Source organism: Panthera onca, chromosome B3, assembly GCF_046562875.1.
Source record: "Panthera onca isolate mPanOnc1 chromosome B3, mPanOnc1 haplotype 2, whole genome shotgun sequence".
In the NCBI taxonomy this organism is placed as follows: domain Eukaryota; kingdom Metazoa; phylum Chordata; class Mammalia; order Carnivora; family Felidae; genus Panthera; species Panthera onca.
Genome location: NC_138344.1, coordinates 70,577,280 through 70,649,368, shown reverse-complemented (window position 1 = coordinate 70,649,368; position 72,089 = coordinate 70,577,280). Strand labels below are relative to the sequence as shown.

Genomic DNA, 72,089 nt, shown 5'->3' with positions numbered 1-72,089 from the left:
ATTAAAGACCTAAATATGTGACCTGAAAGCATAAAAATCCCAGAAGAAAACATAGGTAGCAATTTCTCTGACATCTGTCACAGCAACATTTTGCTAGATATGTCATCCCAGGCAAGAGAAACAAAAGCAAAAATAAACTGTTGGGACTACATCAGAATAAAAAGCATTTTCATGGTGAAAGAAACTATAAACAAAACAAAAAAGCAACCTATTGAATGGGAGAAGATATTTGCAAATGATATGTCTGATAAGGGTTAATATCCAAAATAGGTAAAGAATTCATACAACTCAACACCAAAAAAATCTGATTAAAAAAATGGGCAAAAGACCTGCAGACTCACTTTTCCAAAGAAGAAATACAGATGGCCAACAGACACATGATAAAATGCTCAATATCACTCATCATCAGGGAAACAAAACCACAATGAGATATTAATTTACACCTGTCAGAATGGCTAGAATAAAAAGGAAAAGAAATAACAAGTGTTGGCAAGGACATGGAAAGAAAAGAACGCTTGCACACTGTCAGTGGAAAATAAAACTGGTTCAACTACTGTGGAAAACAGTTTTGAGTTTCCTCAAAATATTAAAAATAGAAATACCATATGATCCAATAATTCTACCACTGGGTATTTACCCAATGAAAATAAAAGCACTAATTTGAAAGGATACACCCACCCCTATGTTTTTTGCAACATTATTTATAATAGCCAAGATATGGAATCCACCTAAGGGTCCACTGATATATGGATGGATAAGGAATATGTGGTTTGTACACACCCACACCTAACCCCGCAGGAATATTATGCAGCCATGAAAAAGGATGAGATCTTGCCATTTGTGACAACATGGATGGAACTAGAGGGTTTATGCTAAGTGAAATTAGACTGAGAAGCACAAATACCATATGATCTCATTCATATGTGGAATATAAGAAACAAAACAAATGAATAAACAAAAAGCAGAATTAAACTAATAAATATGGAAAAAAGATGAGTGGTTGTCAGAGGGAAGGGAGTGCAGGGATGAGAAAAATGGGTGAAGGAGAGTGGGAGATACAAGCTTCCAGTTATGGAATGAAATAGGTCATAGGAATAAGAGGCACAGCATAGGGCATATAGTCAATAATATTACAATAACATTGACACAAATAGTGACAAATAGGTGAACATAGTATCAGGTAGGTATTACATAAACTGAATCTCTGTGTTGTACATCTGAAACCAATGTAACATCGTGTGTTAACTATACTGAGATAAAATGTGACATGAGAATGACCAATCAGGTACATCCTCCATGACATATCAATATTCTCATTTTTTTTATTTCAATATAGGAGGGTCCCAGAAAGCTCCTTTTGCTGCTGGCTTGTAGTACAAAGATGTTTACTTGAGCTCACCATCCCACCAAGACAGTATCCAGTGAGGAAGAAATAAACTTTTAAATGAAATCTGGGTGCTGCTATGAAGATGGAAGGAACCCAGGATGGCCAAAATGCCCACTAGTCGTCCCCCGTTCCTGTCATCATAATGATAATCTTTCTTGTAACAGCACTATGGAGTATGAAAGTGCTTTCATCTACCTATCAGTATCATGAGATCCTTGCAAGGACCATGGAGTGTAGGTGAGCAAGAGGGGGATGATTCCCTCTTTTACAGGCATAAAAGCTTGGAGGCTTGTCATTTGGGCAGGATTAATTTATTAAATCTTACACAGTGATGCTGGGGGTACAAACTTTGGCTGGGTAGGTTGTATGGTTAGTAGGTAGTGGAGCAGGATAAATAAATAAGTAAATAATAAATAAATCAGTATTTTAAAATGTAAGAAAAAATAATGTTTGGCATTCTATATAAGAAATTAAGGGGAAAAACCCTAAAGATAAAACAGTATGAGGATAAAAATTATAAAGAGCAGAAAATAATGATAATTTCTTTCACTTTTTCTATAAATTTAGCTTACACTTAATATCAAAACCCAATGAGGATACTAGAGGAAGGGGAGGTTTGGGACAATTTTGGTTTTGAACATGGTGTATATATCAGTTAGGATTTAATAAGGGACTTTGAACCACAAGAGTGAGATGGAGTAAGGGATGTATTATAAAGATTAGATTTTACACAATAATGAGAACTAGAGGAGAATACTGGGACAGGTTGTTGCTTCAAAATCTGGTGGTGAATCTGAAATTGATATATGTCAGCAGGACTGGGAGCTGAGAAGAAAAGCTGGATGTGGAATCTGAAGTGTGTCTTCTGTTGCCAGCATAAAACTGGATTTTTTTTTTTCTCATCTGATAATCGCTTCATTTTGTTTGTGCTATTCAGTTTCATTGCATTTAATGTAATTATTGAAATGATGGGATTTACATCTACAAGTTTGATTTCTATTTGTCCTAAGTGTTTGTTGTTGTTGTTGTTACCTTTTCTACTACTTTCTTGTGAAATAGATATTTTCTAGCATGCTATTCTTTTTTTTTTAACTTCTTTAACGTTTATTCATTTTTTGAGAGAGACAGAGCGCAAGTGGGAGAAGGGCAGAGAGAGAGGGTGGGGTGGGGGAGACACGGAATCCGAAGCAGGATCCAGGCTCAGAGCTGTCAGCACAGAGCCTGATGCGGGGCTGGAACTCGTGATCTGTGAGATCACGACCTGAGCCAAAGTCAGACGTTCAACCAACTGAGCCACCCAGGTGCCCCTCTAGCATGCTGTTCTAATTTCTTTGTTGGTTTTCAATTTTAATTTTTTGAGTTATCCCTACTTTCCTCTGCATAAGTAGGTCTTGCCTTTCTATAACTGATTTTGTATACTCCAGACACAGAAGCTTCTAAACTACAAATCTTGACATAATACTCCTTTTACTTTTTTTATTATTTAAAAACATTTTTTTTAAATGTTTATTCGTTTTTGAGAGACAGAGAGAGACAGAATGCAGGCAGGTGAGGGGCAGAGAGAAAGGGAGACACAGAATCTGAAGCAGGATCCAGGCTCTGAGCTGTCAGCACAGAGCCCAATGTGGGCTCAAACCCACAAACCATAGGATCATGACCTGAGCTGAGGTCAGATGCTTCACCGATTGAGCCACCCAGGTGCCCCATAATACTCCTTTTAATAATTAAATGCTTTCCCCCACCAAATGGCTTTTTATTGTTCCTAAAGGAAGTTTGACACTATGTAATATTTCCTATCTAGATAAATCCCATATACTTTAGATTTCAGTCATATTGTATTCTTTTGTTTCTTCAGTTTTACATTTTCACCAAATGTTTACCTCTTGACATAGATACTGGTGCTTTTTCTTTTTTCCTGATTTAAAAATATCCCCATCTAGAAACATGAACATCCACTAACCTGGATAATTCTGATTAATCTATTATGTGTTAGCCAATACCTTCCATAAATTTTTTATATAAGCTTAAAGCCTTCCATAATTTACTCATACCACTCCCTAACTCTCTATGGTAATTTTACTTGCCAATTTTACTTTATTTGTCAAGGTATCTGCTTTCTATCTTAGGATATATATTTTGTGAAGTTGGGAACTATTTGATCATGTACTCCAAATGCATTCTTACCTCCTAGTTTAGTAACTGGGAAATAATTAGTGTTCAACAACTATTGAGTGAATGAATGCAGTAATATGTTGTTAAGAAATGACTTCATATTAACCAGGCATTTGATTTGATAGCTTATAATAAAACTACAAAATAAGCTATATAATATGAAGACATTATAACTACTGTTGAAGTCAAAAGTGATTTTTAAACTTATTTATTTCGATTTAAAAAATTTATACAAAAGATGAGGAAATGCTCACATGTTGCCCCTATGCATTTATTACCCAGCTTCAATAGTTACCAACACATGTATAATCATGTTTTTCCCTATTCATATAAGTAAAATTGTTAAGTACAAGAGTCAATTGTATATATAATTTTCTAGCCATTGAAAAATGTATTGCTATAACAATTGCTACATTTTGCATTACCATTTGCAATACATAAGTCCCTCATAGCCTATAAGACAGTACATTATGATATCTTGAATTTTTATTAATATGATATGTTGGAGAATGTATTTCAGTATAGTTCTGTCTTCAAAAGAGGAGCTCTTGAAATAAAAACAAATAATGTATTTACCAGTGAAACCAGAAATACAGCTCTTGGAAGGTAATACTACTAATAGGACAAGTAATTGTCAAAGTAAAAAGGGAACCATAGAAGTTATCATTGAAGATTAGAAAAATGGCCATAAGTTCATATGTTGAGGAGATCAATTAAAGAATGCTATGTAAAAGCAGAAGACACATTCATCCAGATGAATTTGTTTATTTCCTAACAAAGAATAAATTGCCAAACTTGCTTAATAAGAGAAAGAAAACTGAAATCAACAATAACTATAATAACATACATTGAAAAAGAGACTTCTGGGGAAGATGGTGGAGTAGGAGGAGCTTAGGTTCACCTCATCCCACTGATTTCAGAGTAAATAAGCCAGAAAACAATGCAAAGACTAGTAGAACCAACTCTCCACAGCTAAATGTAGAGAAGAGGCCACATCAAAGAGGATAAGAATGGCAGAGAGTCAAATTGACCCCTGGAGCTGTCTGTGGGAAGGAAGGACACCATGGGCACAGGAGGGGAGGGGAGCAGACCCCACACCAGGCACCCCAAGCATAGGAAATCTGCACTGGGAAGATGAATCCTCATAACATATGGCTATGAAAACCAGAGGGGCCTAACCTTGCAAGTTCTTTTTTTTTTTAATGTTTTTTTTTTTTTTTTAATGTTTATTTATTTTTGAGACAGAGAGAGACAGAGCATGAACGGGGGAGGGTCAGAGAGAGGGAGACACAGAATCCGAAACAGGCTCCAGGCTCTGAGCTGTCAGCACAGAGCCCGACGTGGGGCTTGAACTCACTGACTGCAAGATCATGACCTGAGCCAAAGTCGGCCGCTCAACTGACTGAGCCACCCAGGCGCCCCAAACCTTGCGAGTTCTTACACTCAGTGTGGCTTAACACTTAAGACTTTAAAAATCAGTGGGTTCAGCTCTGACAGGAAATTGAGTCCCCATCCTTAAAGAGACAGCACAACATTCAGCCCCACTGAGATACAGCAAAGCAGCAGCAGTTTGAAAAACTGGGGTATAGGGACACCTGGGTGGTTCAGTCGGTTAAGCTTCTGACTCTTGGTTTTAGCTCAGGTCATGATCTCATGGTTTCATAAGTTTGAGCCCCACATCAGGCTCTGTGCTGACAGTGCAGAGCCTGCTTGGGATTCTATCTCTCCCCTCTCCCTCTGCCCCTCCCCACACTGCTGTCTCTTTCGGAAGGAAGGAAGGAAGGAAGGAAGGAAGGAAGGAAGGAAGGAAGGAAGGAAGGGAGGCAAAAATGGGGTATATGGGGGGGACTTGTTTACTAATCTGAGAGTGTGTGCTGGAGGCGCAGGAATCTTTGGAGATGTTTCCAAGGACAAAAGAAGTGGCAAGTATCATTTCCTTCCAGCCTATATACACAACACCTTTGGAGAGCAGTGCAGTGCAAATACTCTCCACCTAGCTTGCTAACAGCACTCTCCACCCCTGTGCTCTTTTGCAGACCCACCCCCTCGTGCCCAGTCACAGCTGAAGTTCGCCAGAGTGGCAGAAGGTCCCTTCCAGAGCACCAATACAGATCTTGTTGTCACTGAGTGTCCCACCACACGGTGGTTTCATACAGACTTGCCCACTACAACAGACCCTTGACAAAAATCCATCCAAAACAGTGCCACAAGCCTGGCGATATGCAAACAGCATTCACAGGGGCCAGCAACACCCCAAGGTGATACTTGCCCCAAGAGAGAGTTAAAACCACACCTACCAGCTCAGTAGTGGCCTGGGGGCTGATATCTGGTCTGACTATAGGCCCCACCCACCAACAAAAGCTTCTCAATGAAAGCTTCTCAACAGACAACACAGGTAAAGTACCCCGAAGTTCAGTGCTATTGCATTTCTGGCAAACACCTGGTCAGACTCAACTCAAGCCCAAGGTGGCCCCAGACTGGCCCACTAACAACAAAGGGACCAAACCTTTCCCGCAACAAGCAAAGGGAACAACTGCAGATGACTGGACTGAAGGCAAGCATGGCTCAGCCACAACAGTAAGGCACATGAAACACACACAAGATACCCATGAAGTGCCAGGTTCTGGTGAACAGAGAACATTGTACTGCAGGGCACCAGAGGACCTCTTTTTCATAAAGCCACTGTCTTCAAGAGCTAGAGATGTAGCTAACTTTCCTAACACATAGAAGCAGATACAGAGAGGTGGACAAAATGAGGAGACAGAGGAATATGTTTCAAATGAAAGAGCAGGACAAAAATCACAGCAAGGGAGTTAAATGAAATGGAGAGAAGTAATATGCCTGATAGAGAATTTAAAGTAATGGCCATAAAGATATTCACTGGACTTGAGAAAAGAGTGGAGAACCTCAGTGAGACCCTCAACAAAGAGATAAAAAAACATAAATAAGAAATCAGAGATGAAGAACTCAATAACTGAAGTCAAAAATACACTAGAGGGGATCAATAAGCAGAAGAATGGATCAGCAAGCTGGAGGAAAGAGTTATAGACAGTGATCAAGTTAACCAGGAGAGAGAAAAAAAAATAAAAAAGGAAAATAGATTAAGGGAACTCAGCAACACCATCAAGCATAAAAACATTCAAGTTATAGGGGAAGGAAAAGAGAAAATGGGGCAGAAAAGTTATTTGAAGAAATAATTCCTTAAAACTTCCCTAATTTAGGGAAGAAAATAGATATCAGATCCAGGAGGCCCAGAGAGCCCCCAACAATATCAACCCAAAGAGGTCCACATCAAGATATACAGTAATTAAAATGGCAATAAGTAGTGATAAAGAGAGAATGTGAAGGCGGCAAGAGAAAAGAAAATTGTTACATACAAGGAAAAACCTATAAGGCTATAAACTGATTTTTCAGCAGAAATTTTTCAGGCCAGAAGGTAGTGACGTGATATATTCAAAGTGTTGAAAGAAAAAAAAAATCTATGATCAAGAATATTTTATCCAGCAAGACTGTCTTTCAGAATGGAAGGAGAGATAAAGGGAAAAGATAAAAATGCTAAAGGAATTCATCACCACTAAATTAGTCTCACAAGAAATGTTTAAGAGGACTCTTTGAGTGGAAAGAAAAGATTATAAGCAGGAATAAAAATAAGAAGCACAAAAGCAGTAAAATTAAGTATATCTATAAAAACTATTCAAGGGATTCACAATATAAAAGGATGTAAAGTATGACACCATATGCCTAAAACATGCAGGGAGAGGAGTAAAAATTTAGTGCTTTTAGAATGGGCTCAAACTTAAGTGACCATCAACTTAATACAGATGGCTAAGCATAAGATGTTATATATAAACCTAATGGCAACCACAAAGCAAAAACCAGTAATATATATGCAAAAATGAAGAGAAAGGAATCCAAGTATATCATTAAAGAGACCAAACAAATTATGAAAGAGAGCAAGAGAAGAACAGAGAACTCTTAAATTACTTTGTATATAAATGGATTTTGTATGTAAATGGACTAAATACTCCAACTGAAAGACACAGAGTGACAGAATGGATAAAGAACCAAGACCCATATATATTCTTCCTACAAGAGACTAATTTCAGACCTAAAGACATACAGATTGAACGTGAAGAGATGGGAAAGCGTTTATCATGCATATGGAAGTGAAAAGGACGCAGGGGTAGCAATATTTATATCAGAAAAAATAGACTTTAAGACAAAGACTGTAACAAAAGACAAAGGAGGACAGTGCGTAATCATAAAAAGAACAATTTAACAAGAAGATATAACAATTGTAAACAGTTATGTGCCCAAAATAGGAATAACCAAATACATACAGCAGCTAATAACAAACATAAAGAAAGTAATCAATAGTAATACAATTATAAAGGGGACTTTCTAAACAGATAATCAACAAGGAAACAGTGGCTTTGAATGACACATTGGATCAGAATGATTTTACATTCAGAACATTCCATCCTTAAAGAGCAGAGTACACATTCTTTTCATGTGCACATGGAACATTCTCCAGAATAGATCAAGTTAGGCCACAAAACAAAGCTTAATGAATTTAAGAAGACTGAAGTCATACCATGCATCCTTTTGAATCACAATGCTTGGAAACTAGAAATCAACACAAGAAAAAATCTGGAAAGGACACAAATACATGGACGTTAAATAACATACTACCAAACAATGAACAAGTCAACCAAGAAATCAAAAAGGAAATTAAAAAAAATACAAGGAAACAAATGAAAATCAAAACACAATGGTAAAAGTCTTTGGGATACAGCAAAAGCTGTTCTAAGAGGAAAGTTTACAGCAAACAGCTCGAAAAAGAACAACAAAACCCCAAAACACTGGAAGTGAGGAAATAATAAAGATTAGAGAAGAAATAAATTAAAAAAAAATTTTTAAAAACAATAGAACAGATCAATGAAACCAGGAGTAGGTTATTTGATAACAAAATTGATAAACCTTTATCCAGACTCATTGAGGGGTGGGGAGGACTCAATCAAAATCAGAAATAAGAGATGAGCAGCGACTCACCAAACAGAAATACAAAGGATTACAGGGATTGTTATGAAAAATTTTATGCCAACAAATGGGACAACCTAGAAGAAATGAAAAAATTCCTAGAAACATATAACCGAATGAATCAGGAAGAAACAGAAAATTTGAACTGACTGGTTATCTAATGAAACTGAATCAGTAATCAAAAAACTGCCGACATACAAACGACCAGGACCAGATGGATTCACAGGTGATTTCTACCAAACATTTGGAGAAGAGTTACTATCTATTCTTCTCAAACTATTCCAAAAAACAGAAGGAAAGCTTCCAAATTCATTGTAGGGCACCAGCATTACCTTGATACCAATCTAGATAAAGACACTACAAGAAAAGAAAACTACAGGCCAATATCTTTGATGAACATAGATGCAAAAATCCTCAACAAAATATTAGCAAACAACCAACAATATATCAAAAAAAATCATTCACTGCAATCAATGGGGATTTATTCCTGTGATGTAAGGGTGGTTTGCAAATCAAGCAATGTGATACATTACATCAATAAGAGAAAGAATAAAAACCAAATGATCATTTCAATAGATTCAGAAAAAGCATTGGACAAATTACAACATCCAATCATGATAAAAGCCCTCAACAAAGTAGGTTTAGAGGGAACATACCTCAACATAATAAAGGCCATAATGAAAACCCACAGCTAATATCATACTCAATAATTAAATGCTATGCACTTTTCCTCTAAGGTCAGGAACAAGACAAGGATGTACACTCTCACCACTTTTATTCAACATAATACTAGAAGTTCAAGCTACAACAATCAGACAAGAAAAAGAAATAAGAGACATCATTATAGGTAATAAAGAAGTAAACTTTCACTATTTGCACATGACATGATATTATACATATAAAACCCAGAAAGCTACTACAACTGTTAAATAAATTCAGTAAAGCCACAGGATACAAAATCAATATACAGAAGTCTGTTGCATTTCTATACACTTAAAATGAAGTAGCAGAAAGAGAAATTAAAATCACAATCCCATTTACAATGGCATCAAAAAGAATGAAATACATATGAATAAATTTAACCAAGGAGATGAAAGACCTGTTCTCTGACAACTACAAAATACTGATAAAAGAAATTGAAGATGAAACCAATGGAAAGCTATTCCATACTCATGGAGTGGGAGAACAAATATTGTTTATACACTGATACTACCCAAAGCAATCTACAGATTTAATTCAATCCCTATCAAATTACCAACAGCATTTTTCAAAAAATTAGAACAATCCAAAAATGTGTATGAAACCACCGAAGATCCTGAATACCAAGAGCAATCTTGAAAAAGAACAAAACTGGAGGTATCATAATCCTGTATTTCAAGATATACTACAAAGCTGCAATAATCAAAATGCTATGGTACTGGCACAAAAATAGACACATAGATCAATGGAACATAATAGAGAACCCATAAATAAACTCACAATTATATGGTCAATTAATCTATGACAAAGGAAGCAAGAATATGCAATGGGAAAACGATTGTCTCTTTGGCAAATGGTGATGGGAAACTGGACACCTAGGTGCAAAAAAATGAAACTGGACCACTTTCTCACACCATACACAAAAACAAACTCAAAATAGATTAAAGACCTAAATATGAGACCGGAAATCATAACGGTCCCAGAAGAGAGCACAGAGAGTAATTTCTCCTACTGGGTGTAACAGCAGTATCCTAGATATGACTTCGGAGGCAAGGGAAATTAAAATGAAAATAAACTATTGGGTCTATATCAAAATAAAAAGTTTCTGCAGAGCAAAGGAAGCAACCAACAAAACTGAAAGACAAGCTGCTGAGTGGGAGAAGTTATTTGCAAATGACATATCTGAAAAAGGGTTAGTTTCCAAAATATATAAAGAACTTCTTAAACTCAATACCCAAGAAATCAAATAATACAATTAAAAATGGGCAGAAGACATGAATAGACATTTCTCCAAGGAAAATGATCAGATGGCCAACAGACATAAGAAAACATGCTCAACATCACTAATTATCAGGAGAATGCAAATCAAAACCACAATGAGATACCACCTCACACCTGTCAGAATGCCTACAATAAAAAACACAAGAAACAACAGTGTTGGCAAGGATGTAGAGAAAAAGAAACATCTCATGCCACTGTTGGTAGGAATACATATCGGTGCAGCCACTGTGGAAAATAGTATGAAAGTTTCTCAAAAATTAAAAATAGAATTATCACACAATCCAGTAATTTCACTACTGGGTATTACCCAAGGATTTTGAAAACACCAATTCAAACAAGTAAAAGTTTCCCTCTGTACATAGCTTTTGTTGTTTATATAATACAAAAAGCATTAATGCTAAGTAGCATGATTACATGCAATACATAAATATGAACTATCTGTACACATCTGAAGATCTGAGAACTAAGGCACATAGAATTGAAAACAAAACAGAATGCTTTAATGTAAGTAAAAACTAGGACTGCACACTGCAATAAAACAGAAGTCCCTCATGTGCTATAACTTTATAGCTAAAGTTGAGCATTACAACACTGATGTAACCATATTCACTTATATATAAAAACACAAGTTTCATACATCACAAAACCTTCCATTAACACAGACGTGATATTATCAGACAAGCATCAGTATAATGCCTCTTCTACTTGTTTTTGCATATTCCTATGCAGTACACCCAAGTACACTAGAGTCCTATACCCAAGTACAATTAAAATGTTAAAGAATCTCTCTGCAAGTGGTGCTGGATACTACTAAGAAGTGTACTGCAGCCATATTGGTTATGATTTTCAATGCAGATGGGTACAGTTACATTAAGAGCTGAAGTACTTTAAAAGCTTAAAATATTCTTTCTTGAACCAAAATATTCAAAAAAAGGTACACATGACAAATTAACTTTTCAGACACCTTTGCAACTTAAAATTCAGATGCATGTTATTCAGTAGAGCCCCTACATGTAAAAATAAAATGTAGTAATGTAGTTTTAATTTCTTCTTGTAAACAGATTAATCCTAGTGCAGTCCTGTGCTACACAACAATTTGAGCAAAAAGAGTAATGCAGACATCTTCTGGAGCAGGCCAGCACAATAAACTTCAAAGAGAGCTCAAGACCCTGCTGGCTTGATGGTTATATTCGTGATAACCAGTTGCCATGCTTACCTTTCACAGAATGTCCTATTTTACAGCTTCTAGAAGACCAATTAGTCAGGCTTACATATGGCACCAAATACCAGTTTCATAGAAAGATCTGATCCTCTTTCTCGTTTTCCTCCTACTTCCAGAGAACATGTTGTGGAAATTAATAGGGTGAACTTTAACTATGGTAGAAGTAGAATGCCAGTCCTTTTCTGGTGTACCATTGAAAAAAAATACAGGCATATAATGCCAGCCAAAGATTATACCTTGATTACATTCGCAGATACTGCAAACATGAAGAGATTTCATGTATTATGTTTAGCATGTGGAAACTAAATTTTGTCCCTGTTATCTATGTATTTCAATTTGTTGTGAAGATTTTCATCCAACTTTTTTCAGGGACATATACGTTTTGTAGGGCTGTATCTATTCAATTCTGCTTCTAACAAATACTCAAATATCCTAAAATACCAATAAGATAGACAAGGAAAAATCTGGACAACGTCAAATGAGAATAGCCATGCATCTGCTCTTTAATGTTTTCCTATGATATATTAAAATAAAAACATTTCAGTCTCTGAGGAAAAAAATAAAAAAGTTAATCTACAAGGTCACAAGACAAACTCAAGTTTATGTACAGTGTCTTCCAATCCTTCAAAGAACAGTAAGACTAGGGTATAAAAAGACTTTTCTGAGTACTCCAACTTATTTTATGAACCTATCGTTGTCTCAATACCAAAACTGGATGTGGTAGCACAAATAACTCCAAAATACTACAGGCCAATGTCACTTGTAAAACTATATGCAATAATCCTACATAAAAATTAGCATATCAAACACAGGCTATGATATTCTCATATAACACATCATAATTAAGTAGAATTTATGCTAAGAATACAAATATATCCACACTGGATACTCTATTAATGGTGTTTAACAGAAAGATTAAAAGAGGAATTCATTATACATCCCCATTGTGGGCGATTAGATATTCTCTGAGTTTTCTATTTTTCCCACCAAGGTGGGGAATATCACTAAAAAGTCAATTCTTGATGAAGTATTTCAGAAATCCCTACATGTCAAAATTTCCCTAAAACCATCAGAACATAGTGCATGTAATTGGTAATAAGAAAGACACAGGGGAAACGCCTGTGTTGTTGTTGAGAGAAAGGTAAAAGTGGTTTGGTTCTCGGACTTATGCCATTTTCCCTGTTCAACAAGCTAGTGAATATCTAATGACAAAAACATTCACCATGGGACACATCTATCCTCCCATAGTCCCAGTTCAATCCCCAGTCTAGAATGAAATAGAGAAATGATAAAAGGGAAAAGGGTGAAACAGAGAGCTGAGAGAGAATCTGCCTAAGTCAATATTTATTATAGTTATGATAGCTCAGCTCAAAAATATGTACACATTTCATACAGCTCTCTTATAAGAGAATTTGATTCGAAACTAGCCAACACTTATTTCAACATCCTTAAAAATCTTCAGATATTAAATCAGGTATGTTTTCTTTATTTTATATCAACAATTTTCTTGATCCATTTGCTTGGGATTTTCTCTTTGGAAAATGTTAATATGACCTTTAACTACAGAGAAAAACTTAGAGCAATGGCTTATAATATGTGGACTTACAGTTTTGTGAAAATTTCTTCGCCCTGACGGCAAAATATTTACATCCATGTTAGTGTGGTACAGAAAATTTCACTTGGGTATAATGGAAAATGGTTTAAGGATCAAGTTCTGTAACATTTGAGCTGATAGTTTTGGTTCTAAGTTTTTTTTTCTTCCAAAAATGGAGTAAAGGAGACTCTACAAAAACATACTAACATCACTTTATATTTATCCTAGTTCATCCCGGCCCAGTCCAGCACCTAGACAAAATTGGCACTCAGTAGAAGGATGCAGTGTCACTCTCTGTGAAGATTTCTGACATTTTTCTTCTCTTGTCTCCCATATCTATTTCTCATTCACTTTCACTAAAATAAAGTTGTCATTTCATAGGTGACTGACTAATAAATTAAAAAAATATGGTAAAGAAGAGTTTTACTCCCAATCTTTTCTTAAACCCATACTTTATCCTTTTGAATATGAATTCCCTTCCCCACAAGAGAATGCTCCAGGGAAGATGCCCCTTCTCACTCCAAGTGATAATTATTGATCTAAATATTCTTTGGAATGGTTCCATTTTAGTTATGTTGTCACAGCATTCATTGTTCATTCACCTGATTGTTTTTTTTCATGCTTCTTTGGGGGAGAATCTCTGTAAAGTTCAATATAGCAACAACCCAGTTAGCAAATATTACCAGGGAATAAGGTTTTCCAGGTGAATAAATTTTAAGCTAGAATTTATCCCTTTAAGCAAAAAGCATTAACCATTTTAGAAAACAAAATATATATCACCCTCCTACCTTTGTAACTAGAAAGTGCTGTTATCACAAAGTGCATTTATGGTACATTTAGAAATATTTAATAGGGTTTTGCATCAACTTCTTAAACTAATTTCTCATTTTCCAATCTTGATAATTCCACTTGTCTATTCTTAAACCATACTCTTTAGGTTTCATTAGAGATTCTACTATCAATGACTGTGAAAAGAACTTTGAAGAACTGGAATGAGTTTCTGGATTTTTTACTTGCTAGTTGTGTAATATTGAGCATATTAGTTAACCTTTCTGAGTCTTAATTTCCTTATATGAAAACTAAGGACGACAACTTCCTCCTCACCAGATTGACAATGTCACTCCTCATCAGGGAAATACAATATCAAATCAAAACCACATTGAGCATCTTTTCATGTGCCTGCTGGCCATCTGGATTTTTTCTTTAGAGAAGTGTCTATTCATGTCTTCTGCCCATTTCTTCACTGGGTTATTTGTTGATGCTCATGTACTGCATGTAAAAACACTTTCAAGTTAAATAGTTTTTCCCACTGACATCACTTTTTTTACCACAGTTTTTTTTTACAGAGATTGACACTTATCACTTCTAATTATAACACAAAAATTGAAAAGTGAGAGTCTTCTTTCTTAAAAATATATAAAAAAATTGCCTTCCTTTCAGTTAAAATATTCTTGTGTTTCTAAACACAAATTTAAAAAAAATCAATCTCAAATCCTTTTCTGTCTCTTTGGAAATGTTTTCTCCATTCTTCCAAAGAAGTTGCAGACAGAACAGAGGCAGAATTGATTATTTTATAATCTATCAGCAAGTTATTATCTCAATTGTGTATTATCTTATTTATTTCTTATTGTTAATTATCTCAATTTTTGCCTAATGAGAAAGTATGGTGTTGTTGAATATTTTTCAAAGAATGTACCTTATTTTAGTAAGTTAGAGAAATCATAATCGAAGCCTACAAATTCTCTATCTTGGATATAATTACTTCCTTTTGAAGTTTTCTGCATGTTATAACATGCAGAACTATAGTTTTATAGTTATAGTTATAGTTATAAGAACTATAACATGTTATAGTTGGCCTTCAAGTGGTCTACTTTTCAACTACCTTAACTAAATCAGATCTTTGCATTTCATTGCTATAATTACCTTATATATCAATATTCTGTTCTGATGTATTTGCCATCTCTGTTTACTTATTTTCATATAATACAATGTTAGCTTCAAGGAAGTTGACTTCAAAACAGCTATCACAACTTCAGAGAAAATATGTATTAAACACTTTTAATGGTGTAGTTGTTGAGATTAAGTAGTAGACAAAGGACAGAGGCAAAGGAGAACCATATTAAAAGCCACAGTGAAAAAGATAAGTAAATGCAAACGTGGTCTCTTGAGAATTCTCTAAGACTCGAAGCTGCTTATTGGTAATCCCAAGTGGATAATGAACAGAAGCAGGGCAAGGAAGGTGGTACTAGGAAGGAAGGTGGTTTTGTAATACTGATCTGTTATTTGCTTAGCATCAGATTTAACCCACAAATATATGAAATGGAGTTGTTGATTTACTACCTTTGCACCTCATAGCTTTCCTTCATTAGTAAGGACAACTGACAGAAGAAATATCTGTCAAAATTACAGATAAACTATTTCCTCATAGGACTAGCTCTAAATCATTTTAATGTTTAGACAAACCCTTCAGTATTGTGGCCTATTTTTCTTGCTGTTGATAATAATCTATTAATGTTTCTCTCTGTAGGTACTTCTCTTGTAGCCTGAGACCATGGATCAAGGAAATTATTCTAGGGTGGCTGAGTTTGTGTTGCTGGGACTCTGTAGTTCATGGAAGCTCCAGTATTTCTTCTTTGTGTTGTTTAACTTCTTGTACATTGCCATTGTACTTGGCAACCTCCTCATTGTCCTCACTGTGATTTCTGAACCTGCCCTGCACACACCCATGTACATCATGCTTGGTAACCTTTCTGTTCTTGATGTATTTCTAGCCACTTATGCAACCCCCAAGATGATTCATGACTTCCTTTATGAACCTAAGACTATCTCCTTTGAGGGCTGCATGGCCCAGATATTCTTGCTCCATGTCTTTGCTGGTGGTGAGATGGTGCTTCTTGTAGCCATGGCTTATGACAGGTATGTAGCCATATGCAAACCTCTCCATTATACAACCATCATGAACTTGTACAAGTGTACAGGCCTGGTGGTAGGCTCTTGGGTCATTGGGATCATGCACTCCCTGAGCCAGTTAGCTTTCACTATAAACTTGCCTTTCTGTGGCCCAAACATAGTGGACAGTTATTACTGTGACCTTACCTTGGTCATTAAACTTGCTTGCACAGATACTTATGTCCCTGAACTGTTGATGCTTTTGGACAGTGGTCTCATGGGGGTGACTTCATTCTTACTCTTGCTGATCTCTTACACAGTCATCCTAATCACTGTACAACATCATTCCTCAGTGGGCAGGGCCAAGGCCCGCAGTATTCTGACTGCCCACGTCACTGTAGTGACCCTCTTTTTCGGGCCCTGTATCTTCATCTATGCCTGGCCTTTCAGCAACTTCCCAGTGGATAAAGTCCTTTCTGTGTTCTCTACGGTCTTCACACCTATACTGAACCCCATTATCTACACATTGAGAAACAAAGAGGTGAAATCAGCAATGCACAAGCTGAAGACCCGGTATGTGAGTTACAGGCTGCTTTCCCACCTGTCTCTCACAAGACTGGATTTGCTGAATTGAGCAGACAAGAAACTTGAGAAAACATTGACTTATTTTTCTCTTCTTGTTACCGTTGTTTTAAAAGTTACCTTATTTGTTTGAAATGATAAATGTTATGTATGTTCTTTGTTATATAGTTATAGTAAAGAAATCTCACATGATTATGCAGTCGCTAATCTAATAAATTGCTTATATATGCTACCTAAAATCAGTGACAGGATGTTTCACAAATTATTATGTAATTTAAATTTTATGAAATTAATTTCATAAAAATTTCAGTGGATATCCATATTGGATAAACAAAACGATGTTGTTTCTTTTTAAAAATGTTTACTTATTACTGAGAGAAAGAGAGAGAGAGAGAGAGGGAGAGAGAGAGAGAGAGGGAGAGAGAGAGAGGGAGGCAGAAAATCCCAGGCAGGCTCCGCACTGTCAGCATGGGGCCTGATGTGGAGCTTGAAATTACGAACAGTGAGATCATGACCTGAGCTGAAATCAAGAGTTGGATGCTTAACTGACTGAGCTACCCAGGTGCCCCAAAAATGCTGTTTCTTCTATGGTCTAAAATATTTCAAGTAATCTCTAATTTAGTTCCAGTAGTAAAAACAATCCTAATTGTATTCCTGTTTTCACACATTTAACATAAAAAAGTTTGTGCAATCCATCAAAAAAATCCATTTAGCATTAAAAAATAACTTCACAAAAATTCAAGGTAATACTCTTTTTTAATATTTAGTTATTTTGAGAGAGAGAGAGTGAGTGAGCAGGGGAGGGGCAGAGAGAGAGAGAGAGAGAGACACAGAGACAGAGAGTCTCAAGCAGCTCTACACTGCCAGTGCCAAGCCTGACACAGGGTTCAAACTCATGAACCATGAGATCATGACCTGAGCCAAGATTGAGAGCAGGATACTCTTAGCAATCTACACATTCAATGCAATTCTAGTCAAAACTGCACCAGCATTCTTCTCGAAGATAGAACAAGCAATCCTAAAATTTGTATGGACCCACAAAAGGCCCCGAATAGCCAAAGTAATATTGAAGAAGACCACCAAAGCGGGAGGTATCACAATCCCAGACTTTAGCCTCTACTAAAAGCTGTAATCATCAAGACGGCATGGTATTGGCACAAAAACAGACACATAGACCAATGGAATAGAATAGAGAACCCAGAAATGGACCCACAAACGTATGGCCAACTAATCTTTGACAAAGCAGGAAAGAATATCCAATGGAAAAAAGATAGTCCTTTTAACAAATGGTGCTTTAACAGACAGCAACATGCAGAAGAATGAAACTAGACCACTTATGCCATTCACAAAAATAAACTCAAAATGGATAAAATACCTAAATGTGAGACAGGAAACCATCAAAACCCTAGAGGAGAAAGCAGGAAAAAAACTCTCTGACCTCAGCTGCAGCAATTTCTTACTTGACACAGCTCCAAAGTCAAGGGAATTAAAAGCAAAAAATGAATTATTGGGACCTCATGAAGATAAAAAGCCTCTGCACAGCAACAGAAACAATCAACAAAACTAAAAGGCAACCAATGGAAAGGGAAAAGATATTTGCAAATGACATTTCGAACAAAGGGGTGGTATCCAAAGTCTATAAAGAACTCACCAAACTCCATACCTGAAAAACAAATAACCCAGTGAAGAAATGGGCAGAAGACATGAATAGACACTTCTCTAAAGAAAAAATCCAGATGGCCAGCAGGCACATGAAAAGATGCTCAATGTCACTCCTCATCAGGGAAATACAAATCAAAACCACACTGAGATACCACATCATGCCAGTCAGAGTGACTAAAATGAACAAATCAGGAGACTATATATGCTGAAGAGGATGTGGAGAAATGGGAGCCCTCTTGCACTGTTGGTGGGAATGCAAACTGGTGCAGCCACTCTGGAAAACAGTGTGGAGGTTCCTCAAAAAATTAAAAATAGATCTACCCTATGACCCAGCAATAACACTGCTAGGAATTTACCCAAGGGATACAGGAGTACTGATGCATAGGGGCACTTGTACCCCAACGTTTATAGCAGCACTCTCAACAATAGCCAAATTATGGAAAGAGCCTAAATGTCCATCAACTGATGAATGGATAAAGAAATTGTGGTTTATATACACAATGGAATGCTATGTGGCAATGAGAAAGAATGAAATATGGCCCTTTGTAGCAACGTGGATGGAACTGGAGAGTATTATGCTAAACGAAATAAGTCAGGCAGAGAAAGACAGATACCATATGTTTTCACTCATATGTGGATCCTGAGAAACTTAACAGAAGACCAGTGGGGAGGGGAAGGGGGGAAAAGTTACAGAGAGGGAAGGAGGCAAAACATAACAGACTCTTAAATACTGAGAACAAACAGGGTTGATGGAGGGGGGAGAGGGGAAAGTCGGTGATGGGCATTGAGGAGGGCACCTGTTGGGATGAGCACTGGGTGTTGTATGAAACCAATTTGACAATAAATTTTATATATAATTTATATATATATAAATATATATATATATATAAATAAATATATAAATATATATATATATATATATATAAAACAGTATATTTTATATATGAATTTTTATATACTCTTTTATAAAAGAGTAGGATACTTAACTGACTGAGACACCCAGGTGCCCCTCAAGGTAATACTTTTAAAATTCACCTTCATCTTTTCTGCCCCTCATACAGAACTTAAGAGTCTTCACACACATTTTTGTACAGCTTTATAAAATCACTTGATGTTGGTCTGGTACCATTTATTCTTCTTACCATTTTATTTGTAAAATTGTGTTGACATCAAAATATGGGAGCACATGAAGCTTTAGACATCTGACAATAAGACCATGTGAAAACAGAAGGAGACTCCCATCATACATGCTCTGTATCAGGTATTTTTGGGGCACACCAGTCTAAAGGGAAGGCAGGAAATGCAAATGTAGTTACTTTGGAGATCACTAAACATTATGAACTGGAAACATATTTTGTTGCCCCCGTGTCATGTACCACCCCAACTTCCTCCAAGATGGTCTCACTCTAGTATGGTAGCCTCAACTGATAAAAAAAAAATACAGTCTAACATTTACTCTGGGGAGGTATACTACTCATGCTATGCAATCACTGGGACTGTGAGTGTAACCTGTCCCAAGAACTTCATCGTGGGACACTGTCACTGTCATCTTAGATTTTTAGGTTGTACCGTACTGTTGCTTCTTTCTTGGTATTATCATTATAATCAAAGATTACCCAGACAGCAATGACTGCTACAGATATGCCACATGCAGTATCTTTGTGTCATACTGTGAAAACTGTATTAATTCTATAACTCCATAGTAAGGAAAAGTTATTGGAGTTGCCTTGTGTTCTTCCTTTTTAAAATTTTGTATTTAAAACATTTTTTTATTATTTATTTTTTGAGAGATAGAGCATGAGCAGGGGAGGGGCAAAGAGAGAGGGGAACACAGAATCCAAAGCAGGCTCCAGGCTCTGAGCTGTCAGCACAGAGTCCAACACGGGGCTTGAACTCACAAACTGTGAGATAATGAGCTGAGCCAGAGTCAGATCCTTAACTGACTGAGCTACCCAGGCAACCCCTGTGTTCTTCCTTAAAATCACATATTATCCTTGGTTCTTCTTGAGGCTTTATGCCAATTATTCTGCTCATTTCACAATACAAGGGTTTCTTTTGTAAACACCCACATCAGGATCATCCACACCACTGCATGCTTCAAGTAAAGTAGCAGGAAACAACATGCATTATAAACTGAGCCCTTCTGTTCAAAAAGTACAGGGCAGACTACGAGATTATTCTATGAATCTCTGGAAAATTATTAAAGTTTGCCATGAACCCATCACAGGAACTTAAATCAGATGCACTGACATATATTCCAATGAATGTGTATTCCTCTGGTTTTGGAAAAACCTTAAATCCTGGACTAGGATGCTGGGCATGACATTTTGGAACTCTGTCATTTAGAGTATGAAGTATAGCTCACATTGTGAATAAGAAAAGTATAGTTGAGCTGATCAGGAGCAGATGGGAGTTTACCAGCACAGATGGAGGTGGCCAAAGGGATAAAGGCAGCAGGAACACTGAGCCAGGTCCCCACCCAGGCTACACAGCCAGGTAACAGCAACAGAGACAGGTGACAACTGGCCTAAAACACCTCATTTCTGCAGCAACACTTGAGTCAACTGTGGTCACTCAGGTTTTATATTGTTAAGTATACTGGTGTAGTATTCCATACCTTATATCATAAACATTTTCTCAGATATTTAAAAGTCCTAATGTATCTGAAAAGGGATTAATATCCAAAATATATAAAGAACTTATACAACTCAGCATCAAAGATCCCCCAAACAATCTGAAAAATGGGCAGAGGTCCTGAATAGGCATTTTTCCAAAGAAGATATACAGATGACCAATAGATACATGAAAAGATGCTTGATATCACTAATCTTCAGGCAAATGCAAATCAAAACCACAATGAGAAATCATCTTACATCTGTAAGAATGGCTTGCATCAAAAGGAAAGAAATAAAAAGTGTTGGTGAGGATGTGGAAAAAAAGGAACCCTGGTGCACTGTTGGTGGGAATGTAAGTTAATATACTGTGAAAAACAGTATTAAGGTTCCTCAAAAACATAAAAAATAGAAATACTATATGATCCAATAATTCTGCTACTAGCTATTCACCTAAAGAAAACAAAACCACTAATTTGAAAAAATATGTGCACCCCTATGTTAAATGCAGCATTATTTAAAATAGTCAAGATAAGGAAGCAACCAAAGTGCTCATTGATAGGGGAATAGATAAAGAAGATATGGTATATACACAATGGAATATTATTCAGCCATAAAAAGATGAGATTTTTGCCATTTGTGACAACACGGATAGACCTAGAGAATATAATATTAAGTAAATAAGTGAGAGAAAGATGAACAACATACAATTTCACTTCTATGTGGAATATAAAAAACAAATGAATAAGGAAACAAAGTGTATGATCAGACCTATAAATACAAAAACAATCTGATGGTTGCCATAGGGAAAAGATGGAGGCATGAGCAAAATGGGTAAGGGGAAGTGAGAGATAAAGGCTTGCCGTTATAGAACAGATAAGTCACAGGAATAAAAGGTACAGCATAGGGAATACAGTCAATGATATTGAAACAGTGTTGCATGGTAAAAATGGTAGTTACAATTGTGGCGAGCATAGCATAACCTCAAAGTTGTTACAAAATTGTAACGGGATTCCTAATTTAAATAACTTTCTGCTGTTGTATTTTGAGGTCCCCCTATTGTTTTGTTACCACACCAACACTCCAATAAACGTATTTTACATAAATAAATAAGTAAATTAATTAATTTTGGAAACAAATTGTCAATATATCTCATATACTTCGCACAATATCATAGTGTGGCTCAGTTTGGATTGCATAATTATTTGAAACTATCCGTGAATTTTGTTTATATAATATTCAGTTTCTCCACTCTGGAATATGGCAATCTAGTTATTGAGGTCTGATTTTCTTTTACAGAAAAGTATTTAATTTTCTATACATGTACTTCTGCAATATAATGTCCTCTTTTACTAAATTATTTATTCATTCAATTATGATAAGTAAACTAAAGGAGATGAGAAAATAAGAATTTAACCATAATGGAAAAAAAAAACATTAATTGTTCATTATTGTATTTTACATCTATTAATTTGAAAGTATATTCAATGGATTCTGTGTATCAAACACAAGTTAGGATCATGACTTATATTGCAAATGCCCAAAGGAGCACTCAGAATTATATTTTCCTCATCAACTTTTTCCAAGAGATGTAAGATTTTAATTCAAATTATACATGTTAAATACCTACTTATTACTTTAGGTCACTGACAATGATAAATTTTAAATTAATTAAAATTCCCATATAGAAGAACCAGTCTTAGAGTAGCTTCCCAGAATAAATTTTAAAATTTATAATCATTGATTAGGTCATTACATATTTGGGCAGGTGTTTAAGGTTTTCTTTTGTCTTTCTTTAGGCTAACATAATTTGATAGTTCCTTCATATACATGATTTGTTTCAGCATCTCCATAACTTTCATTGTCTTCTGCATTTGTTACAAAACAAAAACAACCCAGATGATTTTTTTAATTCATCGTTTTCTTTCATGGGCTTCAAGGTTTCAACTATTTTTTCCCTCACTTTTATGTAATCAATTTTGCTTTCCTTCTTGAACTTTTTCACCATTTACAGTTAATTTTTTAAATAAAAAGAAACAGCAAAAAAGAAAAACCTTTTGTTATCAATTCTTCTCTAGCTCTTGATCCACTTCTCAACTTTGTCCTTGTCCATAAACAAAATATTTATGGGGAAACCTCTGAAGACTTGTTCATGCTACCTCCAACAGTTCTCTTCTTTTTCTCTCTTGCGCCCACTTCAGGAAGGCTTTTAGCTCCATATTCCACTAAAACTGCTTCTTTCAAGGTTACTAGTGACTTCTCTATTGCGATATCCAGAGATCAATTCCCAATCCTCATCCTACTTGATCTATCACAGTTGTACAATATTTGATACAGCTGCTCACACTCTCCCTGTTGAAACACTCTTCATTTGGCCTTTAGAACACTGGCTTCCTTTATATATTTTTGGAGGTGCTTTCTGAATCTCTTTTGGATCCCTCCTCCTTTCTCTGACCTCTTAGATTACCCCAGAGCTCATTCCTTGAGAGTCTTTACCATGAGTCTTTCTCCACCATTGATCTCATTTAACCGCAAGGCTTTAAAAACTATATGGTGATGAGACATAGCTTTATATTTTTAACTGGACCACTCCTTCAATTTCCAGACTTCATTATCCATCCTCACTTGGATATCCTCTGTCCCAGATTTAACAAGTCTAAAACTGGACTCCCCAAAAACCCTCAAATACCTGTTCCTTCAGGTAAATGGAGAAATCAATTTCAGTTAATGGAATCTTCATCTTTCCAACTGATCAGTCCAAGGGCTTTGGAATTATCCTCCATACTGTCTCTTACATCTCTTGTTATAGATCAGCAAATTCTACTGAGTCTATTTTCAAAGTATTCTCAGAATGTGACCACTTCTCACAACCTCTAACCTTTACTGCTACCACCGGATCCAAATCATCATCATTTGCTTAGATTATTACAAGTACTTACTCCTAGTAAATTTCTATGTTTCCACACTTCTCAGTCTACTCTAATATGGCAGTTAAAGTAATCCTAATAAGATCTGTCATATTGTTTCACTTCTCTGCTCAGAACCTTCCAAAGGTTTCATCTGTTCCATGCATATTGAAACTATAGTTGTTACAGTGACCAGTAAGCCCCAATACGTCTGGTTCTTCTAATATGACTCAAACATTTCTCATCTTTGTTCACCCTGCTTTAGTCAACCTGTTATTGTTAATGTTTCTAGAAAATTCCAGGCACCTACCTCAGGCTCTTTGCATTTGATATCCCTCCTGGAAGAAATGCTCTTCCTTTTGATATCTGCATGTCTTACTTCTTCACTTCCTTCAGGTCTTTTCTTAAACGAATCCTTTCAGTGAAGTCTTCTCTAACAACTACATCTACAACTGCAACACCTTCAACAGTATCTATCACGCTTCCTTGCTTTCTATTTTGCTCCATAGCATTTACTACCATCTGACAAGGTATATTGTATACTTATTTATTTTGTTCACTGTCTGCTTCTCCCAACTACCTGATAAAAGCTTCATTGAGGGCAGGCATTTTGTTTTATTCACTGCTATATCCATCAAGCTTGGAAAACTTCCTGGTACATGGTAGGCATTCAATAAATATTGTTTAATCAATAGGCTTTACTGCTATTAAGGCCAAAAAACACTCTCTGCATAAACATAGTGAAAGTAAAAGCTATGTTTTTACTCACATTCCACAGAAAGGTTCTAAATAAAAACGCTAATTTATTTCTCAAACGTATAGAAAAGTTCTAAGCAAAATTGTCCCCTCCTCAAAGTGATTTATAAGCAGCTACTGAGTATCTAAAAGTCTACAAAATATTCCTACTGCAAGGGGCACCCTTTTTCCAATACTGTTACTGGTTGAACTAATTTGTCCACTGTGGTGGAAAGGGTTGGACTTTCAGTTAGGAGACATAGTTTTTACCCTCAGATCTGTTCTACAGTTCAACTTCCTTGAATTTCATTTCCTCATGTGCAGAAGGTACCTACTTAATTTTTTCTCAGCCAAAATAAAAATAAGCACTGACAAACTTTTTGTTAAAATGTAAAACTATAGGAGCTTACTATGTTAACAGGTAATCATAAACCCGCTCTTACAAAGGTAGATTAGAGGGAGATCTGGAACCTTCACTTCCCTTTAGGAATACGTTGGGCCACTTGCACAATACCTCCAGGGTTCCATGAATCAAAGTTTGAAATGCCCTGGACTAGAGATCCCTCTGGTACTTCCTGGGTTTTTTTTATATTCTGATTTCTTTCCCTCTTGATACTTGCTTGCAGATAATTAAGTCTGAATATCCAATCTCCCAAATTTTTATTTCCTTTGTCCTTCTTTGTCTATACCCATTCTCAACTTCAGTAGGCATACAAGAGAGTTTTGAAGTACTCACCTCTAGCGTTTTATACGCTTTAGTTAATTCCCCAACCCCTGCCAGATACATATTCCTAAAGCATATTCCCCTGCACTGAAAAGGTGAGTAGCATTCCATTTTCCAACAATTACAAAATCCTAAGAACTGTGTTTAAGATACTCTAAAATATGGTCCAATAAAACTCTGACATATGCTATACTCTAGCCAATCTAGAGCATCTGTTCTTAGATTACTTATAATTTTCTTTACTCATGCCTTTATATTTGTCTGTATGTGTCATGGAAACTTCCATCACCATCTCTGCCTTTCACAACATTTATGTCTCATTTAAGGTCCTTTGCAAATATACATTTTTGTCTTCTTCTGTCTCTTTTGTATTTACCTCATCCTTTTCCTCCAGCCTCTTTTCCTTATTTTCACTTTTATCTTTTCTGAACTTTCCAACATAATCTCTCCTGATGTTCCACACATTATAAAGTGTATATATGCATTATACATATATATTTATAAACATACTATATATTATAAATATGTGTGTACACATATACATATATTTAAAACATTATAAATGTATATTGTACATATATTTATAAATATATTTTAAATGTGAGGTGCCTGGGTGGCTCAGTTGGTTGAGCCCCTGACTTCGGCTCAGGTCATGATCTCACAGCTCTATGAGTTCGAGCCCCACATCGGGCTCTGTGCTGACGGCTCGGAGCCTTGAGCCTGCTTTGGATTCTGTGTCTCCCTCTCTCTCTGCCCCTAACCGACTCGCATTCTGTCTCTGTCTCTCTCAAAAATAAACAAACATTTAAAAAAATTAAAAAAATATTTTAAATTTATGCATGTACATATATACATATATTTATAATACATATGATCTTCTATTTGAATTTTATGTTACATTGTTTATTTTAATTGCCCTTCACATTTGCAAGCTACTTACAGATAAGCGCTTTGTCTTACGTTTTGAAATCTTATTTGCAGTTTTGCATGTAGTATTCAATTTTTATAAATTTCTGAATTAAATTTAATTAGGGAATACAGACAAAAATGACATATTCTATTTGGCCTAAGTGATTTATAGTTTTGCAATATTGTAATATTTTGCTATACCTATCTTTACAGTATTAGAATGAGGCCTAAAACAATAGGTATTCCACAAAAGTGCTAATATTAGTGATTGGGACAGAATTGAACCTGCAGAGAGAATGAGTTACTTTATAAGAACAGTCTAATTAAAACACTCAGAAACTTGCCTTTGGATATATTTTCACAGAAAACGAATGCTATATCAGTTATAGTAAGGCATTAAAGTAACTAATGTGTAGATAAATTGGGAACATGATTTTTCAGTAATGTGAATCCCTAGATAGAAATAATATTTACTGGTCTCTAATATAAAAGTGCTTGTTAACAATGGTCCCAGTGGGACAAAATTATGCATCATTGAGAAATACATGGTCACCCTTACTTCCTTTTAAATAAAATGTGTAAAGCACAAGGATTATTGCAAACCATATGAAAATAACATTTCTCATATCGTCATGACACCTCAGGTTATACATGTGACACTTCTGAAATAAAAACAGTAAACAAATTCCAACCTCTCTTAGTGAGTCGGTATGGCAACTGCATGTTGATTCATGTAAGTTTTAATACTTCTGCCACTTCAAATAGGTCTCTGTAAATGAACTATTTTAATATAATACTCTAATTATAGGAATGAGATTGACTTTGTATATGCATGTTTGAGCTCCCTCTTAATGCTCTGATTGAGTTCATTTTTCCGCATGGAACTAAACTTCAGACCCTCTTCTGCACACACAGTGACTGTTATCTTTAAGCTTACTTCTGATTATATGGCACCTAGTGTAGTGACACAGTTAATGGTCAATATATTTGCTTAAATTCACTTGCTTCTTTACACATATAGACACACATATAGTTTTTTAGTTGTTGCACTGATTTCCATGCAAATAGTTATGCCAACATACCATTATTAGAATGCTTAGCATACAATTTTTACAATGAAAATTTTGGCCTTGTTACTTGCTTGCATTATTTAACTTGAGATTTGGTAATATAATGATAGAATATACTTGAAGGGTTATTGTGTGCATTCTAGGTTTTATATGTACATATAATATGTATATATATGCATTTTTTGCTGAAGATTATATATGTGTGCATAATCTAGTAGGATATATATATGTATATATACATATATATACTTTGTACTTCTGTATATGTCTATATTTCTGTCTACATTCTTATAGAATTCTTAGCACATAAGCACACAAGAAATGGAAGCTATCTCATCCAAAAATTATAGGGTACATATAATAATCCAATTTTATTCTGTATTTAATAACTTCTAGATTTTTTTAGACCTTGTGCTTTGGAAATGACTGAATCAAGTATTATACATACATACATATATGTGTACATACATACACACATACACACACATCATTTCTAACTGGATGAAACCAAAAAAGGTTTTCGAAGTGGAAAAATCAGTGAAATAAAAAAAAATGATTATATTTAGTTATTTCAGTTATTTTAATGGCATCATTGGTTCTTCTAATTAAAAACTATTGATGGGCAATTTATAAACACTGTGTGCACTGAACCATTCTTAGTTTAATGTGAACTACAATGATTACTTCAGTCTCTATTATTTTATGGATCTTATAGTATTTGTGTACTGGCTTTGGTGACTCAGCTAGTGAGTAAAGTATCCGTAATATAGTGCTCAGAAAGAGTAACATACATAAAAATCTCTAGCTCACTTTCATTAGGAAAAGTTGGAGAGCCCATTTTCTTTATTGTATGTGACTTGTAGTTTGTCTCTTATGGAGTTTTTTTTCACTTCAAAGATTTTTTTTTAATGTTTATTTTTGAGAGAGAGAGAGAGCACAAGCAGGGGAGGGCGGGGGGCGGGGGGGGGAGAGGGACACACAGATTTCTAAGCAGGCTCCAGGCTCTGAGCTGTCAGCACAGAGCCTGACACAGGGCTCGAACTCAGAAACCATGAGATCCTGACCTGAGTCTAAGTCAGACGCTTAACTGACTGAGCCACCCAGGCACCCCTGTTTGTCCTTTTACCTTTAATCTACCCTATAATAATTTTGGGGCGGAAGGGCACATGCTTTTTTAAGTTTATAGGGTACAGAATTAATGGAATTACTCAAAAGTAAATAGTTAAAGGCAGAGATTTGGATTAAGATTTGGTCTGGTTGCTAGTTATATAGTCTGAGCACTGTGTGTCTTGCAAATTACAGGACTGAGTGATCCAAGAATTCTATTTATACGAAAATATGCCTGTATTCCTTATCATTTATAAAATTTCACCTGAATTAATAACATGTAATAATTTTTCTGGTGTTTAAAGCTCTCTATACTAGATGGATTCTTATGTAATCATTTCTAGGCCTACAGGGTCTTAGAGTATCCTCAGATCAACAAAATCTCTGGGATTTTCATATTTCTGTGGAAAATATTTATAGTAAGCCTTGGCTTATTTTAAGAGATTAAGGTTAGGAGTAGTATATTTCCAATTGCAAGGAATATGCAAAAGAGATTAGCTTATTTATAAGTCTCCTTACCCTGGTATTAGGAAAACTGACGAGCTAGCTGAGACAGAAATTTCAAGTTGAGAAGCATGCTGAGAAAACCCATTCCTTACCTTCCTTCAACTCTTTATTGATAGCTGTAATTTATAGGACAGAATTTAATTTTCTTTAATATAAGGCTTTGATTTCCATAAAAATGCCATCCTTTACAACCACCCCACCCAACACTGGCACTCCCCTTTCCAATAATAGGCAGCATTGGAAGATGAAACCTTTCGAACTTTAACTCCTAACTACTTAAATATGCTTTTGCTTAATGTTTAAATGTTTTGTTTAAATACTGAATTAAGTAATATGCCTTTTAATAAATTTTAAAAATAATGAATCTAATTGATTATATAAAAACTTTTTTTTAAGTTTTGTTTTTGAAGAGAGAGAGCACACGTGTGTGTGCACAGGGGAGGGACGGAGGGGGGGGAGAGAGAGAGAGAGAGGGAAAACCCCAAGTAGGTCCCGCTCAGTGCAGAGCCCTGATGGGATGCTCCATCTATGAACTCTGAGATCATGACCTGAGCCAAAATCATGATACACACACACACACACACACACACACACGCATGCACACACACACAAATGACCAATTCAATAAAGAATGAGGTGAAAAATAAATATTCTTACAGATCATTTTAGTGGTGTAAATTTTGGTACAATAAGTCAAAAATTTCTGAGTTCCTAAACAAATAGTTATGTATAATTGTAAGTTTAGCTAAATAAAAGCAAGGTTATTACACGTTAATAACAGGGAAAATTGAAAAATTCCATAAAATAAAAATACCACAAGTACATTAAAAAACTGGTATAAAAGTACTGTATTGACATGGGGAAATATTTATGATATATTGTTAGTGGTAGGTTATAAAAGAATATGTACTGTATATATAGGGATAATATATATTAATATTTATTTTTTGAGAGAGACAGAGCACAAGCAGGAGAGGGGCAGAAAGAGAGAGGGAGACACAGAATCCGAAGCAGGCTCCAGGCTCTGAGCTGTCAGCACAAAGCCCACTTGGTGGGGCTCAAAGGCACAAACCATGAGATCAGGACCTGACCCAGTTAGACCCTTAACTGACTGAGCCACCCAGGTGCCCCTAGGGATATATATTTAAATTAATGGTTATTATCTCTATGTGTTCTCATGAAAGATAATTTTATTTCATCTTATTACTTGATTTTCCTAAATTAAAAAACTGAAACTTGTAAATTAAAAAGAGCTTTGCTGTTTTTTCAGGTTAAAAAGATTATATGCCTATTGCAGGAAAGAAAAACTCAGCAAATACATAAATGGATAAAGAATAAAAACTATTATACTCTCTTACCCAGAGATAACCACTTTTAATACTTTACAGTAGGTCTTTAAAAGTTTTTATATATATACGACAGTAACAAGAGATGTCCATACAGGTGATTTTTGCAAATGAGTTTCAGACCCCTATAGTACTTTTCCTTAATTCCAGAAAAAGAAACAGAAGTTTAGACATTTATCTCATCTACTGCAGGTTTCACTAGGTGTGTGAACAAAGGAACACGATGACCTTGTATTTATTTTTTTTTAATGTTTATTTATTTTGAGACAGAGAGAGACAGAGCATGAACGGGGAGGGTCAGAGAGAGAGGGAGACACAGAATCCGAAGCAGGCTCCAGGCTCCAAGCTGTCAGCACAAAGCCCAAAGCGGGGCTGGAACTTCTGGATCGTGAGATCATGACCTGAGCCGAAGTCGGTCACTTAACTGACTGAGCCACCCAGGCACCCCCCTTAAGATAAAGTTTAAATTAAAAAAAAAAAAAAAGATGGAGTAGTAAGAAGGAGAGAGAACACTGGGTTGACAAAGGTTAAGTAGAGACAGACAAACTAAAGACAGACTCTATCATCTTGATTATTTTGCCTAAGGTGAGAAAGCTTCTTTGTGCCCTGCAAAGGCTTCCTGGCTTCTCTTCCAGAAATGGAGTGCCACGTGTAATGAGTTAATGGTCTACATTTCACAAGATAGGCTTTTGAGAAATTTCACTCCAGAAAAAGAGCCACCTACCTTTCTTAAATAGTAGAATCTAAACTAGGGTGTACATTCCCAAGCAAGTAAGCTGCTTGAGTATAAGAAAACAACATTTAGAGTTCTCTACATTTATGAAATATTCTTTAATTTCAATTATAGTTTATAATGTATATATTATTGTGGTGATATGTACATATAATTTACAGGTAATATACATGGTCATAACTATTGCTGTTAGAGGAGTTCAGTGAAAAACTCAGGGCCGCTACCTATCTAAAGGTAAGTTTTCTTATGTTGTGGCATTCAGTTATTCTTCAATATGCATCCTGTTTAGTTTCTTCAGAGTCATCTTTAGTAAATTAATTTTAATACTTAAATAAAACTTCCTAAGTTATCAACATAGAGCTATTTTTCAAAGAAAAGAATCAGAGCCTCTAAAAGAGAATTTTTTTTTTTTTTTTTAGTTTCCTACAAACTATACAGGGATAATTAGCATGTAGAAGAAAATAAAAGCAATTTTCTTTTGGCTGATATGAAACCAAAAATTTTAGTTTTTGTATATTTGGATCAACAAATATTATTGAACATCATCTATGAGTGAGGGACTGTAGAAAAAGATCAAAGAATGAATAAAATAGAATTTCTTTGAGAATCATAACACCTTTTTACATAAATTGTTAGAGAAGATATAGATTGATAATATCAGTAAACATGGGAATTTTTTTGTACTTAATGCTGACTGAAGATCACATGTTAAAGTCACAGAAATTCAGGGTCACTGGGTAGAAAAGAGCCATTATGCATTTACACAGAATCTAAATTAGGAACTAATTAAAAAAATAAAAATATATTAAGTCAAATAGTAACATGCTTAAATGTAAATAGACACCATTAAAATGCATGAAGGAGCTATTGTCTTAAGTAGGACGAATACATACTTAATAATTTAGGTACTATGTTAATTTATTCCTGCAAATATTTTCATCATTGATGGAACAAAGGCATAGTACCTAACATCTACTGATGTTATGGGCCACGTGCTGTCCTGAATATTTCATCTATTCTAACGCTCTTAATAATGACAATAGTCCTTTGAGGCATATACTATTATTTCTCCCAACTTACAGAAGGAAAAACTGAAGCACAGAAAGTTTAATTAACTTCCCCAAGGTCACACTGCTAGGAATTATAGGAAATACCATTCGAAACCTATCAGTGTGACTCAGACCTTAAGTTTCCTATTTATCAAGAATTTTATTTATTTATTTTTTATTTAGCACATACTTTTTTTGTTGTTGTTTAAGAGAGAACCTTTTTTTTTAAATATATGAAATTTATTGTCAAATTGGTTTCCATACAACACCCAGTGCTCATCCCAAAAGGTGCCCTCCTCAATACCCATCACCCACCCTCCCCTCCCTCCCACCCCCCATCAACCCTCAGTTTGTTCTCAGTTTTTAACAGTCTCTTATGCTTTGGCTCTCTCCCACTCTAACCTCTTTTTTTTTTTTTTCCTTCCCCTCCCCCATGGGTTTCTGTTAAGTTTCTCAGGATCCACATAAGAGTGAAACCATATGGTATCTGTCTTTCTCTGTATGGCTTATTTCACTTAGCATCACACTCTCCAGTTCCATCCATGTTGCTACAAAAGGCCATATTTCATTCTTTCTCATTGCCACGTAGTATTCCATTGTGTATATAAACCACAATTTCTTTATCCATTCATCAGTTGATGGACATTTAGGCTCTTTCCATAATTTGGCTATTGTTGAGAGTGCCGCTATAAACATTGGGGTACAGGTGCCCCTATGCATCAGTACTCCTGTATCCCTTGGGTAAATTCCTAGCAGTGCTATTGCTGGGTCATAGGGTAGGTCTATTTTTAATTTTCTGAGGAACCTCCACACTGCTTTCCAGAGCGGCTGCACCAATTTGCATTCCCACCAACATAGCACATATTTATTTTTTCAAAAATACAAATAGGAGGAAGAAACCAGAAATAAGTAAAGTTGATTACTTATACGGAGTGATTTAAAATGAGATGGAAGTTATGGAAGGGATGACACTATTATCAGTATGCCATTAGTTGTGGAAGTGATATGTAAACTTATGTTTTAATTTTTTTAATGTTTATTTTTTTGAGAGAGAAAGAGGGGGAGAGACAGCATCCCAAGCAAGCTCCATGCTGTCAGTACAGAGCCAGACATGGTGTTCACTATCACAAACTGTGAGTTCATGACCTGAGCTGAAATCAAGAGCCAGATGCTCAACTGACTGAGCCCCGCAGGCACCTAAAGTTGTGTTTTTAAAACATGATTATCATGCTGGGATTCAGAGATGAAAGCCACGGTTACAGAGTCATTACAAAATGACTGCATGTAACATTTATTTGTGTGCTTATAAGGATCTATATGCTGAGGGGAATGGGATACCAGGCTTGACTTTGCTCATTCACTGCCACAATACTATGATGTTTTTTTTCCATTTCACTTTACAGGAATGTTTCTGATCCCATCTCAAAAGTTTGAAATCATGGACCAAGGAAATAAATCGGGAGTGACTGAATTTATATTGCATAGTCTTTCAGGTTCTCGAGAGCTACAACTTTTCTATTTTGCATTTTTTACACTTTTCTATTTATCCATTGTGCTGGGGAACCTCCTCATCGTGCTCACAGTCATCTCTGAACCTGCACTACACACACCCATGTACTTTCTGCTCAGTAACCTCTCCTTCATTGATGTGTGTCTATCCACATTTGCCACCCCCAAAATGATTATTGACTTCCTTATGGAGCACAAGACCATCTCTTTTGAGGGATGCATGACCCAAATATTTTTTCTGCATGTTTTTGCTGGTGGTGAAATGATGCTCCTTGTTGCCATGGCCTATGATAGATATGTAGCCATATGTCGACCCCTGTACTATGCGACCATCATGAGTGCACGCAAGTGCACAATCCTTGTGGTGGGCTCCTGGCTTACTGGGGTTCTGCACTCAATAAGTCAGTTGGCCTTCACAGTAAACCTTCCATTCTGTGGCCCCAATAAAGTGGACAGTTTTTTCTGTGACCTTCCCCTGGTTATCAAACTTGCCTGCACCAATACCTTTACTTTTGAGGTACTGATGCTTTCAGACAGTGGTCTAATGGCTATGACCTCCTTTGTGCTCTTGCTGATCTCCTACACAGTCATCCTGGCTAGTGTGAGACGGCGCTCCTCAGCACGCATGGCCAAGGCGAGGGCCACCCTGACTGCCCACATCACTGTGGTGACCCTCTTCTTTGGTCCCTGCATCTTCATTTATGCCTGGCCTTTTAGCAATCTCCCAGTGGATAAGGTTCTCTCCATATTTTATACTGTTTTCACCCCTCTTTTAAACCCCATGATTTACACCTTAAGAAATAAGGAGGTAATATCAGCAATGCAAAAACTAAGGACTCGACATGTGCATTTCTGAAAGTCTCCCAGATAATCCTTATGATAAATAAATAGCCTATAATAAAAGCCAGGTTAGTGTATCTTACTCTGTAAACTACTGTTATGTCTGAAATATCAGAGTACTCATTTTCTTCTTTCTGGTATTTTCTAACAGTAAACAAACCATGTTAACAGAATTGGACTTATTTTTTGTTTATGAAATAATTCTTATTTAATTTGGACTAAATTTATTTATGTCTTTTCCTATAAGATATGTCTGTCAAAATTCATGCTTCATCCAATAAACTTAATATGAAAATTTACAAAATATTAAAATATTTACCTCATATTTTAAAGTTTCAGAAGAATGATTGATTTGCAGTTTTTCTCCAGTCATCATCTTATCTTGTATTACAAATTAGAAAGAGGAATTGCCATAAATTTTATCTTGTTCTTACCATCTTTAGGTGACAGAATAAGTTTTCTGATTATATACCTGAACTCTGTCTCTCTCCCTCTGTAAATTTATACAAATACCCACACTTACATTCTTTGCTATTCAAATGATTTCTCTCTGAATTAAGAAACTAAGTAGATTGAGATTTTTCTTCTTGTATATTTTGCAATGAACTCTCACAACAAACTACCCAAACATAGGGACCAAAGAGCAAATAGATTATGTTTCAGGATTCGTGATCTGAACTGAGAAACCTAGGAAGATCCATACATTTACATTAACCATGTTACAAATACTAGAACTTGAGCCCACAATGCTTCTTTATATCAGCATATTAATGTGGGAAATCAAATAACTATGTTGTGGGCTAGGAGGTTATACGGAACGCATTGCAAAGCAGAAAACTGCTTTCTTGACTTGCTGAAAACAGCATGCCATGCTTCACTTATCTAGTTAATGTATATCCAAGGGGCACTCACTTCGCTTATCTAGTTAATGTATACTTAGGGGCTAGGTCCTGCCTATGCTCATAAATTCCTTAGACCACGTTATTGCATGGAATATTTCACCTTGTCTTAACTTGTTTTTATGCACCTTTCTATACATTCTTACTGGCATGTAGCCCACTGAGTATTGCACAATGTTATCCTAAATGTCTGCTCAATAAATACGGGAGCTTGAGAGTAGCTCAGAGAGACTTCCCTTAGCCTCCCTCTCACCTCTCCTGACTTGCATGCAGTCTTGAGTAATCCTTTGCTGGGCAAAGCCGATAGCTGAACCCACATATTAAAGTTTAGAACTGACATTCAAAGTTCAATGACTACCTACAAAAATGTATATCACTCCATACATAAGTAGACACTTTTCACCAACAGTACTAAATATATATTTTTGCTCTATATATTTATTCTCTTACCTATCTATATCATTCATGCTCTCTAATCCACAACAACCAGTAAAACGTAATTCAGAATATATTTTTTCAAAGCTCTAAGAACACAGAATGATTTTAACTTTTTAAAGGAACACTACATATTCACACTTCAATTTAATATTTAATTCTTACAGTCTATCCCCTCTTTCATCAATTAGAAGACTAAGAGTCACATGTTGTACAAGTTAAGTGACTTGAGCACATTCAAAATCAGCAAGTAGAAGAAATGATACAAATAACATCCATTTCTGATTTGTAGTATTTGAAAGGAAAGCCATACCCCAAAGGCAAGCTGTTTCTGAAACAGAGTGTGTAGAAGAAATGGTAGTTTGGAATAGGATTTAATACCAATTATGTTTTAAACAGTTTTTGATTCACTTTTCACTTTCATAATTTTACCACTCCACAAGGCTCTGGTGATTCCTTTGGGAAACAGAATTAAAAAAATAAACCAATATAGTACAGAGTCATATGATGGGGTGATGATGATAATGATAAAGCCAAACATACTTAATGATAACAATATAATTTATAAATTATGTTAATATGTCATCTCTTTTGATTCTCACAAAATTTCTGTAGATAAGAAAAATAATATTATACCTCTGCTTCTGACAATATTGAAATTTAGGTCATTCTGAAACTCTTGCAAAAATACTTACGAATTCTAGATGCATTCTTTAAAATAAATAAATGACCTCATGGCATCTGAAATAGTGGGAGCTCTGAGAGAGGAAAATTGATGGAAAGTGACTGCAGGTCATAAAAATGATGGAGAGTGCTTGGTCATTAGGGGGGAAATTTTGTCTGTCCAAGAGTGTGATGTAGGATTGGATCTTTTCAATCTGGGACTCTTAGGGAAGGTATACAGAGGAGGGTGCTATGGAGCACAAGGAAAAACTAGTGGCCTAGCCTACAGATAGAAAAACTGCTTTGTCTTAGAAATTATAATCATGGGATTGCCCACATATAAATTTTGAGTTTGAATTTATAGTCTCTGCACAGTCAGAAGAGCTTTAACCTGAAAAATCAACATTAGCTATTGGGAACCCAATGGGTCACTGAATTTTGGGGGTCATTTGAAAGCACAAAGACCAAAACTTCTCTGAGTGGTTGCATCACAAAAACTGGCCCAAAGATTGAGATACATGAATTTTGGCTGAACCTGAGTTTACAGTCAAATTCAAAAACACACGAGGAGCCTATCCACAATGAACAGCCAGTCAGGGGGAACAAACAGCAGACTAACTTCCTGCTCTCTTCTCAGATCAGTAATAAATCGATAGGATACATGTTATGAAACAAATATGTTCAAAATGTCTAAACATACAAAGCCAATATAAAAGAAGAAATTGTTACTATCATAAAAGAAAAGCAGGTGACTTCTGTTCTGGGGAAGAGGAGTAGACATAATTTCCATATCCCTCCTCCTAAATACAATCATAATCACTTGTTGATATAAATTGTTTTATATATAAAACAAACATTATAACACTCTGAAATTTGGAGAGAAGAAGGTAGACTGGATATGGACCCAAGATGTTATATGACATGACAACAACTCAGGAACGCTAATGAAAACAGCCCGAAAAAAGCCCCAACGAAAGCCTGTTCATTCTAGCCAAACAACCAGGAAAGGGTCAGCCTAGCAAGACAGAAAACTTTATACAACTTCTCTACTTCAGCAAAACACTCTAAAAAAATCTTTGGTCCCACCTCACCTATACCAGCAAAGGCCAAATGAGTAGCGTAGGTTCCTACTGCTGGCCAAGATGTAACAAGCTACCCCAGCACTCCCACACACAGAGGTGGTGTCAGAAAAGGCCAAAGATGGAGCCTGAACTTTCATCTTTGTCAGACTGGACTCAGCACCTCCTCCTATGGTATAAGTAAGTAGCAGTGACAAAGTAATCCTAACCCTCCCAGCCAGGGAAATCAATGGAGGCCTAGTGAGGCGTCAGAACTCTTCTTACCTCCCAGTAGTAACAAAAAGTGTCCTCACCTCCCCTCTGGTGCCTACTGAAGCAGAGTTGGGAAACTGAATTTCTATTCCCACCTGGCAGTAACAAAGTGGTGTTCCTTCTGTCTTTGCCTGTCAGAAAAGTGTAAAAATAAGCCAACTAAAACATAAAGTCTAAACAAGGTTCAGAGTCTTAAATATACTGCACATAATGTTGAGATTTCAATTCGAAATCAATCATACAAAGCAGAAAAATCTCAACTGGAACAAAAAAAGAAAATCAGTATATGTCAACATCAAGGTGATAGAGGTGTTTGAATTATCTGACAGATTTTATAGAAGCCATCCTAAAAATGCTTCAATGACCAATTATGAATGCATTTAAAATAAATGATAAAAAATTGGACCTCTCAGCAAAGAACAGAATAGAAAGTCTTCGCAATTAGAAGATACAAAAAAGAATCAAATGTAAATAAAAATGTGAATGTAAATCAAATGTAATCGATTAATGATTACCATATATAAATTAAAAAAATAAAAACAAACACCCGGATGGTCTTACAGCAGAATGGGAGACACAAAGGATTAAATCAGTGAAGTGAAATGTGCAATAGAAATTTTTCATTTTGAACAAGAGAGAGAAAATAGACTAAACAGATCATTCTACTCTCAATGAGACAGAAAATTCTTCCTACCTCAAGGGAAAGGGATAATGATATTGATTAATTTTGACTTATTATATTATGTGTGCATGTTAAAATTGTGAGGGCAGCCACTAAAGTAAAAATAAAATATATGATTTTCAAACTAGTAAAGGAAACTAATGTGAAACAAACTCAATCTGCCTAATAGAAGGCATGAATGAAAAAGGAAAGGAACATAGCAAAAACAAAGCATAAGATAGTGAACATAAATACAAATAGGAGAGAGAGAGAGAGAGAGAGAGAGAGAGAGAGAGGAAAGAGGAGAGGGAAGTGAGTCTTAATTTACCAGCTTTTTATAAACCTAATGACATAGCTTCTAAATGCATAAAGGGAAGAATTATAAGAAAAAGTGGAAAATATCACAATCACCATAAAAATAACAGGCAGCAAAATTTGCTAATTCTACAGAACTGAAACATGATCAGCTAGATCTAAGGAGCATGTGGGAGAAAGACATAGCACAATTACCTTAGACATGTTATCTAGTTCATTTCCTGTGAATGGGCATACTTCTGATTGAACCAAGTCCACCTGGGTTCTGTGAATGAGAAAGACCATTAATAGTTTTTACAACTGTTAAAAACAGGCATTTCACAGAAGAAAACTAAATGTATAATAAATTTATGAAACAAGTTAGAAGTAATAATCAAGGAAAAGCCAATAATAACCACAATAATATACCTGTGAACATATGCTTAGTTGGTAAATATCAATATATACTTATTTTACTTTTTAAATGTTTATTATTTCTGAGAGAGAGAGAACAGGGGAGGGACAGAGAGGGAGACAGAGGATCTGAAGTGGGTTCTGAGCTGAAAGAAAAGAGCCCAATGTGGGGCTCTGATGAACCCCAAGGATCATGACCTGAGCTGATGACCTGAGCTGAAGTTGGACACTCAACCAACCGAGTCACCCATGTGCCCAAAAATCAATATATGTGTCAATATATTTTATGTGTGCCCAAAGAAGGACAATCTTGAAAGGGCACAAACTCATTGGGGAAAGTGTGGTTCCTCTCACAGCTTAGTACAGAAGTTCACTGGTTTGGCCAGGTAAGAGCTAGTCTTGATGGCTGGGCAAGTGTTAGGCTACTCATTGTGCTGGTGAGGAAACAGGTAGTCAGAAACTGGTGGGGTGTGTGTGCACAAGAACTCTAGGTTCTGGCATGGGTAAAAACCTTTCAGAGTGGGGAGACTTGGTTTTTGTGTGGACAATGCTGTGAAAAGGTTATCACCAGAATGGGGCCACAAGGTCACAAAAGTATTGCATTCTGGGTCCCTGGCTGGGACAGCCTCCAGTGTGTTTCCACACATCCACACCACTGACCCTAGACCATGCCTGAACTGGTAGCAGAGTCTCTTCATCTTGCAATGTGCCTCTGGGTTCTTACTCCGAGAAAGGTTAACATCATGCTCACTGTAAAGCAGAAGTATTTAAAGGCATTCTGTTTATTACAGGGCATCTAATGAAGGGTGAATTCAGAGCTGAGAAGCAATAAATTGATAAATAAAACTAAGTTCAAATGTGTTAAGCCATTTTGTAGGATAACTGGAAACATGTAGTACTGCTAAAGATACATGCCCTTTATAATTTAGCAATTATTCTGCTAAGAATACATTCTGGAGAACCTCTAGCACATATTTACTCACAAAAATGTTCATTTTAATATTGTTTATAATAGCAAGCACTGAAACAAGCTGGGTGTCTATTCACAAAAACTTGACAGATTAGTAGTGTATTCATACAATGAGAAAACTACAGCATTAAAATGAACTAAAACAGGGGCGCCTGGGTGGCTCAATCTGTTAAGCATCCGACTTTGGCTCAGGTCATAATCTCATGGCTCATGGGTTCAAGCTCCACATCGGGGCTGACAGATCAAAGCCTAGGGCCTGCTTCAGATTCTGTGTCTCCCTCTCTGTTTATCCCTTCCCTGCTCTTGCTTTCTCTCTCTTTCAAAAATAAACGTTAAAAAAATAAATTAAATGACCTAAAACTATGTGTATGACTATTGATAACTGTCTCAAATAAATTATTTAGTGGAAAATAGCTAGTTGCAAAAGATTTAAATACACATGCAAATCCAGGCTATCTATTTCTTTGTGGATATGTTCCTGTGAGTAAAACTATAAAAATAAGTCATGGGGATGTTAAATACCAAACTCAGGTTAACTGTGGAAAATTAATTTGTGCCGCTATATAAGATGCTCCAACTAACAAGTGTAGGAGGGGAAAAAAACCATTTTTCCCTCTACCCATCCTAGGCTTATTGGCTAAGGGCCTGTGCATTAAACAAAAGACAGATAAACAAGAGAAAAACACGCAGAAGTTTATTAACATGTGCAATGCATCTACATGAGAGCACTCAGAAATGAGTAACAGAAAGAGTTGGTTAGAACTTGGTCTTATATAGCATTTTAAAAGAACTATGAATTTTAGAGAAATGACAAGACAAAAGAAAAGGTGTCTGAATTTCCACGGGAGCCAACTGTGGGAAGGCAAATATATGGAGAAACAAATAAAACATAAAAGTCATCAGCCTTTTAGTGAGTTTGTTATATAGATTCCTTTGGTGCCCTCTCTGGGCTGAAAAGGATCTAGAGTTGTCTGTGGTAATTAACTTCTATCCTTCCTGGTAGAGAGCAGATGGGGGGACACCTTTACAAATTTATGTCCTACTTTTAGGCAAACAGCCGGGGGAGTAGGGAGCTTTTCTTGTATCTGCTTCTCAGTTACCTTCAGCTCAAAATGATTTAGATGCCAAAGTGGTATATTTTGGGGTGGTGTGTGTGTGTGTATGTATGTGTATGTATGTGTATATATATATATACATACACATATATGTATAGTTATGTTGTTATATTTATAATATATATATTGAGGATTGGGGTGGCATATTCTAATACCTTTCACAATATTTTAGTCCTAATAAAAATAAAGGAAATATGGTAAACATTAAAATGTCACAAAGATGAACATTTTAAACAAAGATATTGATAGTTGTCTTTATTTTCAGTGTACTTGAAATATTTAAAATCATCTTATACAAGTAAGGATAAACAGAGACTCACAAAGTTAAGTCATTTGTCCAAATACTTATTCTTAGTTTTTGACAGAACTGAGAACAAGAATCCATGTCCTGTAAGTTCTAATTACTTATCCTTTCCTCCATATCCACCACGTGCTCTAGAAGCAAGGATACAGCATACCCTTCCATTAAAGCCAAAGCATTTCCATTTAGGCAAGAAATGTACTTTTCCACACATCTTCCCTAGAGTATCTGGTTGAACTGTGTAGAATTCACAGAAGATATTTACTCTACATACTGTCCAAGAGTTGAATGACCCTGTCTTTTGCTCCTATGGTCATCATTGTAATTGTCAATAATATGAGATGTTACTTTTTTCCATTGGGCATATGTAGTGAAAGGTATTAATAATAATCCCCATTGGAAGATGGAACTTGGCTATTTAATACTAATTCTCCAAAGCTTCAATTAGTCAATTAGATAAAACCACGGGACTACTCCAATTTGACAAAAAAAACATCTATAAATATTGCTACTAGAAAGAGATTAATCCCACAACAGAAAAATTGAAAAATTCAAGTTACATCTCTGATATGCATTATATCAGGTAGGTTGTACCTGAAAAAGACATATATTAGAAATAGATTATGTCTAATTACAAATTCAATTATTACACTGTGCTTCAGAGAAGATCTATAAATGGGAGAAAAGTGTATTAGAAGTCAAAGAAAGTGAATCAAGAGGAGGATGTTCATGTTGTCTTAGCATGATTAGGAAAATTTGTTAGAAATTATGTACAAAGGTAAAGTACCCTGGGAGATTATGACAAACTCTGTACTTAAAAAAATCCATTATTACACTCTTACCTATCACCTAAAGAAATTAAATAAAATGCAAATCAAGGCTATATATTTCTCGGTGGACATGTGCTTATGGAATAAAGCTATTTTTAAAAATAGTGGGTGTTAAATACCAAACTCAGGTATTTATATATATCAGGCTTATATATAGCATTAATGATTTATTTTATTTACTGTGTGTTTAGAGTAAATCAGACAGCATTTATTTAACTTTATAGAATTATAGTGGAAATTTCTTCTAAGTATCTCATTTCTGTCACTTTTTAAACAGTTGGTAAACAAAATATGGTTTACTTTTAATACAACAAATAATATTCTATGCTATGATTCAAAAGAATTATTTTATCCCCTTTGTAATTGCTGGTTTGATTATTGGCACTGTTTTTTTTTAAGTTTATTCATTTTGAGAGAGAGCGAGTGGGGGAGGGGCAGAGAGAGAGGGAGCGAGAGAGAATCCCAGGCAGGCTCTGCACTGTCAGTGCAGAACCCGATGTAGGGCTCAAACTCACAAACCATGAGATAATGACCTAAACTGAAGTTGAATGCTTAACTAACTGAGCCATCCAGTTGCCCCAGTCATTAAGGTGTTAATGATTTAAGTGTGAGTTTGTATTACTAATGAGATGGAATATTCTTGTTCCATGTAGAAATGAATTTTATATAGGTGGTTTATGGTTTGCAGAGTTGAAAGTCATTCACTGGGAAGGTCTTTTTTGCACAGATTATAAGGCAGAAAAGTTGAATAAATGACCGATGTGAAGTGAAATATATTTCAGTTAACACTAAAACACATACATGGAAAATATTCCATGCACATTTATATAACAAGTCCTGTGAATGGTACATAAAAAGCATAAGAATACAAGAATCACTGAACACGGCAGAGAAAGAATATCTACACAAAAGATCTTTGAGAGAGTACATAATCTACATACAAGCAAAGTGCTATAGCAACATTAAGAAAGAAATTTCAACTTTTAAGCCTCTAGGAAGGCTTTTAGAGGAGGTGGCATTTGCACTAGAATAGATTATCTGTGAAGGTCATCAGAAAACGAATATAGGGGCACCTGGGTGGCTTAGTCGGTTGAGTGTTTGGCTTCGGCTTAGGTCATGATCTTGTGGTCCACGAGTCCTATGTTGGGCTCTATGCTGACAGCTCAGAGCCTGGAGCCTACTTCGGATTCTGTGTCTCCCTCTCTCTCTTTGCACCTCCCCTGCTCACTCGCTCTCTCTCTCTCTCTCTCTCAGAAATAAACATTTTTAAAAAAGAAAATGAATATCAAGTGTTTATCAGCTTGACAAATGTTGAATAGTCTGGTTTTGGCTAGAGAATAGCAAGTGATATATATATACACCATAATATATGGTTGTCTGTCATGCTAAGGACTTTAAATTTTACTATCTTTTTTCACTTCAAGGAGTGATGAGATGTTACAAGTGGGAGAGGGAGGTCCAGGAAAAAGTAAGTTTATAACTTGGAAGAACAGTGGCAGTTTCATAGTGAAGAAAGGTTTAAAGGGAAAAAGAGCTGAACTGAGTAGAAAAATTTTGAGCTGTGGTCTGAGATGGCTGTGTGATGTCCACAACCAACAAACTGTCAGGAATATGTGTGGATTACTGGTGTGTAGTGAGAAATGGTGCTGCAAAATTAAAGGTCATCACACAGGGGCAAATGGAATGCTCAAGGAGGAGAGGGAACAAAATGAAGAGAGACTGATATGAACATAAAGTAAGAGAAAAAGCGAATAAGATGTATAGAAGGGGAAGGAACAAATCTGGAAATCTAAGCCAGGTCCTCAGTGGAAATCTATTTGTAAGGGGCAGTGCGTGGATGAAGGAATAAAAATATAAATTAAATAGTTAAATAATAAATTAAGACTATTAAAATAGATAGTAAAAAATTCCAAGAGGAATTCCAGGGGTTGTCTCACTTAAACGTATAACAAAATTAGTTATCATAACCAGGTCTTTAAAAATATTTGATAAATAAAATTTTCCTTATTGTGGTAGCAAAAGGCATAATTGAGTGTAGTAAGGTCTGAATAGGTAGAAAAGAAATAAAAGAAGGTAGAAGAATTAGGAAATTTTTTTCCTTGTTTTTGGGGAGGGGGCTTATTTCTCTGATGGTTCACACTGAACCCTTTGTCAGTAGATGTAAAGATAAAATGACAGTGGGAGAGACCACAAGGGCAAGATAAAAATGGCTTAACTCAGTGATTCTGAACTCAAGGTGACTCCTGCCCTCCCTGATATTTGGCAATGTCTAGATATATTTTGATCATCACAACAGTGAAGTACGTGCTACTGGCATCTAGTGGGTAAGACCAAGGATGCTACTAAACATCTTACAGTGTACAGGACATCTTCATAACAATTATTCAAACCCAAATGTCAACGGTGCCCAGGTGGAGAAATTTGGCTTAAGTGAAGAACTAATATTTCATAGTAGGTGGAAAGATAAGAATCAAGAGCATTTATTGAGGAGCTCTTCAATTGTAACAGAGTTACACAGTTATGGGTTACACAGTATGGGTTTCATATCATTCAGATTTAAAACTGTATAATGCAGAGTCAGAGTTAGCCCTGAAGTCAAAGATCTGGGTTCAAGTGCTAGTTCTTGACTTTCCAGGTATAACTCTAGACAAGTTACTTATCATCTCTATTACTCTGATTTCTTACTGCAAAATGGGATTAAGTGTGTTTATCATGTAATATGGGAAAATACAATTAGTCTGCATAAATTGTGTGGAGATTACTAAATCCTTGTTTTTCTCCTCTATAGCTCCATAATAATAAAACCTTTCCCTCAGGTCTGGTGTACAGATCACTTGATATAAACACAAACCTCTAACTCAACAGATGCTACCAACAGGTTTTCAACAAATCCAAGCTTTCTTTTCCATTCCTTTTCAGATTAAAAATTTTTATTCATCACTAAAAAAAATCTACCTCATTTGTTAATTTATAAATAATACATCCATAAACATTTTCATTAGGTAGAGTTCATTTTACATAACAAACCCATATGGATTGATTATGGATTGTTCTTGCTCAACAACACTTTATTTTAGAAATGGGGAAACAGAGTCACATACAGGATAAGGAAATAACATAATTTACAGTATATTTCAGAATCTTCTCAACTATTGCTCTCATATATTATAAATACTAATTATTACTAATTCATTCATTAAATTTTTATGAATCATCTTAAATTTTTGCTCTAAATCCATACCCCACAAAAATGTCTATCTGAAATGTGGACCAAATGTGTTGCTCTGAATATTCTAGTGAGTATAGGAAATGATTCTGTACTTGAGGGTTTTCCTGTATGGAATGTAATTACATTGTAGGAGTGGAAAGTTTTTAGTTTTCCCTTCTAGGTTCTTTGGCTGATAATTAAATTGATGTACGACAGCTTAACAGGAGAAAAGCAAATTTAACTTTTATGTATGAGAGACCCATAAAAAGTATAAGACTCAAAGAAGTGACCAAAGCAGGAAGCTTTTATACCTTTTAGACAAACAAACAATAAATATATGAGGAATTGACATGACAAAGGGCTTTGGGCTTGAGGTATTAAATTAGTGAAGAAGTAATAATGTTTGTCTATAGGAGCCTTCTTAGCCCTAAACTCCCTATGTCTGGTGATAAGGATAACTTCTACCCTCTTGGTGTATCGGAGATTTCACATGGGAAATTTATCTCCTTTCAGGGGAAGAAAGGAAGGTCAGAGTGTTCTTCTTGCACTGGCTATTTCTCAAATAACATTAACTCAAAATAATCAATATGCCAAAGTGGTATACTTTAGGCTGATATAGTCATCCATCTAAATGAGCAGCTATATTGATGAAAGGATACAAAGTTTCAGATATTCAGAATGAATAAGAATGAATATTCAGAATGAATCTAATGTACAGCATGGTGACTTTAGCTAATAATACCACATCATACACTTGGAATTTGCTGACAGTAGATCTTAATTGTCCTCACAAACAAAACAAAAAAACAAAAACAAAAATGGTAACTATGTGAGGTAACAGACATGTTAGTTTGTGTTAATCATCGCACAATGTATACGTATATCAAAACATCACATTGTATACCTTAAATATATGTAACTTTCGTCAATTATAACTCAATAAAGCTGGTGGGAAAAAATGAAAGACTTGGGATATATATCCTAGGGACTTAGACTGGTTTCATGTATGAAATAAACAGGAATTGAAAGCTATTTTTGCTTTCATGTGGGGCTAAGATTACATCATGCTCAAGTTCCTTGCTAAAACTGGTCAAATTAATTGTCAGAACTAATACGATTTCCTAAAATAGAACTTCTTGAAATTTTTTCTAGTTCAATGAAATTAGATTTATATAGCAGGGCTGTGTCTTTACCAAAAAAAAAAAAAAAAAAAAAAAAGAGAGAGAGAGAGAGAGAGAGAGAAAGAGATTGAGAAAGAGATGTGGTTTAAGCTAATTATTAGGATTAGTCTGATTCCAAACAAAATATATTTTTAGGAGCATGGGACATTTATAACTCAATAATTTTTCTCTCTGTGCAAAACATCCCCAAACAACTATTCTTTCATCAATTATAAAAAAGTATTAATAAGGTCACGGATAATAATAAGCAGGGAAACATAAGTTGGCCTAAATCCAATTTTTTTTCTCGTATTGAGAAATAAGTGACATATATCACTGCATAAATTTAAGGTATACAGCGTGATGGTTTATGTATTTTGAAATGATTATCAAAATAGGTTTAGTTAATACCCATTATCTTATTCACATACAATAGAAAGAAAAGAAAAGAGATTCTTCTTGTGATGAGAACTTTTAGGATCTCTTAACAATTTCCTGGCCTAAACCTAATTTTGACCAGCAAAGGCAATGTATAAAGAAAATTCAGGCACTGCTTCTAAATAAGCAAGTAGAAATGAGTTTTAGATAATTAAGGTAAAGTTATAATATGCATTTTAAGAAATTACACAGATGAACAACGGACAGACTGGATTAACTAGAGACCCAGATAATATATAACAGTATCTCCTTAGTAGGAATTATCTAAATTGTGTATGATTCCCATGATAGCAGTAACATAAAATTTTGTTAATTTGGGGGTATTTAACATATTAACAACATTTACCATATTGTAATTACTTTGATAGCAAAATGTCAGAAGCTATTATCTTTACATTTCAAAGCCTTCTGTAAGGTAGGCATTTTTACCACCTTCTATCTTTTTTGAAATGTAGAATTAAAGCTCAGAAAAAACAGTCTAAAGTCAATCAGTGTGACTTTACATTACACAATAAACACGAAGCCATGAATATCGCTTGGAGAGTTAAAGAGATTACAACTTAAAAAGATTACAACTAATGATGGAAAATGACCACAAGAACCACAGATGTAAATTATTTTTGCCAATCAACAGAGCCTATGCAATTGGTTTTAAGTCACTCCTCTTGTCTTGTGATCACGAGTAAGCTCATGGATAAGCTTTTTTACTACTGTTTAGCATTATTAAGACTATCCAAAACTAAAGGGGTTCTAATGAAATAAAATTATTTAGAATTAGACATTGCCCTAAGCTCCTTGCTACTTTCCAGATATATTTTTGTGATCCCTTCACAATTTTTTATTTAGCAAATGCACACTATATCTGGGATCTCAGAATCCTTTGCATTAAAAGTCTATGGCTCATAATTCTGATCCTTTCCTATTTCCCCTTCCTTAGGGCTGTTCCAAAGCCTGTGTGCAGCCTGGATCCATGGATAAGGTCAATTCTTCAGTGGTGTCTGAATTTGTATTGCTGGGACTCTGTAGTTCTCAGGATCTCCAACTTTTCTTTTTTGTTTTCTTCTCTGTGTTATATGTGGTCATTGTGCTGGGAAACCTTCTCATCATCATGACCGTAACCTCTGATAACAGCCTGCACTCCCCCATGTATTTCCTCCTGGGAAACCTGTCCTTTGTGGACATCTGTCAGGCTTCTTTTGCTACCCCTAAGATGATTGCAGATTTTCTGAGTGAACACAAGACCATCTCCTTCAGTGGCTGCATAGCCCAGATTTTCTTCATTCACCTTTTTACTGGAGGAGAGATGGTACTACTTGTCTCCATGGCCTATGACAGATATGTAGCTATATGCAAACCCCTACACTATGTAGTCATCATGAGCCGAAGGACGTGCAGTTTCCTGGTAATGGTCTCCTGGGCTGTGGGCTTGGTGCACACATTAAGCCAGTTATCATTTACTGTAAACCTGCCTTTTTGTGGACCCAATGTTGTAGACAGCTTTTTTTGTGACCTTCCTCGAGTGACCAAACTTGCCTGCCTGGACTCTTATACTGTTGAAATACTAATTGTAGTCAATAGTGGAATTCTTTCCCTAAGTACTTTCTCTCTCTTGGTTGTCTCTTACATTATTATTCTTGTCACCGTCTGGTTTAAGTCTTCTGCTGCAATGGCCAAGGCATTTTCAACACTGGCTGCCCATATAACCGTGGTACTATTGTTCTTTGGACCTTGCATCTTTATCTATGTGTGGCCCTTTACCACTTACCCTGTGGATAAACTTCTAGCCATATTTTACACCATTTTCACTCCCATTCTAAACCCCATTATTTACACACTAAGGAACAGGGATATGAAGGCTGCCATGAGGAAGATTATGACCTATTACCTGAGGCCCAAGAAAATTTCTGAAATGCCACTAGTAGTGAGGAATTCTCTTTATTAAGACAAAAGTCCTTCAAATTCCTCCAATCAGTACTCTATCTATAAATATTTTCAATATGTTCTTGTGGTGTATTTCAACTATGGTGGAAGTGATAAAGAAGATGATATAGAAAGAATATGATTGATATTAACAAGTCTTTTCCCAGCTATTACCTAAGCAAAAGCTAAATATAAAAAAATAAGGAAAAATATATCATGATTACTGGTTCTGAAAATAAAATATAGAATGATGAAGGGTGAACAGTATCAGTGCTTTCACTGCTTTACTTGCAGGTAAATATGATGGAAAAAGGGGAGTACCTGCTTATTTGGTGAGTATAATTCTTGGGGGGCATAAACTTACATGCTTCCTGATCTTATCAATTTCCTAAATTATATACCTATATACAATCTATATCGATGAATAGTATTCAGGAATCTGAAACTGAATTTTCCCAACCAGAAGATAGCCATTTCATAGATTTAAGTGTGAAGACTCAAGAGGAGATTCTTAGATTATGAAATCCCTCTGCTAATGTCAATTATGCCCATCCCATATTGTTTTCCAATAACCAATGATACTTTAAAATGAATTATACAGGGGCTCCTGGGTGGCTCAGTTGAACATCCGACTTCTGCTCAGGTCATTATCTCATGGTGTGTGGGTTTCAGCCCTGAGTTGGGCTCTGTGCTGACAGCTTGGAGCCTGAGTCCGCTTCCGATTCTATGTCTCCCTCACTCTCTGCCTCTTCCTCACTTATGCTCTCAAAAATAAACATTAAAAATTTTTTTTAATGAATTGTACATAATCAGGGGCTTGCATCTCAAATATTTCATTTTATGGTCTACGATCAGTTAAGGTAATTTCAGTTTCCTCTGCAATTACAAGTTGCAGAAAAGAATTTTTAAAGCTGAACTACTTCAACACTGACTTTTTACTTTGTGCTATAAGTAGTTGTATAACAATTCTTGCATTTGGACCAGGCATGGAGTTCTTAGTGACAATGAATCAATGTTAAACATACAACCCAACTGCAATCTGGACCGCCCCTCACCCCCCCCCCCCACCAAGACCTCTGGATCTCTACCCTGAACTCTAAAGACCATTAGATTTATTTATTAATGGTGAAGTTTTTACTTTCCCTAACTCCTCAATTCATAAAAAGTAATCAAACACAAACATCACTCTCTCCTTTATGCCAAGAATGAAAATGCTACTTTTGCTTTTTGCTGTTTGCTTTATCTTCCCAATTCCATTTCATCTTCTTCGAACCCAGCTGTAATAGAGCATCGTTTAGTAAAATACTGAAAAAATCCTGAGAATTTTCTCTTCTTCAATCCCACTCAATTTTTAGTCTCTCCATAGCATTCTAGTTCTTCTGAGACCTGATATTCTTTGCTATTTTCTAGTCTCAAAGTTTACCTTCCAATAAGGGTAGCTTACCAGTAATTTACATTTCAGTGCTAATATAAATCTACCAGTTATGTCTTAAAGGAAAACATACACATTCATTTTTTTCTAATTTTAGGATATAATTCCATCAACAGGAAGAGAGGAGAGTTAGCAGATTAGATCTGAAAAAAGAGCAGAAAGAAGAGATCTTATCAATGTTTCCTGACTCTGTACCATACAGGCTGCCTTTTACTCTATTCAGGGAACAAGGTCCAGCCTTATGATTCATCTTCTTATTGAATAAAGGATTATGTAATATGATTTTTTTTCCTAATCAGCCTGTAGTACCAAAGTATGGGGGAGGCAGAATTCATTACAAAGCTTATTAATTTCATTCTTTTTGCAATGCTAGGTGGTTTGATTACTCTAATATGAAATTAAGCCATCTTGCTTGGTATTTTATAAACATGTTATGCTAAATATAGTAAACAAAGAGAATCAATATGCTAAGAAATTTAAAAGTATGTAATCTGCTTAACTACACCAGTTATTAGCTATTCAGTACTCATTCTTTGACTATGAGATTCTTTTGAAAATGTGATGAATATTGTAGTTCTCCTTTGCAAACAAAGCATAAACACTTAAACATAAGATTCCATGTAATGTTTTACTTCAGAAATTAATTTCATTCTTTTGAATCAAATATAAACAGAATTTTAAAAAATTACTTCCTTTTTTACTTCTAGGATATTTTTGTAAAATTAATAAATTTTTACTAAAATAATATAAAACTTGTGTAAGTAATTTTAATTTTGTTCAGTTGTTCATTTTAACCGTCAGAAGACGGTTGTCAGTTTAAATAAAAATACTTTGTAAAGTGATATTTAACAGGGAAAATTATATGCTGTCTATGATATTGAATTAATCCTGAATTTTTATCTTAATGGAATCCTTCAAATATAGTAAGTATTATGAAATGGAGTCTGCACTCTCATAGCTAACATTTACAGACAAGGCAATGTTTGAGTCAAAGAACTCCAAATTCTTCCAAAGTTTTTGAGTTTTTTTCACATGGCATCACTTACATTGCTTATGAATGAACAAATTATTTTTGTAAGGTCTCATTCAAGAAAAGTTGATGTGCCATGCATATTTCAGTGAAGTTCTTCAAAAGAATGCCTGGAAAGCCAACAAATTTTCTTGTAATAGAGAAAAACATATTTATTCTTAATTCTTGATATAATCTCATGGCAAGCTGGATATTCAAAGTCCTACATTTTGAATGTTGATGAAATTGACTAGACACAATTTCAGAGCTGTTAGAAGGATTTCTAGCCAATGCATGCCAGGAAAAAGAACAATGATCACAACAACGTGTGGTGTTTCCTCTCACCAAAAAAGTAGCAAGAGCGGATACATTGCTGGAAATAAAATACTCTATTTAATAAAGAGAAATGTATTTTTTCCTTTGTGTATTTCTTGACAAAGAAGCTCTATCAATGACCAACTCATTGCCTCTTGACATGAAGTCCACCATTCATTGGCCTGCTTTGTGATACCAGACCTGGACTCAAACCTTTCTCCTTTGTCATGAGAGGTTGCTGGATGAACATGACGGAAGGAAGAGGCTTCTCTTCCCACTTCCAGTATGCTTAATTTCTTTCTCCTACAGTGCAGCTGCCATGGGCCACTCAGTGGCACTCAACCTCCAGCAAGTTTTGTTGCCAGTCTCAGTCTTCAATTTCCTGCACCTCATTCGTTCCATCTGTGGACCAGTTCTTGCACGCGGCAATCTGGGGAACTTCTCATCCAGGAGGCCTATTCATATGCTCTCCAGAGTTCTGAAACCACCCTTGGGGAAGGGATCCCCCTTCCAAATTTATTCCTTTTTTGAGGTCTCTCCTTCAGCCTTAGTGCAATTTGGAGTTCTGTCTTACCCTCTTTTGGTAATCTCTATTACCAGTTACTAAGTCTTCATATTCAGTATTCCCTGTTCAAATTACCAGTGTGGTTTCTGTTTCCTAACTGATATAGAAACATGTAAGTATTTTGAAGATACTGAAAACTCAGAAGCGTCTAAAAGTGGTTCATAAAATATGACATATAATGAGGAAAGTCAGGAGCTGGCTGAACCAAAAATGTGTTGGCAGTTTTATCTGTTTATATACTGAAGTGAAATTCATCTATAACATATTGCAAAATATGAAAAATCCTAGCACCTATGAAGTGGATAATATCATTTGCAAACTCACTGTTTAAATTTATTTTCTCTCATTTAAGACAACAAACACTAACCTCAAAAAAATTAAAACAAAATAAAAATGCATTCTCTGCCCAAAGCCAATGAGACTATTTCCATTGATTAAATAAAGGTTTGTTTTTGTTTGTTTTTCCTCAATCATTCGTGGATTTTTTTTTCTTATGTGATAAGAAACCTTGTGGAGTGCTCTCTAATGAGGGAAAATAGATAACTCAAGTGTATAGAGCACTTATTCCTGAAAGTCTGTATTAAAGTTTTAATCATCAGTCTGCTTTTCACAAAAAGATCCTACTGAAGAAAAGATAAAGCTGCTTGTATCTTTACCCTGAGGCACTTAAGACCATTGCCAAGGCAGAAGCAGCACCACTTTGTGTTATCACATTTTTGTGCCATACATTCAATGACAAAAACAAAAAAAGCCAAAGAGTTCAATGACATTAATAAACTTTTTTCCATAAAATATTTCAAATTATTCTAGTTCAAATAAAACAAAGAGAGAAATTCATAATACTAAAACCAATGTATTTTCAATTTACTTTCTAACAGCTATTCAAGGTTAATACCATAATATTTCAGCTGGAAATGAGACATTTAGTACAATAGAATCCCATGAATCCCCTGTTACATTTTGTTTAAAACAAATCTTAATATAATTTAGTAATAAACTTTTTTTCATACACATATTTCAAAATGGTAAGACAATTCAAAGTATTTTTTTTTCTGTCTGGTTCACAGATATCTGTAGACTTTTCCTCTACTACCGAGAAACTGGGAAATAAATTCAACTATAAAAAAGTGGCGAAATACATGTATATTTTAGAAATGTGAAAATACCATTTGTACTGCTTGTCAAAGACTTGGATTTGAGCACTGACTACATTACTATTATGTGACCTTGAGCAGGTGACGTGCTTTTGCTCAGGTCACCTTCTTAAAATCTTTCTATTCTTATCCATTACTCTCAGGACAAAGGGAAAAAAATCCTCATTAACCTGGTTAATAAGGCTTTTGGCTCTCTACTCATATCACTGTGCTAACCCCACACCCTCATTTGATTAATATATTTCTCCCTGACAGAACTAAACTCCATGAGAATAGGGACTGTGCCTATGGTAATGAATATATTCCTAAAGGGTTTTTTGTAACATGAACATTTTAAATAGTAGGGAGATGATACCAAAAGCTAGGGAAGACCTGTTTGTTCCCTCCACTTTCAGAATGTAAATTACTTCTGCTGTGTGTATGAGCAAAACTTCAGACAAGGAATAGAAATTTAATGCATAGCTCAGAGGGTATTTAAAGGAGTTGATGTGATGTAACAGACTCTGGAGAGAAAACAATATGGACAGTGGGAAGTGGACCTCAAGATGCTAGCTTAGGATAAGAGGCGAAAAAATTTTAGTCCATTAAAATCTAAATACATTAAAATCTTGGTTTGCAAGGATAATTCATTCCAGAAACAAGCTTGTAATCCAAAGCACTTGTATATCAAAGTGAATTTCCCTACAAGAAATAATGGAAACTCAGATGATTCATTCCACAACCCAAAAAGATTCATATAAAAATGATTACAATACTGTAATACAAAATAATAAAGAAACAACAGATGTTGGCTAGTATGTGGAGAAATGGGAACCCTCTTACACTGTTGGTGAGAATGCAAACTGGTACAGCCAGTCTGGAAAACAGTGTGGAAGTTCCGAAAATTAAAAATAGAACTACTTTACAACCCAGCAATAGCACTACTAGCAATTTATCCAAAGGATACAGGAGTGCTGATTCATAGGGGCACATATACCCCAATGTTTACAGCAGCGCCATCAACAATAGCCAAATTATGGAAAGAGCCTAAATGTCCATCAACTGATGAACGGATAAAGAAGATGTGGTTTCTATATATTATGGAATAACATATAGAATAATATATTCTATTGCCATTCCAATAATATATTCCATATATTCATTGCTTGGCAATGAGAAATCTTGCCATTTGCAACAATGTGGATGGAAATGGAGGGTATTATGCTAAATGAAGTCAGTCAGTCAGAGAAAGACAAGTATCATATGTTTTTACTCTTATGTGGAGTTTGAGAAACGTAATAGAAGACCATGGGGGAAGGGAAGGGGAAAAATAGTTTCAAACAGAGGGAGGCAAACCATAAGAGACTCTTAAATACAGAGAACAAACTGAGGATTTATGATGGGGGCTCAGGAGAGGGTAGAATGGATGATGGGCATTGAGGAGGGCACTTGTTGGGATGAGCACTGGGTGTTGTAAGAAAGGGATGAATCATGGGAATCTACTCCCGAAGCCAAGAGCACACTGTATACATTGTATGTAAGCTAACTTGACAATAAATTATATTATAAAAAAAAGAAAAAGAGACAATTAACCTGCACTTACCTTTGAAAACCTTCATGGCTGATGTCAGGAAGACAAAAGAGAAGAAGGTTATTGTGTAGGATGACTTTCACTATCGCTAGCAGAATCACTGCTATCTTTTGGCTCAATGGAATCTTTTTCTGCATGGGGGCCATTGTGTACACTTGCATGGATGTTGACTACAGTAAACTAGTAATAAATTATTGTCATATACTGTATTTAATGTAACTGGCAATAAGGCAGCAGAGGAAAGGGTCTATATCTGCAGGCAGCCTGACCTAGAATGAAGCACAGTATTCCTAAGGTTACTCTTGTATGGAAAAGCAAAGGACTGTCCATAGGTGCTTTGAAGTGACAAAAAATACACTAGCACCAGTTGTGGGCACCTTCCAATGTTCTGAAAAATCACTGATTTCTGCCAAGCACTGTGGCCAGAGACTGAGCATGTGAGAATGGGAGACAATCATCCACAATCCTGCAGTGAATGAGCAAGTGAGTGAGTGAGTGAGTGAGTGAGTGAGTGAGAGAGGAAGAGAAGAGAAGAGAAGAGAAGAGAAGAGAAGAGAAGAGAAGAGAAGAACCACTGGATCAGTTGTGATCATGTGACATTCAGCATCACATATTACTCATATTGCAAAACATTGTTTATCGAATTAAAATTTATTACAAATGTTTGCTCATCTTGTGGGACACTCATAGAAGAAGTTTTTCACAGTTCAAGGCTTTACTGTAATTATAAATAATTTGATTCAAGTTACCATTGGGTAAAAGGAAAGCGTTAGCAGTACAATCTCTAAAAATGCAGAGTAACAGAAACCTTCAGGAGAAACATGAAGTGCAAGACACTTCAAGATAGTCTTTAGAAGATCGAAAAGGGAGAGAACAATCTGAAAGCAGAGTCAAGATGCAGTATTTTGCCATTAGTATTTTACTCTTTTGTCAAGAATTACATTTCATCATAAATACTTTTCTTTGGAGAAGATCCTTGCTATATAATATGCTGTGTTTTCAATATCCTGAAATTCCAATATAAATTTTTCTCAGGACCTAATACACGAAGGATACCATGAAGTACTGAAATGCCAATAAAAAGTTGAAGAAATCTTAACTCTGTTTTGTGATAGCATTCTCACAATTAAAGAAAAAAAAATAGCAGTCACTCCCTAACCCTCTGAAACATTTACAGTTGACTCATTTCTGTATTGGCTCTCCTACTTTGTCACAATATAGTCCTTAGGGAACTTAATGGTCCTGGTAATCTATACATCATAATAGTTCACTAGGTTGAAAGCATATAGTGATCAGACCTGTGAGAAGAAAGTGACATAAAACAAGGGTAAGAGATAATCCCTAACATTTCAGGGATCAGCCAAATCATTCAGGTTTCAAGGGTTCGAATACGCTGGGACATGCTATATAATCCCCTCACGGACATACAAGACATGTAATTTTGCTTTGTACTTCTTACAACTGATAAAGACACACACTGCTTGCAGGCTCAATGTATATTGGAGGCAGCATAAAGTTGCTTTGTAGACACTACTTTGGTACAATTTTAGCTTGACTCACACAGGATTTCCAGTTTTCAATAAATTCTTGTACTAAGTCCAGTTTTGAGTGCAAGCTTCCCTGCTACTCAGACTATATAAACCAGGAAAAGCAGAAAGAGAGGTATGGATGATACATAAGAACATTTTGGGGACGCCTGGGTAGATCAGTTAAGCATCTGACTTCAGCTCAGGTCATGATCTTGTAATTTGTGGGTTTGAGCCCTGCATCAGGCTCTGTGCTGACAGCTCAGAACCTGGAGCCTGCTTCACACTCTGAGTCTCCCTCTCTCTGTCTCTCTCTTTGCTCATGCTCTGTCTCTCTCTCTCTCTCTCTCTCTCTCAAAAATAAATATTAAAAAAATTAAAAAAAGAACATTTGGTAAATCTTTTGGTAAAGTCACTTAGAAGAATGACAATACTAACCCCTAGGATCCTAGAATAGAAAAGAAGCCCTGCATCCTGCAGCAGAGAACTACACACTGACTGAAAAGCAAATCCTAGCATGCTACAGGACCTATCAGAGACTGAGTTCCTAACCACGGGTTCTCAAGTGACTATGACACTAACACTGCTCATCACGACCAAGTTTTAACAAGTCACTATTTCTAGCTGTCAAGGCAGCAAGCCATCATGTATTGTAACCAGTACATCTGGGAACAGGCTGAAGTAGGTATAAAAGCATAAATAATCAGCACCATGAAACAGTCCAGAATTCTATATTACCTATTTCTGTTTCATCAATGCTTTTACTTCAGATCAATGTTATGGCTTTATAGAAGGGTTTCTATAAGTAGTTTGACTCTATCTTGATGCAAGCCAAAAAATGGACTACTGTGGCATTCTAGCCCACTCAGATGACTCTAACAGAAACTGCTGAGGGAAAATTCTGTTCCTGGGAAGAGCCAGAAACATTTCATTCAATTATCAAATTTGGGATGGAGACTTGGTCCTAAGTAAAAATAAATATGAATTCCTGGACAGTGAAAAATAGTTTTGCTTGTTTGTTTAGGGGTTTTGAAAGATCAAAATTGGAAAACGTGGGAGAGAAAAATGAGGACAGATCTATGGGAGTAAGCACAAAGTGTGTGGATTTCTGCATTTCATATCCATGCCCATCTGAGACCAAAACCATGGAATCCCTTTTATCAAGGTTAGTTCCCAATACCTGATCAGCAGAAAGGACTGATCCAGAAAACCTGTTAAGGTGTCATTCCTCAGTAAGACCACATCCATTTAGTGGCAAGTCAACTACATTACACCCCTTCCTCCAAGCAGGGCATAGTGATTTGTCCTTATTGGGACTGACTCTTACTCCAGATATAGGTTTTCCTTCTCTGCCTGGGATCCCTCGTCTAGGACATTATCCTAGGAGTATGCTTTCGTTAGCTTCTTAAACAGATAAAATAAAAAATGATAAATATTTTCTTAAAAATAAATATTTTTTGAAAGAAGTTACTTTATATTTATATTTGATTTAGAGACACTAATTCTTTGTCAACACTGATTCTCTCTAATCAATAAAAGACCCATGCCTCCCTATATCTTTTATTCCTTTCATATTTTCACTGTTTTAAAATTTTCATCATGTGAGACCTGTGAATTTATGATTAAATTTTTCCAGATACTTTATATTTTATCTTTTGTTTCTGCTCTGAGTGGAAACTGTCCTTCATTGTATTTTATTTGCAATTTTATAAAGTTCTTCTCATTAGGGGCATTTGGTTGGCTGAGTCAGGAGAGCATGCAACTCTCAATCTCGAGGTCATGAGTTCGAGCCCTACATTGGGCATGGAGCCTACTTAAAGTTTTGCTCATTAAAATGCATTTTTAAAATTATTTTGAAAATCATACTTTTACCAAATATTCAAGATATAAATGCATAGAAAGTAAAACTTTAAAATATTTCCTAAACTTACTATTATGTGTACAGTAAATATATTTCGCCAGAGCTTATACTTTTAAAAATATTTACATTAGTGATTCACGTTAACTCCCTTTTATACATTTTTTTACCCATATCATTTTCTTTCCAGTCTAGAATTTGTATTACTAAGACATTTTAAAACTTTTTTCATAAGTTTGTCCATATTTTTGTCTTGGTTTATAAAAATGTACACAAAATTATTTTATCAATATCTGTTTTCTTTTGACATGTTTTATAATCTCACACATATTCAGATACAAAAAGTTAATATAAAAAATAATTGTAATAATTGAATATATTCCATTACATCAAAAAATTATATTGCTTCACTCTCAAATTCATAGATATGTAAGTTTTTTCCAGTATCACCTCTTTCAATCAATGCTGCAATACCACTGTTCATGCATCACTAGGTATGTGAACATTTTACTAGGGTTTACACACACACACACACACACACACACACACACACACACACACACACACACAGTGCCTATGTGCTAAGTGATAGGGAAACTTATTTTCAATTTCCTTCTTTAAAGAGGACCACTTGAAACACATCTACATTGCAACTTTTGGAAATCTAGAAAACTTAATATGTAAAATATAGTTGGAAAGACTGGTGACATATTTTGAGGGAGAAAGAAAAGATTTGTCATGGAAAAGAAATGACATCACCTTCAAATATTTGAAAAACCATCATGTTGAAGTGAGAATATTTTGTTCTATTAAACTACTAATGGTAGAACCACTTGTGCACTTTAACAATAGATGGAACTGTCTTGGGAAGTAGGGAGCTCCTTATGATTAGAGGAAATCACCCTGATTTATTTTATTCTGAGAGAGGGAGAGTGAGCGAGCATTGGGAAGAGAGGCAGAGAGAGAGAATCTTAAGCAGGTTCCATGCTCAGTGTGGAGTCTGACGTGGGGCTTGATCCCACAACCTGGAATCATGACCTGACTGAAATCAAGAGTTGGATTCTCCACTGGCTGAGACACCCAGGCACCCCAAAACTGATTATTTTAACAGAAAGTTCATGGTTGAAAAACCAATTGCTGGCTGGTTGTCGGTGAAAATCTAATAATATTTTGCTTTCCTAGGTACCAAATAGTTGGTTAAAACAAAACACACCTTTTTTTCTTTTCCCTTTCAGGAAAGGTAATTTTGTAAAACATAATTACTCCCACTGCAGGGTGACAACAGATTTCTAACAGTAATTTCTCACTTCCCCAGTGAAATGAGTTTCCTAGAATGAGGAAGAAGGCTTTATATTGCCTTAACTTAGGAGACTGTAATTGTATGGTCCAGGAGCAGAGGAGGAGCCTCACTACCTCAGGGCACAGCCTGAAGGGCTTGCTTCTGCTCAGCTTAGTGCAGAGACCAAGTTAAAATGCCTCAAGAATATATTGCACATGTTTTCTGTATGAAGACTCAGAAGAAAGTGGGAAACTAAGAAACTAACTGTGGGACACAAAATTTGGAGAAAATAAGGAAGAACTAAAGGACTGGGAGAAATCATTAAAGTGTAAATCACATGCATTTGATCATTGTGTTTAGACTAACTGATTTGTAAATTGTCTTCTAGATGCAAAATCAACAACTGGAAGATAGCAAAGGAAAGGTTATTGTGGTCTCAAACTGGAAACTCTACCTAGAAGAGGGAATTGCCTGCTCTCCACTTCTTTGTTAATTTCCCTCTGCATTGGCTTAAGGTAGCTCTGATTAACAGGGTCAGCATCTGATAAACAAAGGGAAGTATGCCATAACCATTATCTGTCCTTTCTCTGCTCCTCTCATGCTTTCTATTCAGAGAATATTTAGCCATTTGTTAAGCAATTATTTATTGACCAAAGGAATAGATATACAAAGTAGGTAAGTAAGGGTTAACCCTTATTGCTTTTTGCTGCTAGGCTTACAGGTAATCAACTATTATAAGACAAAATAATGAAAAGAAAAATTATGCATGTTTAAAAGTTTTATAGTTCTACTGAGATGCTTTTAGATGAGTACTGATGCAACATCATTTTCTAATTTTTTTTTAATGTTTGTTAATTTTTTAGGGAAATAGGGTGCTAATGAGGTAAGGGCAAAGAGAGAGGGAGACACAGAATCTGAAGCAGCTCCAGACTCTGAGCTGTCAGCACAGACCCCAATGCAGGGCTTGAACTCAGGAACTGCAGGGTCATGACCTAAGCTGAAGTGGCACACTCAATCGACTGAGCCACCCAGGTGCCCCTGATGTAATATCATTTTCTATATATCAAACTTTATATTACATCAGGAATGGGGAATTCTCTGTTTATTTTGTGATCTGAAAACATTTTATCTCTGAAGTATACTAGCAATGAAAAAGTGAATGACTCATTAATGGAGAAGATTCTGGGTGTTCTGTGCATAGTACAAGGAATTCTGGGTGACTTGTATAAACTTCACATTTCCATATTATAACTCTGCACTTAAGAATTTTATAGATGGGAGCGCTTGGGTGGCTCAGTCGGTTGGGTGTCTGACTTTGGTCAGGTCATGATCTCACCGTCTGTAAGTTCGGGCCCCACATCGGGCTCTGTGCTGACAGCTCAGAGCCTGGAGCCTGCTTGAGATTCTGTGTGTCCCTCTCTCTCTCTGCCCCTCCCCCACTCACGCTCTGTCTCTGTCTCTGAAAAGTAAATAAAAAACCTTAAAAAAATTAAAAAAAAAAGGCTTTTATAGATGAAAAAAGCCTTGGAAATAGTCTAGTTCTATCTTCTAAGGTCAGTCACACAACTAGTAAGTGGTGTATATTATTTACCTTTTCTTTTTTAAAATATTTTTTTATGTTTTATTTTGAGAGAGAGAAAGAGAGAGCACAAGCAGGGGGAGGCAGACAGAGAGGGAGAGAGAGAATTACAAACAGGCTCCACACTGTCAGCATAGAGCCTGATGTGTGGCTCGAACCCACAAACTGTAAGATCATGAACTGAGCCACTCAGGTGCCCTATTATTTATCTTTTGTAATGAGGATCTACCTTAAGTATTAAGAAGAAAATGAGGTATAACACTGAACCTGGTTTACTCCACTTGGATTAAGAAAATCAGTAAATTAGAGTAGAAAGGATTTTCTAGTTGGTTCCTGTATTTTGGAAAATGACAAATCTTATCATTCATTAGATATTAGAAACATGGAATTTACAGAAAATTTCATTTTCAGAAAATCTTTTTTCAAAGATAAAATGATCTTTAAAATTTGTATTAATACCACTAACTTCATCTAACATGTGTTAACATGAAGCTCTCCCCATCTCTTCCTCCTCCACCACCTCCTCCTCCTTCCTTTCACTTTTTATTGTTATCTTACTAAATTAACATAATATTTGGCAGGCTTTACACAATGACTCAAACACTGTAAGAAGTTCCTCATGGCATCACTTTAAACATTTTAATCTTACATTTTTTAAAAATTATTAACTGTAGTTCTTTGGGATTTTAGGTCTTAGGTCTTTAGGTCTTTTTCCTTTCTAATGTTTATTTTCCTCCTACTCTACACTTTACATTGTAAATATATGATCAGACATGTGAGCACTGTCTCCATCTTTCCACATGGAGATAAAAGTCCCATAATAGAAGTTCATATGAAGGTCAGTTCATGCCTTATTCGTCTGTTTATATTCTTGAGTAATTTAAGTTTTGGCATTCTTAAAACTAGATATCGTAATTCAACTGCAAAGATGGAAACCTGCGAAAGGGTAGGATTTAGTGCTTCAGCAACCATAATGAAAACTTGTAACAGTTTAAACATTTTTAAATTGATATGTTTACCTGTATAATTTTGCTTTTAAAGTTTTAAATATTTATTATATTAGATATATATATATATATATATATATATATATATATATATATATATATATATATATATATATATCATGGGAAAATACAGAGTACCAAGCTTCAATCAATATAATGACAAATAAATGTCTACTGTGTGCTGTTGGGTACATAGGACTAAAGCCAAAAATGATTCCTGAACCACTGGAGGTTATGCAGGATTTTCTTCTGGCTACATGGTGTCCAAAAAAACAAAAACAAAAACAAAAAAACAAAAAACAAACAAACAAAAAAACCCCCCACAAAAACAAAAACAAAACAAAAAACAAAAAACAAAAAAACCAAAACCCATCCAAGAGGCATTTACATACTAAACTTTACTCTTTTGAAAATCCATCATGCACTCAAAATGCACCATGTATAGTTATATGGAATATTTGAAAAAGGATGGTTTCTGAAAGGTGTCACAGATTTTGCTGAATCCAGGTATGTAAGATGTGTTTAGGAAAAGACAAAAAGCGGGGTCAGAATAAATTGAAAACATACTGGTGGTTCATGCAAAATCGATCTGTATGTGACAGAAGGTAGACTTTGATAAACTACTGTTAAAAGGATGAAAGAAACATTTTTAATCTTTACAGAAACTTTCAGAGTATAAACAGTGCCTCTTCTTTCCATAAATAATATGGCAAACTGCTTCCATTAAGCTTCTGAAAACACTGTCAAGCAATGTTTTGATGTTTATGACTCTCAATTTCAAGCATATTAATCTAGTCCACTTAGCCTTTCTTTCAGGGCTAATTGCATCCATGCTTTGCTCCTGAGGTACCATTCCCATCTTAATTTTTATTGTTCCTTAGCATACCCTCCCCCAGCCAGGCCATTCAACAGATGGCTTCATGAATATGTCTTTCATACTTTTACCTTTAAATCTTTCTTCCTGTTATTCCTTTTGTATGAAACAGACTTCTCCTTCAGTTTTCACTGCCAAATTCCAAATTTTTAAGAGGTTTTAGCTTAAATTTTATCTATTTCATGACACCTTATCTCACCATTCTGGCATAATTTCTTTCATCTTACTCTAATATTTGTTATATTAATGTATCATTTGCATTTGTTTGTTTTAGACTTAATATTTTTATTTTTTAATATGTGTATCTTATCTACCAAATCATAATAGGATCCACAACGTACCTTTTTTTTCATACTTTACTTTCCATAGCCATCACAGATGTTAAATATTAGTCAACTGATTATTAATAGTTTCATTAAATTGATGTTTAATTGAAATCTTATATTTTTTTGTCTATATACTAGATACAATGCAACAACTGTTATATTTTTCTGATTTTCTTTTACTTAGGTAACAGGAGAGTGGCTATATGGCTCACACAAATGAATCAGTGGTATCTGAGTTTGTGCTTCTGGGACTGTCTAACTCTTGGGAACTTCAGCTTTTCTTTTTTGCCATCTTCTCTTTAGTGTATGTGACATCAGTGCTGGGCAACATCATGATTATTGTCATAATTTCCTCTAACTCACATTTGAACTCTCCTATGTACTTCCTACTCAGTAACCTTTCTTTTATTGATATCTGCCAATCTAATTTTGCCACCCCCAAGATGCTTGCGGACTTCTTTGTTGAGCATAAGACTATCTCCTTTGAGGGATGCATGACCCAGATATTCCTTCTTCACAGTTTTGTTGGGAGTGAGATGATGTTGCTGGTAGCTATGGCATATGACAGATTTATAGCCATCTGTAGGCCCCTACATTATAGCACAATTATGAATCGGAGACTATGTATAATTTTCGTATTTATTTCCTGGGCTGTGGGCATTCTTCATTCTGTGAGTCACTTGGCTTTTACAGTGGATTTGCCATTCTGTGGCCCCAATGAGGTAGATAGCTTCTTTTGTGACCTTCCCCTAGTGATAGAGCTGGCTTGTATGGATACTTATGAAATGGAAATTATGACCCTAACTAACAGTGGCCTGATATCATTGGGCTGTTTTCTGGCTTTAATTATTTCCTACACCATCATTTTGATCACTGTTCGTCGCCGGTCCTCCAGTGGGTCATCCAAGGCACTTTCTACATTAACTGCTCACATCACAGTGGTGATTCTTTTCTTTGGGCCTTGCATTTACTTCTATATATGGCCTTTTAGCAGACTTTCTGTGGATAAGTTCCTTTCTGTGTTCTACACTGTTTGTACGCCCCTGTTGAATCCCATCATCTACTCTTTAAGGAATGAAGATGTTAAATCAGCCATGCGAAAGCTGAGAAACCGTCATGTGAATTCCTGGAAAAACTAGGGATGACCATGAAGGAACATAATCCTGAATGGGAATGAAGAGACTCTGCTGGATCACAGCATCATGCCAATTATCTTTGCTAATGATATGGGTTACTGAATTATGGAATTGGAGTTTTGTACTAAGTGCAAGGGTATTGCATAAAATCAGTTCCTGGTTTAATACTGAATATAATTTTAACCCATTTGCCATTGCTTATGATTCTAAAGTATAAATTATCTTGAAAATATTTGATAATCCTTTTAAATATTTATAAACTTAGAGACTCTAATCTACATAAAATGCTACTCATGTTACTAAACTTATGATTCTCTTCAACCCGAACACATGACATTTTTATAGCTTGCAAACGAAATATATAAGCAAACTGAGCTTCTGATACCTTCAACTTATTAATAGCATTTTTCCATATATTGACATAGTAGAAAGAAATGTGTTTTACAACACAGATTTAACCTCATTAATGTATGTTTGTTAGTTTATATTTTCTTTCCATACTGACTATTTTGGTCATTCATAATTTGGTTGTATAGACAGTTGATTCCTGAACAACATGGGTTTGAAGTGTATGGGCCCAATCATATGTTAATTTTTAAAAATAAACACAGTATAATACTGTAAATTTATTTTTTATGATTTTCTTAATAACTCTTTTCTTAAACTTACTTTATTGTAAGAATACAGCACATAATATGTAGCACATATAAAATACGTGCTAATTGACTGTTCCTGTTACAGGTAAGTCTTCCAATCAAACTTAGGAGTTCAGTTTTGAGGGAGTCAAAAGTTATACCTGGATTTTCAACTATGCATGGGGTTGGTGCCTCATAATACCCCCATTGCTCAAGGATCAACTGTATTTGGTTATTTATAATTTTCCCTATCTAGTAATAGGTTACAGTAAAATTTTTCTATTTTCCTTTAGATTATTTAATATGCATTTATACTCATTACAAACCTTTTTCTAGATATTTAGTATATGAGTAGCATATGCAGACCTTCCTCTAAGTATAATAGAGTTACATCCTGACAAACCCATTGTAAGCGGAAAATGCATTTAATACACCCAACTCGTTGAACATCATAACTTAGCTTAGGCTACCTTAAATGTGCTTAGAACACTTACATAAGCCTACAACTGGGCAAAATCATCTAATACAAAGTTTATTTCATTAATAAAATATTCAATATTTCATATAATTTCTCAAATACTGTACCAAAAGTGACAAACAGAATGCTTGTATGGGTACAAAATGGTGGTAAGTATATTGTTTGTTTACCGTCATGATCATGTGGCTGACTAGGAGCTGTGGATACCAGGATCATGAGAAAGTATCATACCAGAACATGATCAAAATTCAAAATTCAAAGTACAGTTTCTGTTGAATGCTTATTGCTTTCACATCATTGTAAAGTAAAAAAAAATTGATAGGTCAAATCATCATAAGTTGGGGACTGTCTGTATATTCATTTTCCAAGTTTACTTATTTTTAAGTAGAATAAATTGATTATAATGAATTCTTCATTATTCACAGAAAAGGTTTAGAAGTTCCATATGTACTTAAAATATGCCAATGCACAAAGTGACAAAATTATTTGATGACCAACTCTGAAATCTATCCTTTCCTATTTCTTAGAAAGCAGAAATGGAAACGTGAGATTCATGCTCATCATAAAGTTAAAAAAATCTATTATTATTGTTTCATTTGCTAGCCAAATATTTTCTTACATACCTCTCCCTGTGATTTGCATTATGAAAAAGGCCTTGTAACAGAAAGATTAAATGTATTCTAACAATGAAGAAAAAAACAGCCATTTTACAGAAAACAGAAGGCTTGCAACTGTCATCATTCTGGATTCAGTATTTTAATTATAAGATATTAAAGTTAGTGGCTATATGCATAGAAATTAACTCTGCATGCTAAATCCTAGTACAAGCTGTTTTTTAGATATAGACACATAACCTTTTAGAACCATATTAATATTTATTAGCTAAGGTTTCTTAGAACTTCAGACTTACTGGTTCATTTGTCCAATGTCAAACATGATAATGATCTTTTAAACTTCACTACTTTTTATATATTTTTATACATTGCCAAAAACTTTTAAAATATGCAATAAATATTAATGCAGTAATTACATTGTTGATAGCATTTTTTTCCTTTTAACTCTGCCTTGTTGATGAAAATGGAAGTATACTAACTAAGGTCTCAGAAGGAAACAGAAAACACATTTGGCAGATATTTTGAATATAAGGAACAACTATTCCTACAAGTCCTGGCAGAATTAAATGACATATAGGGGGACCATCAGCAGGAACTTTTGCCACCCTTATCCTGAAGGACAAGACAAGGGAATGGAAACCAGTAAGAGTTGAAGGCATAAAGGGTACCACAGGATCAGAGCAGTAAAAGATGTAACTCCTGCCAGAATTTTAGTGATGTGGCAGAGAAGTAGAAGTGGTATCAAATCATCCCCAAATTTATTAATTTAAAACAACAAGAATTTAGTTGTAAGTCCATTCTGTTCCATTGATCTACCTGTCTGTTTTTGAGCCAGTACCACATTGTCTTGATCACTTTAGCTTTGAAATATAACTTGAAATCTGGAATTGTGAGGCCTCCAGCTTTGCTTTTCTTTCTCAAGATTGCTTTGGCTATTTGGGGTCTTTTGTGGTTCCACACAAATTTTAGGATTGTTTAAACTCTGTGAAAAATTCTGTTGGTATCTTGAGAAAGATTGCATTAAATGTGTAGAATGTTTTGGTCAACTTATCTCTGACAAAGCAGGAAAGAATATCCAATGGAAAAAAAGACAGTCCCTTCAACAAATGATGCTGGAAAAACTGGACAGTACCATAGGATTTCACTCATGTGGAATGTAAGAAACAAAACAAATGAATATAGAGGGGGGAAAAAAGGAGAGAGGCAAACCATAAAAGGGACTCTTAACTGTAGAGAACAAACTGAGGGTTACAGGAGGGGAGCCGCATGGTGGGATAATTTAAATGGGTCATGAGTATTAAGGAGAAAATTTGACATTTTAGCAATATTTATTCTTCCAATCCATGAACACAGAATGTTTTCCAATTTCTTTGTATCTTCAATTTCCTTCATAAGCTTTGTATAGTTTTTAGCATACAGATCTTTTAGATGTTTGGTTAGGTTTATTCCTAGGTATTTTATGCTTCTTGGTGCAATTGTGAATGGGATCAGTTTGTCTTTCTGTTGCTTCATTATTAGTGTATAAGAATGCAACTTATTTCTGTACACTGATTTTGTATCCTGCGACTTTGCTGAGTTCATATCAGTTCTAGCAGACTTTTGGTGGAGTCTATCGGGTTTTCGATGTATAATATCATGTCATCTGCAAAAAGTGAAAGCTTGACTTCATCTTTGCCAATTTTGATGCCTTTGATTTCCTTTTGTTGTTTGATTGCTAATGCTAGGATCCAACACTACGTTAAACAACAGCGGTGAGAGTGGACATCCCTGTCGTGTTCCTGATCTCAGGGGGAAAGCTCTCAGTTTTTCCCCATTGAGGATGATATGAGCTGTGGGCTTTTCATAAATGGCTTTTATGATGTTAAGTATGTTCCTTCTATCCCGACTTTCTCGAGGGTTTTTATTAAGAAAGGGTGAATTTTGTCAAAGGCTTTTTCTGCATCGATTGACAGGATCATATGGTTCTTATCTTTTATTAATGTGATGTATCACATTGATTGATTTGTAAATACTGACCAGCTCTGCAGGCCAGGAATGAATCCCACTTGATCATGGTGAATAATTCTCTTTATATGCTGTTGAATTCGATTTGCTAGTATCTTCTTGAGAATTTTTGCATCCATATTCATCAGGGATATTGGCCTGTAGTTCTCTTTTTTTACTGGGTCTCTGTCTGGTTTAGGAATCAAAGTAATGCTGGCTTCATAGAATGAGTCTGGAAGTTTCCTTCCCTTTCTATTTCTTGGAACAGCTTGAGAAGGATTGGTATTATCTCTGCTTTAAACATCTGGTAGAATTCCCCAGGGAAGCCATCTGGTCCTGGACTCTTATTTGTTGGGAGATTTTTGATAACTGATTCAATTTCTTTGCTGGTTATGTGTCTGTTCAGGTTTTCTATTTCTTTCTGTTTGAGTTTTGGAAGTGTGTGGATGCTTAGGAATTTGTCCATTTCTTCCAGATTGTCCAGTGTGTTGGCATATAATTTTTCATAGTATTCCCTGATAATTGCTTGTATCTCTGAGGGATTGGTTGTAATAATTCCATTTTCATTCATGATTTTATCTATTTGGGTCATCTCACTTTTCTTTTTGAGAAGCCTGGCTAGAGGTTTATCAATTTTGTTTGTTTTTTAAAAAAAACAACTCTTGGTTTCATTGATATGCTCTACTGTTTTTTTAGATTTTATATTGTTTATTTCTGTTCTGATCTTTATTATTTGTCTTCAGCTGTGTTTGGGGTGTCTTTGCTGTTCTGCTTCTATTTCCTTTAGGTGTGCTGTTAGATTTTGTATTTGGGATTTTTCTTGTTTCTTGAGATAGGCCTGGATTGCAATGTATTTTCCTCTCAGGACTGCCTTCGCTGCATCCCAAAGCGTTTGGATTGTTGTATTTTCATTTTCATTTGTTTCTCTGTACTTTTAAATTTCTTCTCTAATTGCTTGGTTGACCAATTGATTCTTTAGTAGCGTATTCCTTAACCTCCATGTTTTTGGAGGTCTTCCAGACTTTTTCCCTGTGGTTCATTTCAAGTTTCATAGCATTGGTCTGAAAGTGTGCATGGTATGATCTCAATTCTTGTATACTTATGAAGAGCTGTTTTGTGACCCAGTATGTGATCTACCTTGGAGAATGTTCCATGTGCACTCGAGAAGAAAGTATATTCTGTTGCTTTGGGATGGAGAATTCTAAATATATCTCTCAAGTCCATCTGATCCAATGTATCATTCAGGGCCCTTGTGTCCTTATTGATTCTGTGTCTAGATTATCTATCCATTGTTGTAAGTGGAGTATTAAAGTCCCCTTCAATTACCACATTCTTAGCAATAATGTTGCTTATATTTGTAATTAATTGCAATCTCCACATTCAATGCAATCCCAATCAAAATTCCACCAGCATTCTTCTCGATGCTAGAACAAGCAATCCTAAATTTTGTACGGAACCACAAAAGATCCCAAATAGCCAAAGTAATATTGAAGAAGAAGACCAAAGCAGGAGGCATCACAATCCCAGACTTTAGCCTCTACTACAAAGCTGTAATCATCAAGACAGCATGGTATTGGCATAAACACAGACACATAGACCAATGAAATAGAGTAGAGACTCCAGAATTGGACCCACAAACGTATGGCCAACTCATCTTTGACAAAGCAGGAAAGAATATCCAATGGAAACAAGACAGTCTCTTTAACAAATGGTGCTGGGAGAACTGGACAGCAACATGCAGAAGGATGAAACTAGACCACTTTCTGACACCAAACACAAAGTAAACTCAAAATGGATGAAGGACCTGAATGTGAGACAGGAAACCATCAAAACCCTAGAGGAGAAAGCAGGAAAAAACCTCTCTGACCTCAGCCGTAGCAATTTCTTACTTGACACGGCTCCAAAGGCAAGGGAATTAAAAGCAAAAATGAACTCTTGGGACCTCATGAAGATAAAATGTTTCTGCACTGAAAAGGAAACAATCAACAAAACTAAAAGGCAACTCACTGAATGGGAAAAGATATTTGCAAATGACATATTGAACAAAGGGCTTGTATCCAAAATCTATAAAGAACTCACCAAACTCCACACCCCAAAAAAACAAATAATCCAGTGAAGAAAGGGGCAGAAGACATGAATAGATACTTCTCTGAAGAAGACATCCAGATGGCCAACAGGCACATGAAAAGATGCTCAACGTCACTCCTCATCAGGGAAATACAAATCAAAACCACACTCAGATACCACCTCATGCCAGTCAGAGTGGCTAAAATGAACAAATCAGGAGACTATAGATGCTGGAGAGAATGTGGAGAAAAGGGAACTTTCTTGCACTGTTGGTGGGAATGCAAACTAGTGCAGCTGCCCTGGAAAACAGTGTGGAGGTTCCTCAAAAATTAAAAATAGATCTACCCTATGACCCAGCAGTAGGACTGCTAGGAATTACCCAAGAGATACAGGAGTGCTGATGCATAGGGGCACTTGTACTCCAATGTTTATAGCAGCACTTTCAACAATCGCCAAATTATGGAAAGAGCCTAAATGTCCATCAACTGATGAATGGATAAAGAAATTGTGGTTTATATACACGATGGAATACTACTTGGCAATTAGAAAGAATGAAATCTGTCCTTTTGTAGCAACGTCGATGGCACTGGAGAGTGTTATGCTAAGTGAAATAAATCATACAGAGAAAGACAGATACCATATGTTTTCACTCTTATGTGGATCCTGAGAAACTTAACAGAAGACCATGGGGGAGGGGAGGGGGGGAAATTACAGAGAGGGAAGGAGGCAAACCATAAGAGACTCTTGGACACTGAGAATAAACTGAGGGTTGATGGGCGTGGGAGAGAGGGGAAAGTGGGTGATGGGCATTGAGGAGGGCACCAGTTGGAATGAGCACTGGGTGTTGTATGGAAACCAATTTGGCAATAAATTTCATATTAAAAAAATGAGAGCATTTGTTTTGATGAGCACTAGGTGTTGTATATAAGGATGAATCACTAAATCCTACAACAGAAACTATATTATACTGTATGTTAAGTGACTGGAATTTAAATAAAAACTTGAAAGAAAAAAAATTCTTTTTTAGTATAAGTATTATTGTGTCTCTGCTGAACCTTATGTATACCTGATTGTAGTATATTAAAATTATTGGCTCATAAAACAAACACAAGTACTTAATAAATAAATAAAACAACATGCATTTTATATTTAATCACAAACCCATTGGGTTCTTTTTCTGGTCTGGGCCAGCAAGTCTGATCTCTGCTATACTGCCTGGTGAGTCTGGAAACTGGAAGATTAACAATGACCTCACTCACATAGTTGGTGGCTGGCAAGTTGGCCATTGGAGCTTGCTATTAGCCAAGGCACCTCAATTTTCTCCATATGGCCTCTCATTTGTGGTTAGCTGAAGCTGCTTAAATCAGTCCTTGAGAGCTGATTATTAAGGTGGGGGATAACCTGTTGGTGGCTTGAAATCGACCATGGAATGAGTATTTAGATCACAGACACAAGGAAACACTACAAG

At 35.6% G+C, this 72,089-nt stretch overlaps 4 protein-coding genes across 4 annotated transcripts; all 4 read left to right on the top strand.

Moving 5' to 3' along the window:
• Positions 1-15,943: 15,943 nt before the first annotated feature.
• On the top strand, positions 15,944-16,918 carry LOC132669689 (olfactory receptor 4K15-like). The gene has a single exon (XM_060619695.2). The coding sequence runs from the start codon at positions 15,947-15,949 to the stop codon at positions 16,916-16,918; it is 972 nt and encodes a 323-aa protein (XP_060475678.1). The 5' UTR covers positions 15,944-15,946.
• A 16,746-nt stretch (positions 16,919-33,664) lies between these two features.
• LOC132668411 (olfactory receptor 4K15-like) lies at positions 33,665-34,591 on the top strand. The gene has a single exon (XM_060617385.2). It carries the CDS (start codon positions 33,665-33,667, stop codon positions 34,589-34,591), a length of 927 nt encoding a protein of 308 aa, XP_060473368.1.
• Positions 34,592-48,264: 13,673 nt separating this feature from the next.
• On the top strand, positions 48,265-49,236 carry LOC132668410 (olfactory receptor 4K5). The gene has a single exon (XM_060617383.2). The coding sequence runs from the start codon at positions 48,265-48,267 to the stop codon at positions 49,234-49,236; it is 972 nt and encodes a 323-aa protein (XP_060473366.2).
• A 14,675-nt stretch (positions 49,237-63,911) lies between these two features.
• Positions 63,912-64,847, top strand: LOC132668409 (olfactory receptor 4K1). The gene has a single exon (XM_060617382.2). The coding sequence runs from the start codon at positions 63,912-63,914 to the stop codon at positions 64,845-64,847; it is 936 nt and encodes a 311-aa protein (XP_060473365.2).
• Positions 64,848-72,089: the final 7,242 nt, after the last annotated feature.

Excerpts from the sequence above, each read along its gene's own strand:
- LOC132668409 (XM_060617382.2), top strand. The coding sequence starts at position 63,912 with ATGGCTCACACAAATGAATCAGTGGTATCTGAGTTTGTGCTTCTGGGA.
- LOC132668411 (XM_060617385.2), top strand. The coding sequence starts at position 33,665 with ATGGACCAAGGAAATAAATCGGGAGTGACTGAATTTATATTGCATAGT.
- LOC132669689 (XM_060619695.2), top strand. The coding sequence starts at position 15,947 with ATGGATCAAGGAAATTATTCTAGGGTGGCTGAGTTTGTGTTGCTGGGA.
- LOC132668410 (XM_060617383.2), top strand. The coding sequence starts at position 48,265 with ATGGATAAGGTCAATTCTTCAGTGGTGTCTGAATTTGTATTGCTGGGA.